At 45.0% G+C, this 71,246-nt stretch overlaps 4 protein-coding genes, 1 long non-coding RNA gene and 1 pseudogene across 6 annotated transcripts; 3 read left to right on the forward strand and 3 right to left on the reverse strand.

The window, feature by feature from the left end:
* The first annotated feature begins 9,539 nt into the window (after positions 1–9,539).
* Positions 9,540–15,217, forward strand: LOC109768123 (uncharacterized). 2 transcript variants are annotated; one of them, XM_073502854.1, is made up of 6 exons: positions 9,540–9,922; positions 10,087–10,236; positions 13,485–13,585; positions 13,860–13,919; positions 14,260–14,328; positions 14,437–15,217. In XM_073502854.1, the coding sequence occupies exons 2-6, from the start codon at positions 10,102–10,104 to the stop codon at positions 14,465–14,467; spliced, it is 396 nt and encodes a 131-aa protein (XP_073358955.1). In that variant the 5' UTR covers positions 9,540–9,922; positions 10,087–10,101; the 3' UTR covers positions 14,468–15,217. The 2 variants fall into 2 exon arrangements, with proteins under 2 accessions (XP_073358955.1, XP_020182443.1); XM_020326854.4 differs by lacking the exon at positions 13,485–13,585.
* Positions 15,218–22,655: 7,438 nt separating this feature from the next.
* LOC141026805 (uncharacterized) lies at positions 22,656–37,761 on the forward strand. Its single transcript, XM_073503661.1, has 4 exons — positions 22,656–22,687; positions 34,937–35,166; positions 37,304–37,401; positions 37,487–37,761. The coding sequence occupies exons 2-4, from the start codon at positions 34,966–34,968 to the stop codon at positions 37,620–37,622; spliced, it is 435 nt and encodes a 144-aa protein (XP_073359762.1). The 5' UTR covers positions 22,656–22,687; positions 34,937–34,965; the 3' UTR covers positions 37,623–37,761.
* LOC120969944 (uncharacterized) lies at positions 22,659–24,817 on the forward strand. Its single transcript, XM_040397298.1, has 3 exons — positions 22,659–22,925; positions 24,312–24,403; positions 24,514–24,817. The coding sequence occupies exons 1-3, from the start codon at positions 22,740–22,742 to the stop codon at positions 24,614–24,616; spliced, it is 381 nt and encodes a 126-aa protein (XP_040253232.1). The 5' UTR covers positions 22,659–22,739; the 3' UTR covers positions 24,617–24,817.
* On the reverse strand, positions 35,203–37,281 carry LOC120961962 (structural maintenance of chromosomes protein 1-like; annotated as a pseudogene).
* A 1,526-nt stretch (positions 37,762–39,287) lies between the features above and the next one.
* On the reverse strand, positions 39,288–40,540 carry LOC109768126 (serpin-Z1-like). Its single transcript, XM_020326856.4, has 2 exons — positions 40,331–40,540; positions 39,288–40,229 (listed from the first exon to the last, which is right to left on the reverse strand). The coding sequence occupies exons 1-2, from the start codon at positions 40,409–40,411 to the stop codon at positions 39,444–39,446; spliced, it is 867 nt and encodes a 288-aa protein (XP_020182445.2). The 5' UTR covers positions 40,412–40,540; the 3' UTR covers positions 39,288–39,443.
* A 3,372-nt stretch (positions 40,541–43,912) lies between these two features.
* On the reverse strand, positions 43,913–45,842 carry LOC120969897 (uncharacterized). The gene is made up of 3 exons (XR_005764379.2): positions 45,728–45,842; positions 44,895–45,631; positions 43,913–44,275 (listed from the first exon to the last, which is right to left on the reverse strand). It is a non-coding gene; the product is annotated as an uncharacterized lncRNA (long non-coding RNA).
* Between the last annotated feature and the right edge of the window lie 25,404 nt (positions 45,843–71,246).

Below are 71,246 nucleotides of genomic sequence, written 5' to 3' on the forward strand. Positions count from 1 at the left end.
CCGATCCGCCCACTGTCAGGTCCGGCTCTCCTCGCCGCGGATCCGGACGCCCCGGTCCTCCTCGTTGCGGCTCCGGCCACCCCGGCCTGCTCCGCTGCCCGGCTCGGACCAGCTGCCGTCGCCTCCTACCGGCAGGCCGCCCTTGCCCCTCTCCTGCTGTGCTTGGCGGATTCGCCCGGGGCCGACCCTCTCTTGGCCACTAGCTCCCTCCGCTCGGCCACCGTCTCATCCGGCCTGCTCCGCTGCTGCTCCCGTTGTGGACGCGGCTGCTTCACTACGCGCAGTGCGTGAGCGAGCGCTCATTCGGCCGCTGGCTGCTCAAGCCGCTGGCCCTGCTCGCCTCGTGTGCACGTGCGCGGGCGTTAGCGAGCGCCTTGGCTCGGTCCGGTCTCAGTCCGGCCAAGCCCGCCTCCCTGAGTCCGCTCATTGCCTCCAGGAGACGAGAACGCCTCTTCCCCGCGCGCTTCTCTGCCCGCACATGAGCGGACCTCTGCTCGATCTGGTTTCAGTTCGGCCCTCTCGCTCCGGACTCAGTTCGGGCTTCTCGATCCGAATTCAGTTCGGGTCTAAAAAAAGGGATATCTCAGTATGTCATCTTCGGGCTATGTGGTTGTTCCTCGCTGCTCAGTGATCTTTGATGGCACCAACTATGTTGAGTTTGTGGGCTTCATGCGTATTCATATGCGCGGCCTTCTGCTGTGGGGCGTTCTCTCTGGCGAGTTACCCTGTCCGGCATGCCCTGTTGCTCTGGTGGCTCCTGTTCCGCCGGTGCTTGCTGCTGATGCTGCTCAGGCTGATCGGGATGCAGCCAAGGCTCTTGATGATGCTGCAGTTGATGCTTATGATCAGCAGGTATCCGCCTACTCTGATGCTCTTTCTGTCTACCGGGATGATCTGTCTGCTTACACGTAGTGGTGTAATGATGATGCTCATGCTGCTGCTGTTCTCACTGCGAGTGTTCTCCCTCAGTTTGCTTCGGAGTTCATGGGCCTCGGCACTGTTGCAGCAATGTGGTCCTACCTTTGTCAGCACTATCAGCCTTCTGGTGATGCTCTATACCTTCTGTGGTGCGTCAGGAGCATGCTCTTCAGCAGGGTGACTCGTCTGTTGATGAGTTCTTTTCCCAGTGCTCTGCCATCTGGCGTCAGCTTGACTCACTACGGACAGTTGTTTGTGGCACTTACCATTGTTGTCACACTACGCGGTCTGACTTGGAGTTTCAGAGGGTTCATGAGTTCTTATCTCGTCTCCACTCCGAGTTTGAGCCCCGACGTGCTCACTTGCTAGCCCATGGTCGTGTCCCTATCTCGGAAGTGCTTGTTGAGCTTCGTGCTGAGGAGACCCGTCTTCGCTCTGCTGGGTTACTTGTGGTTCCTTCAGTGTTGGCCGCTTGAGCTCCTGTGTCATCTGCTCGCCACACCGCTCCACCACTTCTGCCTACTCCTTCAGGGGGGTGAGTCGCACTCCGTATGCTGAGAAGAGTACGTCGCACCGTGACACCTTCTGTGGGTACTGCTCTCGGTCAGGTCACCCAGAGTCTGACTGTCGCCAGAAGAAGCGAGACCAGAGGCGCTCCTCTTCCAGCGGCACTCCAGCGTCTTCCTCGACTCCGTCACTCACTGACCAGGACATTGTACGCCTCAAGCGTCTACTTGCCTCCTCCGGCTCCTCGTCGACTGGTTCTGCTACTGCTGTGACTGCATCCACTTCTCCACCACCGCAGGCCTCTACACAGTCAGGTACATCTTCGTGGGTTCTAGATTCTGGAGCCTCCTTTCATATGTCTTCTGATTCTTCCGTGTTGTCTTCTCTCCGACCTCTTGATTCGCCTGTTAATGTTCTTACCGCCAATGGCACACCTCTTCCTGTTGCTAGTCGTGGTCTTCTTTCCACTCCATCTTTTTCTGTTCCTAGTGTTTCACATGTTCCTCGCCTTACCATGAATCTTTTTTCCGCTACCCAACTTACTGATTCTGGTTGTCGTGTCATTCTTGATACCAACTCTTGCTCCATTCAGGATCGTCGCACCAAGGCTTTGGTTGGTGCTGGCCCCCGGCGCCGTGAGTCAGAGGGCCTTTGGGAGGTTGACTGGTTTTGTATTCCTTCCGCTGCCACCACCTCTGCCAGCTCCCATGCTCTTGCTGCCTCTTCATCTGCGTCCTTCCAGCAGTGGCATCATCGTCTTGGTCACATCTGTGGCTCTCGCTTGTCTTCTTTAGTTCATCAGGGCCTCTTAGGGTCTGTATCTGGAGATGTTTCTTTACATTGTAATGGTTGCAGACTTGGCAAATAGACCCAGTTGCCTTATCCTACCAGTGAGTCGGTATCTCAGCGTCCGTTTGACTTAGTTCATTCTGATGTTTGGGGTCCTGCTCCCTTTGATTCGAAAGGTGGTCATCGCTACTATATCTTGTTTATTGATGATTTCTCTCGCTACACTTGGCTCTACTTCATGAAATCTCGTAGCGAGGTTCTCTCTATATACAAACATTTTGCTGCCATATGGTTCACACCCAGTTTTCCACGCCCATTCGTACTTTTCGTGCTGACTCCGCTGGTGAGTTTATCTCCCAGCTGTTGCGTGGTTTTCTTGTAGAACAGGGTACTCTTTCCCAGTTTCATGTCCTGGTGCTCATGCTCAGAATGGCGTTGCCGAACGTAAGCATCGTCATCTCCTTGAGACGGCTCGTGCGCTGATGATTTCCGCTTCCCTTCCACCCCACTTTTGGGCTGAGGTTGTTTCTGCATCCACCTATCTCATCAACATTCAGCCATCGACTGCTCTGCAGGGTGGTATTCCTATGGAGTGTCTCACTGGTCGTTCTCCTGACTACACTGCTCTTCGTATGTTTGGATGTGTGTGCTATGTCCTTCTTGCCCCGAGAGAACGCACCAAACTGACTGCTCAGTCGGTTGCGTGTGTTTTCCTTGGCTACAGTGATGAGCACAAGGGCTATCGCTGTTGGGATCCTGTCGGTCGTCGTTTGCGCATTTCGCGTGATGTGACCTTTGACGAGTCTCGCTCTTACTACCCCCGCCCTTCTTCCTCGAGCTTCTCTGTGGACGACATTTCTTTTCTTCTTCTCCCTGATACACCCTGCTATGTGCTTCATATTTCATCTCCTCCTCCTGCACCTCACATTCCTTCTCCTTCACCACCGACACCATCTTCCCCAGCATCCTCCTCCACCTCTCCTCCATCATCTCCAGTCTGTTGTCGTCTCTCCCCGTTTCCTCTCCACTATACTCGTCGCCCTCGTTTTAAGGATGTTTCTCCTGACGCGCCTTCCACCTCTGGTGCACCTCCCTTCACGCCTCCCCCGGTTCATAACCTCCGTGCTCGGCCTCGCCCCCCTCCTGATCGCTACTCTCCTGCTCGGTACAGTCTCTCTGTTATTGCTGAGCCCACTTCCTATCGGACTGCCATGACTCAGCCTGAATGGCAGCTTGCGATGGCCGAAGAGCTTGCTGCCCTTGAGCGCTCTGGCACATGGGATCTGGTTTCCCTCCCTTCCGGTGTTCGTCCAATCACCTGAAGTGGGTCTACAAGATTAAGACTCGCTCTGATGGTTCTCTTGAGCGCTACAAAGCGCGTCTTGTGGCCCGTGGTTTTCAGCAAGAGCAGGGACACGATTATGATGAGACATTCGCTCCTGTGGCCCACATGACCACTATTCGCACTCTTCTTGCTGTGGCTTCTGTTCGTCATTGGTCTATCTCTAAACTTGATGTTCAGAACGCTTTTCTCAATGGCGAGTTGCGTGAGGAGGTTTATATGCAGCCACCACCGGGGTACTATGCTCCTGATGGTATGGTCTGTAGACTTCGTCGCTCCCTCTATGGCCTTAAACAGGCCCCTCGCGCCTGGTTTGAGCGCTTCGCTTCTGTGGTGACTGCCGCTGGTTTCTTGCCCAGTGATCATGATCCTCCGTTGTTTGTTCACACGTCTCCTCGTGGTCGGACTCTTCTCCTTCTCTATGTTGATGACATGATCATCACTGGCGACGACTCTGACTACATTGCCTTTGTTAAGGCTCGCCTTCGCGATCAATTTCTTATGACTGATCTTGGTCCCCTTCGCTATTTTCTTGGGATTGAGATCTCCTCGACCTCTGATGGCTTCTACATCTCCCAAGAAAAATATATTCAGGATCTTCTTGCTCGTGCTGCTCTCGGTGATGAGCGCATAGTTATGACTCCTATGGAGCTCAACGTTCAGCTTCGTGCCACTGATGGTGACCCTCTTCCTAATCCCACTCGCTATCGTCACCTTGTTGGCAGTCTTGTCTATCTTGCTGTTACGCGTCCTGACATCTCCTATCCTGTCCACATCCTGAGTCAGTTTGTTTCCGCCCCCACCTCTGTCCACTATAGTCATCTCCTACGTGTTTGTGATACCTTCGTGGCACGATCTCTCAGTGCCTTTTCTTTCCCCGCTCCAGCTCTCTTGAGCTCCAGGCCTACTCTGATGCTACTTGGGCTAGTGATCCCTCTGATCGCCGCTCGCTGTCTGCTTATTGTGTCTTTCTGGGTGGCTCTCTCATTCCCTGGAAGACAAAGAAACAGACGGCAGTTTCTCGCTCGAGTATAGAGGCTGAGTTGCGAGCCATGGCTATGTTGACAGCTGAGGTGATCTGGTTACGCTGGTTACTTGAGGATTTTGGTGTGTTTGCTACCACCTCAACTCCCTTACTGTCAGACAGTACCGGTGCTATCAGTATTGCGCGTGACCCGGTGAAGCATGAGCTCACCAAGCACATCGGTGTGGATGCCCACTTCGTGCGTGCTGTTGTGCAGGATCAAACTCTCGCTCTTCACTATGTGCCCTCTGAATTACAGCTGGCTGACTTCTTCATGAAGGCACAGACTCGAGCGCAGCATGGTTTTTTCCTCTCCAAACTCAGTGTTGTTGATCCACCATGAGTTTGAGGGGGGGTAGATGTGTATAGTTTCTGTTTGGCATATCCCCATTATATAAGGGGTTTTCTGCACTTTGTCACACATGTATATGTAATGGCCCTTGGCCCTCAGTAAAGATCAGTTGCTGTTTATCCAACATGAAGCATGCATGTCGTCATGATCATTGGAGAATCTCCACAATCGTCGATGTTGTCGTGGTCGTCTAAGCCTCCCCGCGACCATTGGAGCATCCTCATTGCATCGTCGCGGTCGTCAACGCCGTCATGACATGCCTCGTCGCCCTAGTTGTTGAAGCATTGCATGGCTATCGAAGTCGTTATGGTCATGGAAGCATTGCTACGGCCATTGAAACACACCTGTTGCCGTGGTCATCGAAGCATTGTAGCGACCGTCGACGGCGTCGTGGTCGTCGAAGCATTGCCACGACAAACTGAAGCACGCCTCGCAGCATGATCGTGATTGTTGATGCCGTCGCGCCACGCCTTGTAGCCGTGGTCCTGGAACGATCGCTGCGGCCATTGAAGTATGTACGCCTCATAACACCCACGCTCCCATGGTGAGCAGCCTCGCAACATCCACCCAGTGCATGTCGGCGAGCAGCTTAGCAGCACCGGCGAGGGATGCGTCACCCCCGTCTTTACAGCACCTTGATGCAGCAGCAGCTCTACCACTCCCCTTCCGGCATCACTTCCAAGAACGCCGGCAGTCGTCGCTCCGATCGCAACATCGCCTCACAAATATCACCTCGCATCGTCCCGAGGGCCGTCGTATCATCGGCTCCATCATCGTGCAGCTGTCGGACCAATGGCGCCGCCCGCCCCTTCACCACGCCGGTCGCAGCACCGACGGCCGCCATCCATGCAGCCCGTGGCTTTGCAGAAACGACAGTGTCAGCTGTAGCACGGTGTGGCACATGTCGCACACCACGCGGTCACCGCCCTTGCCTCCCTGTAGCATGGCGTCGCAACGCTGCGCCTGCTCTCACGCCCTGGCGCCCCCTTTGTACCATCGGATCTCGCTGATTCCTAGCACCGGGGCTTTCCACTTGCTACACTGGTTCTCTCTGGTTCATAGCACCAAGAAGCGACCCTCGTAGCAGCACAGGTGTGGAGCAGAGTTCGCTGCTCACCGGCAGTGAGCGAGAGAGCATGCATCGGTGGTGCCGTGGTGGAGATTGAGAATGGGGAGGAGTGGTGGGTCGGCCTGCGGTTCGTGCGGGATGTTTCAGAGGGAGGCGTTGTTTGTTGACTGTATCACTACGCGCACCGCACGATTGGATTTGATCGAACGGTTACGCACCCGGCTGATTTGAGGGAGCCATCATCCGGCTGGAAGGAAGTGTTTTCCTGAACTCACAGACTGTTTGGTAAACACTTGGGCAGGGGAATGAGAGTTTGCACAAGAGTGTTTATGAAAGGAGTAGTCATGGGAAGTAGATTTTTACTCCCATTCCCTTGTTTGGTATATGATGGGAATTAGCGTGAGATAAAACTCTACTCACGAATTAACAGGGTACCCCTGGGAAGAAATAGATGGGAATTGGCTTTCTCAACTCCCATTCCCCTTCCCACTTAAACTCCCATTCCTTCTAATCAAACAGTGGACTTTTAATCTCCTCACCCCTCAACTCCCATTCCCCATCTCGAATTCCCCCGAACCAAACACGTTGTCAATGTAAGAGAAGAAAGAGATGTTGATTTACTTGATTATACTAACTCTTTGCACCCTAGCAAACTTCAAAAGACACCCTCATCGCTTCGTCCCCAAAGAGAGAAGAAACCGTGCACGAAGATGTACCTAAAAAACAAGGGACGTAAAAGGCATGGAAACAACGCTACCATGGCAGCAAAATGGTGACGTGTCTGCGGTTTTTTTTAGCTAGGCGGGCTTTTCAGTGGCGGGCATTCTAAATGACCCACCACTGGCACATACATTAGAAGTGGCGGGCATCCTATCCGCCACTGCAGACCTATTAGCAGTGGCGGGCACCTTATCTGCCACTGCAGACATATTAGTAGTGGCGGGCATCCTACCCACCAAGGTGCCCACCACTGTAGACCTATTAGCAGTGGTGGGTACCCTACCCACCACAGTGCCCGGCCGCGCCCTTTGACAGTGATGAGGGGAAGGGGGGAGGGGAGGGGACGGAAGCCGGCAGCACCTAGGGCTTCGCCCAACCACTTGCGGGATCGAGCGGGGCGAAGGGTTTTTCTCCGTCTTTGTTCCATTGTCTTCCTCTTGGAGTCTTGGTTGCTGGAGTAATATTATCGTACTGGTAGGAGGTTGCAGCGGCCAACTTTTCCGTACATACGAACCTTGCATTGCTCGCTCGAATGCAAACCACAAAGGCATGGACGTAGCCGCTAGCTGCATCGTGTCGTCGTCGTCCCCCGCTCCAGGCAGAGGCAGCTTGGCTCACCCGCCGCATTGCATGCATCGTCGCTCCGACACGGAGCCAGAGAAGGCACGTAACCCTCATGTGGTCGATCTGCAAATCCATAGTACCATGTGATGAACGAAATGACCACGTACCCACCCCGCCGTGGGATGCACAAGTGAGTAAAACGCAGCACGCTCCTAAGTCAGTGCTCCTACTGTCTTCTTTCTTTTTTTTGAGAGAGAGGGAAGTGCTCTGCTGTCCCGTGCACTCGGTTTGGATCTGCTGCACGTACGCGTACGCCGCGTGCATGCTGCTACGAGCCTCGCCACGATAGAAAAGACGTACGTACGTACAACTGCGTTTTTTTAATACGTGTCTCATTTATATCATAAGGATCATAGTATAACTCACGTACATACCGATCTGACAAAACTAAAAAGACAGCAGAACACTAGCCTTTACACAATTACACACAGGGAAATCAGCCAAGAAGTAAAATTACAAAAAAGACTGAAGAATCCTCTGAGCTTGACACCAACGCCCGTCACCTGCCTCTGACACCACCATAGCAGCCACCAAAGAAGAAAATGACGGATCACCTTCACACCTGAGCTCGACGCGGCTCCATCGCTGATATGTAGCTTTGCGGACCTCCAAGTTGGCTCGTCAATAAAAATGAAGCCATTGCCATTGAACGAATCAGACCGGGGCAACGCCCCGAACACGCCATCGAACTCCAGATTTGGCACCCCGCCCAACTAAGACGTTGGAGGAGGAAACCATACCTGCCTGCCACAAACCACGAACCCAGATCCATTATCTTCCAGATGCCGTCGATGCAGACCACAATCTGCATCCGCTCCTGGACTACCTCCCAAGCTCCACGCTGGCGCTGGAGCAAACGCCGTCGCAACGGCGGAGCTCGAGGACACAGGTCCACCACGAGGATGCTGCCACCGCCGCATCATCCTTACTTGAACAGTCTAGTTTCTAAATCCACCCCAAAAGCGGATCGCCTCGTTGGGGAAGGATCCGAGGATTTATTAGTCGGCGCCGCCATCGCCACCGCATCATCCTTGCTTGAACAGTCTGATTTCTAAATCCACCCCAAAAACGGATCGCCTCGTTTGGAAAGGATCTGAAGATTTATTAGTCGGCGCCGCCATCGTCATCGCCGAAGCCATGACGATGAACAACCCAAAATCCTAAGAAACTAATGCCCAAAGCAATTCACACGTGTGGATCCGGCGACCCCCTCACCATCGGGTCGTCAGCGGAGGAGGGGAGCCGCTGGAGAACTGTGGCGGAGGAAGGCGCCCTGGCCGCAGGAGGCGAGATCGCCTTTCTCCCAAGAAAGAAAGCGACCCGTGCTGAGATACGTACTACGTACGTACAACTGCGTTCCACAATAAGTACAGCTAGTAACCAAGTAGTACTGCACTCATGTGTATAGTACAAGTATTATATTGTACAGTAACCATGGCGCGCACGGTCGTCGAGATCCCTCTCTCTCTCTCTTTTCTTTTGCTTTGCCGACAGCCGCTGCGTGCATGCATGCGCGAGGGCCATTTTTCTATGGAGGCATGCATGCATGGGCCCTCTCTTTCCCGCCGGCCGAGCTCTGTGTTCTGGACTCATCTCGCCTCTCTCTTCCAAAGAGCATCTATCTACAGTCTCTCTCCTTCTTCCCCGAGCACATGCATGCCGCTTACTTTACTTACCACTAGTACGAGTACGAGTAAGAATGGTCAATGATCCATAATATATAGTACGAATAAAATCTTCTCCCAAGGCCAAGCAAGAGCTGCTTGTTGCATATGCATGCTGCTTGTTTCACTCACTTCTTCATTCTCTCCTCCTCCTCCTCTTCTTCTTCTTCTTCTTCTTCTTCTTCTTCTTCAAGTCTGGACAATCACCAGCAGGTGGACATGCATGCATGCATGCATGCTAGTACTAGCTCCCGACGATTTTCTTTTCATTTTTTTTTTTTGAAATACAGCTCCTGATGAATCGAGCAAGGACTAGTGTATTACTCTACTTAGTGGGCATGCAGCGCAGGCACAGCTCGCTAGGCTCCACAGGCCTGGTGGCACCAAGGAAGGAAAAGGACAAGGCATGAATGAGTGTGGCCCGGCGTGCCGGCCACCCACCGCACTTTAATTTGGTCACATCCTGGACGCGGACAGACGGGCGCCCCGACACGAATTCAATTCAATTCAACTGAATTCAATTCGCTACTGCGCTACGTTTCGGGTGCAATTACGACTGGGTCTGGCCCTCCCTCCTCACGCGGGTATTCTAGTAACAAGTCTCACCGGCCGTAACCCTATCTATCTCTTGGGTGGTTTGGTTGGATCCATATCTCTCTCTTCCCCCTGCGCCGTCGCCGGCCGCACACGCCGCATGGATCTCTCCCTTGGATCTCAGCCGCGCCGCCCATGGCTGCTCCGTCAAGTCTTCCTCTCCTCACCGGCCACCTGCCGTCGCCGCTCGCACCCACGCAGGGTGCCCTACGTTTGCGTCTCGCGGCCGGTCGGTCGGTCGATGTGATCCGTCCGGCCGGCCGGCCGGACACGGCGACAAGCTCTTGTCTCTGCTGAATCCTAGGCAAAAGCAAGCCAGGTTAGTTTCTAGGCGTTGGGTTTGGTCAAATTCGATCCTGTTCTCTAGCTAGTCTTCATCAGATCTTGATTGGTTTTGATTTCAAGTCATAAGCATATGACGGATTATTAATTTTCTGTGCATGTGTTACTCTAATTACTCGGTCTTTGTTCTACTGTATGTAGGTTGGATCTGCGGTCATGGCAGAGGCCGCTCTTCCATCCCAGCTCATGTTTCACTGGAATCCCGGCCGGCGGCAAGGCCACGCGCAACCGTGGAGTCTCCTCACGCTGAGGAGCTGCGTATCTCCCTGTCTCTTCATGGCTGGCCAGCACGTAAGCGCAAACTCTCTGGCTAGCATCTAGTAGCTTTTGCTTCATTTAGATTGTATTGCATCTTCGTATCAAATTTGTTTTCCTGAGGATACTTTTCTGATGTTTGGAGAGACTGGATTTGTTTTGCAAAGGAGAATCATCATTATCCTTGATTAGAGAACGGTTACTACTATCCGGAGAGTTTAGAAGTGATCTTTAGGGAGTATGGGACGGATTTCTTGGGAGCGGCTAATGGTTGATAAGGTGGGGAAAGAAAGGAAACTCATATAGTCTAAGAGTTCTTTTTTTTTGGATAAAAGAATTAATCCCCCAGGGCTAGCTCCTTGTTTCATTTTCTGAAACTGAATGTTGCACACAACACCTAGTCGATACCAGTGTCCTGCCCAAACAAGACCGGTCCACAAGCTACAGCAATAAGCCATGAGATTAACATTGCTAACCATAGGCTAATTAAGAGTTGCTAGTTGATTGTTAGCCAATACTACTTTTCTTTTCTCAAAAGAAAAAGAAAACACATATTTCTCTATGCAGGTGAGGCACGATGTGGAGCCTCCCAAAGGTGGGGGAGGAAAGGGGACTCACTCTTTCATCAAAATCTGCCTGACTACCCACCCAGTCTCTCTCGTGCCTACCCTTTCCAACCTACCTTAAGAGAAGAATTTTCGTAAAGCAACCACATTGTTTTTGTAACTACTAACCAAGTGCCCGTGTGTTGCCACGGAACCACAATAAACTAATACATGTTCACTAAGTTGAAAAATACCCATATATCACTAAAAATATGTTAATTAAGTTTGACCCAGAATTTTAATCCCCTCATTTGTTGTACTACACAACAATTCTTAAACAAAGAAAAACTCACCACTTATTTTTTGATCTTGTTTCTTTGCCTTGTCAATATCTACAAATATAAATCATTTAAGTTAAATTTAGTAGACTACATGAGGAAATCACTTTAACCAAAAATAATAATACAATCATCTTCGTTTACGATTTAGTATGCATACACTGAAGCAGCACCAAAGTGGGTAAAAGCAACAAATATTCATCACAATATATCAGGAAAATATACTATTTATAAGTAGGATTGTTTTGCAACAAGGCGTACTTTCAACAAGTATTGTAATTTTGGGAGCCATCATCATTGCTCATCAACACAAACAATGATTATTTGCACAACAGAACTAACATGGCATCCCATGTGTAGGTATATAAGTAGAAAGAACAAGCTAGCCCGTTTTTGAAGGTATGCGCACTGATAAAAATACGTTTAGCATCTCTTCCTGTACAACTAAGAAAAATGTGCTATGAGTATCGATTCCTGTAGTATCTCTCAATTTAAGAGCGTTTTTGACACTACACTGGTCTAAAAAATTATGGGATGGAGGGAGTAGATTATAAATTTAGAGTTCTTTTTTTTTAACTGATTGATAGCTGACATGAAGAAGTTGTATGAACCTGAACCACATTGAAGGCCAGGCCAGCAGAAAACACCAGTCTATTTTTTTTTTTGGAAGAAAACATCATGTCTACGGTAAAAAAAACTATGTAGACCACTTATCGGCGGATTAGCACTCTTTTGAGTGCGTTTATGATAGTTTGGCACTCGGCCGAGCCAAATCCGTCGATCAATGTTTTTTTGCAAATAGATTATGGTGGACATGGTGTTTTTTTGCAACAACAAAAAAATGTAGACGGGTGTGTTTTCTGCTGATCTAGCATTCAATGTGATAATTTACTCCTACATATTCAAACGTGGCCGGAACAAGATTGATGTACTCCAACTTAACATTTGTTGAGTCCGGTGACGATTTTTGCAGGAACTAAAAAAAATTCTGTGACCATAGCCGTAAAAATGCTCACAAACAAATGAGAGATGGGGCGGGTAGACCGGCCCAGTAGCAATAGCCCGTTAACTTGGTCGAGCGTGGCAGCCGCCGCGAGAGGCAAGGGGAGAATTCCAGAAGGTTCTCGAGAGGTCGGGAGAGAAGAGAGGGAGAGGAGGAGAAGGAAGCCCTAGTCGCCGTCGCCGTCGCCCCCGCCCCCATCCAGACCGCGGCCAGGAGCCCATGGCGCTTCGCACGGTCGCGTCGAGGACGAGGAGCGCCGCTCTCCATCTGGCGGCGCCGGCGCCGCGGTTCTCGCCGCCGGCGAAGGGCTTCTCTACTCCGGCCGCCCCACGCGCCGTCTTCAGCAAGACCGCCGTAAGGGCCCACCGTCCCCGCCACCACGCCCAGCATGCTCGTTCGTTCGATTTAGCTAGTAGTACTAGATGGACAGGTGCTTGGTCCTGGATATTTGTCCCTGCAGAGAAGGCACTAGCAGCACCAGATAGTGGCGAGTTCAAATCATTTCCTGCTAAATTATGTGTGCTTGAGGGATCCTTGCCGTGCAACAGTGAAAATTAGTTTTCCCTGCTGATTGATGAAATATTTTCCTTGTTGACTCTGAATCTGTCTGCCAATGGACTGGTAAATTTCTCTCAGTTTTACCATTTACCTGGGGACTTGCCTCAATTGTCCCATGGGTACATTTTCGGTTCAGGTGATGGACTAGCAGAGCCAGATGGTGGCTACTTAATTTTTTTTTCCTGCTGCTTTATGTGCCTGAGGGCTTCTGTGTGAAGCTTTGCTCAACTTAGCATTCTCCTTGCAGTGCAACAGTAGAATAATTTTCCTTTACTCTTTGATGAAATATTCTGAGAAGAGAGCTTTTCTGGATATGTCCCTCCCGTGGGCAGCAACTTCACCCTCCTTTAGTGTCGCGGGCTGCAACTTATGTGAAAACTCCATCTTCTGAGGCCCAACTTTAGTCATTCCATTCAGCCCTTTCTCCCTTGGCGGTTAAATGTTTAGGCTGGTCAGGTGTCTCATTGTCTTCAGGGTTTGTTGAAGCAACAGCCTGTTTAGTTTGTGATGTACCAAGGATCTCCCACAGCTTCATCCTGACAACTTTGCTGTTGAGTTTGGTTGTATCTGCAGATTCCACTAGGCGCTTTCGTTTTGAACTCATGAAGGGTGACTTTTGCAGTTGGTCAAGCTGTCTATCTTGTTCTTTTCTTGTTCCAAAGGAGAAGGTTCTGGTTTGCTCACGTCCATGGTCATCGGATTGTGATAGAGAAAGCTTAACAGGGGTGGCTTTAGGTGCCTCTGTAGCAGATTTGCCATGGTTTGCAGCCAGACCCTGAGTGAATGCAGGGGATCTAGATCTTCTATCAGTTCCCTGAGACAGGTTCCTCTTGAATGCAGGGGGTAGTAGCAGCATCTTTGCTTCATCTGCTTGGAAGAGGGATGCCAATTGATGTCCCAGGAAATTTACCAGTTGGATACTGGTTGCTGGCCAAACTCCAGTAATCACTTGCTATAGCCTAGAAACATCATAATGCATGAGTTGTTATATACTACTGTGAAAGAGTAACTAAACCTGAAACAGGAGGCACATCCTGTAATTTAGCACAGGAAGTTGTTCACCATTATATTTTTTAATTGCTAGCTGATTTGTGTTAGATATTAATAACATAATACTTTGCAGTTTTTGCATCTATCTTAGCACTTCAATATATATATATATATATATATATATATATTATATATATAGACATTAAAGCCTCTGTGTTGTTGCAGTCACTTGCCTACTCAAGCTGGAGTGCCGGAAGCAGCTTTGCCAACACTGCTGTTCAGCAGGTTAGTAATTTTGTTGGAAGAGGGATGTCAATATTGATACATTAGGAAATATACCATTTGGATATTGGTTGCTGGCCAAACTCCAGCATAATGCATGAGTTGTTAAATACTACTGTGAAAGAACAGCTAACCTGAAACAGGAGGAGTTGTATAATACTAGTGTGAAAGAACAGCTAAACCTGAAACAGGAGGCACATCCTAACAGTTTAGCACAGGAAGTTTTTCACCAGTATTTTATTGTATTGCTAGGGTTTGGATTAGATATATAGTTTGCTGTTTTTGCATCTATCCTAGCACTATAATTTATGTTTCTGACATTAAAGCCTCGGTGTTGTTGCAGGCGCTTGTGTACCCAAGCCCAGCCACCAGTGCGGGAAGCAGCCTCGTTAGCACTGCTCGTGTTCAGCAGGTTGGTAATTGTGATGTGGTTCACATGAGCAGCCTATTTTGGTTGTGTCGCATAAGTAGTAGGTTTATTGTACTAAACCTTCCAGCCTCTGCTACTGTTTTGTTTCAGGCACGTTACTACTCAGCTGGTGCCCTGGTGATCGACGAGGAGACTGTCCAGGCGCTAGTCACCGGGGTGGCCAAGTGTAATTCAGTGGCAAGCAAGTGCCTTGCGGAGATCCTGACGGTGCAAGATCTGCAAATCATCACGCTTGTTGTCATTTTGTCTGGGGTTGTGGGGGCCTGGTATGTCGGACAGCAAGTAATTGATCGGGGGTCAGAGATCCTGGGGCAGCTGCAAAAGCATGCCCCGGAAATCTTGGGCAGCGTCTGCGATGAGATGGTGTACCAGTTGAAGATACCGTTCTTTGGCAGCGGAAGGCGCCTCGTCTGGCAAGATCATTGGTTCAACGACCCCGAGAAGTCGCTGACGAGGCACGAGTAGAGGATGAGGCGTGAGGCTGCGAGGCAAGAGATGGACCGGCTTCGACTCGAGGAGTTCAACCGCGCCCAGGAGGAGAAGAAGCGCGAGGCTGCGCAAATGTACGAGCAGTCCTTGGCAAGGAAACAAATCAACGACCAGCTGCTCAAGGACAAGCTTCGTGAGGAGAGGATAAGGCAGTTGACGGGACAGTAGGAGGCAGAGACAGCAGCTGAGCGGTTGATGGACCTGGTTTTTGACACTGTTGGCAGTTACTGCCATCCATATTTTTGCTCTGGACTATTCAATTTTGCTTGCTCCTCCCTTTGTCTGTCGAATTGACTTGATTTGTCAGCTTTGAAATGGTATATGTGGCACGTGCACAGCACAATGCAGTTTTCCAAACTAAATATAATATCTATTTCTTTCCTGATTGTACGCTCTGTACTGGAATGTCAAGTCTGCTCTGTTGTATGAACCTAGGACTGTATCTTATTGGGATTTAAGAGTCACGGAGCCAAAATTGTACTCTGTTTCGACTTTCGAGCAACCAATGCATGCATTTTTTTTTCCGGGAACTTCTGGTTCATCACAGGGCAAGACAGTGTATTCACAGGGCACTGCAAGGTAGTAACCGGTGAGTTGAAGCTTTCTTTATGGAACATGAGTTACTCTCAAGGCCACGGCCAAAGCTTCACTGAAGAAAGGTTCTCTCAAGAGCTGATGAAGCTCGGCACGGTTCAGTTAAGTTCAGTTAGTGGATGGTGCAGATGGTCCGAGGAACGAACTGGGGATAAGTGAAGACCACCAGCTAAGATGCCGCTCCCGGAGTCGATGCCGACACAGTTGAGTTATAATAGAGGAACTGGGGATAAGTGAAGACCAAGGACGGTTGAGATGCCGCTCCCGGAGTCGATGCCGGCAAACTTTAGTTATAATAGCATGATGGCTAATGAAAATGCGAAATAAGGATTTCAGGCAGTACACATCATTGGCTGCCACAGATAGCAGCAACGGAATAATGACCCCCCTGCCTCTCAAGTGGAAGATGATCCACAGACATGCATCATTCAGTAGTACCAAAAGTATGTGCCTCTCAAGTGGAAGATGATCCACAGACATGCATCATTCAGTAGTACCAAAAGTATGTGCCTCTCAAGTGGAAGATGATCCACAGACATGCATCATTCAGTAGTACCAAAAGTATGTACTTTGAGGCCAGATTCCGGAAGGCCAAAAGAAATTCAGTATCACTAATTAGAACTCCGCCAAGTGTCTATTTCTTCTCAGTTCTCAGGTTGAATTGACAGATTTTTATGCAAAGCTTGTGCTGTTAGATCTGTGCAAAGTTGTAACTCGAGTTTGAAAGGTTTTCTTTTTCTTGCAATAATGTTGGGGTTCAGATTACTGGCTGGTAACATTTAGTGAACAAACTCAGTACCAAACACTTTAATTCTTGAATGCCACACTAGTATTCAGTTATGCGGATGCCCTTTTTAGCTGACAGTATTAAGATTGTGGCGACAAAGAAGAATCGCAGATTCTGAATGGACTGAAATTGTGCCAATGTATATCACTTAATCTTCTCTGAGAGGCTATGACCAGTGTCCAATGCACCGCCCATTGCTTCTCTGACCTTATAAATTATGTGCTAGTCCCTGAACCTCAAACAGAGTAGAAGCATTACAGCTGTTTACGATGAAGGTCTTACAGCATATACAGCACATCTGTTCAAGCTAAGAATTGACAAGAAACTGAAACTATTAAGATCCGGAGTCAGAAGGTAATTGTCCTTCTGAAATTCCTATGTACTGTAGTATGTTGTAGTAAATCTATTGACACTGAAGACCAATATCTCCTATGTACTAGAGTAGCATTTGCTTGAGATGAACTTTTTTGGATCATGACAGTGAACCGACATGCAAATTCGCTTCATCAGCCTTGGATCATGCGTTTCGAACAGACCATGCATTGATGCTATACTTACATCAGACCAAAGTCCAAAGATGCAACAAATGGAGCCTTGGATCCAAGGCCGCAGCTTGCGGAAAACCTCGTGTAGGAAATGTCCAGATAGACCGGCCTAACTTTCGAAATGACCATGCATTGCTGCTTCTGTGGCTCTTAAGTTCCCCAAACCTTGCCACGATGTATTTTGAACCCAAATACCTCCTCCTACACCAGTAGATTTCATGTTCAATTCATCATCAGGAGCTGAGCATCCAAACCCTAGTTCTGCCCCTTTTACGCCATTGAGTTGCAACTGCTCTCTAACATCTTCTGTTGGATCTGCAACCTTGCATAATTACTCACGTTAGCACCAGACAGACGCACACCAAGATCTAGCTCTTTCCATCGAGCCAAATCTCCAGAATGCAGCACAAACACCAAGAAGCTGCCCGGTCAGACGGCTGGCCCCGCCTATCATCGGGCTAGTCAGAAGCCCGGGTCACTGACGGGTGGGCCTCTCCCTTTAAGTGGAGACGGTTCCAGCAAGAAGTCGCATTTCCGAGGAGAAGGCATACTACCCGCTGGCAGCTGGGCCGAGCCCATCGGGCGCTAGCTAGCTGGATCGCGCCCAGTGCGCTGCTGAACCGAGGCCTGGTATAACCTCATTTCCCTTTTCCCTTTTTCCAGCATATTCGAACTTTTCTAGAGAATTCACATGAAATCAGATGAGTCTATTTAAGTTCCTCAATGCTCCATACATCCTGCTTTTTTTATAATAAGGCAGCATGAACATTTTTCATATACATATTAAATTCTAAATTATCCATTATATAGACCAATTCTTCATACATGTTAGCTTTGGAAAGTCCTATAATATTCATTTGAGATCCAAATCTAGTGAAATGAATTTATAATTTTTTCCTAAAATCATGCCTCGTTTAACGAGCGCCTCCTCTCACTTTTACAAAAAAGGATTTCATGCAAGCCCAATAATCCCTTGTTTCCACTGGATTGAAATGTTCAGAAATCTCAGTAGCTCTAAAAACAATATATGCACTTTCTTTTATAACTAGAGGAGTCCTACAAAAAAATCCTACGTTTTAGAGCACTTCTATTTTCTACCTTGTTGTGTTGCTTGTTGTGTTTCCTTGCGACGTTAGTTGACACTTGACAGAATAGATACTATCCTTGACATGGAGTGGTTGGAAGATATTGGTAATGGTGAAATGTGGGTCAATTGGCGCCGCGAGAAGCTCCAGTTTAATCATGAAGGCAAGCGGATCACTTTCCTACTCCCTTGGTGATGCCTCAAATGCAGTAGTTGTGCGTGATCTGTACAATAAGACTGACTTGTGCGAAAATTAACTCGGATACCAAACTCTTGGTGATAAAATCACACAACCAGGATGTTGTTCAAAAGAGCACAGACTAAAAGGATTGGGCAAGCACCCCCAGTGGAAATATGTGTGAAGCCTGGCTGCAGCTAGCCACAGGGAATGGAGGGGATTGGGGGGGGGGGGGGGGGGTTGAGGTGGATTTTGACTTGCAAGGGATTTAATCCCCTCCAATCCCTTTCAAACCTCTCCAAACCCTGTCTAACCGAACAAGGCCTCAAATGCTTGTATCCTCGATTCGAGCCACTGTTAATGAAATCGACCTATTCGGTGTGCTGCCACTAGGTTGCTCGTAACCCCCCTTGTCCCGGTCCCGATCCCCTTGGTTGTCTCGGCTCTCTGTCTGTTTGTCTCTGTCGCCCGATCCCCTTGGTTGGTCTGTCCCCTTTCTTTGCCAGAGCGAGCCTCGCGACTCAATGGGCCGGCACAAAAGGCCTAGTAAACCAAAATAGTCAGAGTTTTCTCGTGCAACAACTGCCCTTTAGGACAGTTGGGCCACGAATTTTAACGTGCGGTGGACCTCGTAATAACCAGTTGTGCACGACATCAAAAAGGGGCTGGGAGGCCCCATATCACTCACTATTGTGAAAGAGATAAATAAGAGAAGAGTAGGTTTTCCCAACTATGATTTTATGTTTGAAGGTCGAGCTTCGAATCAGGATGCACATAACATTGTAAAATTTGTTGTACCGTTTCCTCAGGGTCCCCATCTGTGGCTTCTATCCCCTCATGACCCTCTCTGTATCTTGTTGAATATTATTCAATTTTAATGTGGTACTAGGCCAGCCCGGTTCCCAAACGACAGTTGTGGGCAAGGCACTGATCAATCTCGCATAGGGTGTTTCATATCCATTCCCTGACTATATTTTTGTGTGTGTTTTTTAATTACAAATTTTCCCATTTTAACATCGGAAATATTTATGACATTCAAAACAATTTTTAACTCGTGAACATTTTGAAATTTTGTATATTGTTTGGAAACTAAAAATATATTTAAATTCATAATTTTTTTAGTTCACGTTTAAACTGTACCAAATTCGAGTTCGATGGGTATTTGTCCGTTGGCCTGCATTTGGGGACAAAAAATGGGACTACGGTATTGTCTCCAACATGTACCACCCGGCCCGCAAAGAGCCTATCGGTTAATATATCAGCTGACGGGGGTGGGGACGATTCCAAAGGGATCGCCGCTAACTTCTTCTTTGTGTTTTTTCTCTTTTTGTTTTCCCTTTTCCCATTTTTAACGTCAGAAACATTTTTTAAAAATTCTAAACTATTTTTATATTTTGCCAACATTTTTTCAAATATGGATCTCTACTACTTAAAAAAAACTTAAGGTTCTCATTTCACCTTTCTTCCCACCACCCCTTCGTCTAACTTTCATGTATATGATAATCAATCACCTTATTTTACTTACCTTCCGAACCAATTTCACTTTTTTTTGCGGGGGAACCAATTCCACTTTAATTTACTTACCAAACTTTTAATCGAAATATAAGGTAATTCAGGGGCAGAATTTGATGAACATTTATTTACACAATCACATTATTATAGACAGGTAAATCACAAACTAATGTACTAGAATATTTATATCCCGTTGCAACGCACGGGCATTGTTCTAGTACATTTATAAATCAGTAAAGCCATTTTTCATGATATTTTTCGTGTGTCCACACGGCAAAGCCATTTTTGTGTAAATTTGTCGTCTGATTGCATAGCTTGTCGATGAGTGCTACGCTAGAAAATTCTAAAATTTTCATGTGGGTGTGTACATTTTTCATGATAGGGAAGAAATTTTCTAAACTTTTCCATGTCGTTGTATAGATTCGCCATGAGTTGTGCGAATGATTTTCTTCGCCTTGAGTGTCGTGGTCCTTTTAATGTGTCCCCATGGCAAAAATTCATCTAATTTCCCCGCGTCCTGTTTTTTAAATCTTGCAACATGTTTTCTTACATTATCTTAAATTTGTCACGTTTTACATTCCACATGGCAAATCTAATCGCAACCTACACATAATACTTATTTTCACATCTCTACTATTAAAGGGCGGTTCGTACGTCGTTTTGTTTCCTCCACCCCTCAATCGATCTCCCTCCACCGATTTGTTTTCCAAAACTACAACCCACCTCCATCTTCCGGTTTTATGTACCAATTTTTTTTCATGTGTCCACACGGCAAAGCCATTTTTTCTTTTGTAAATTTGCCGTGTGATTACATAGATTTTCCATGATTCTACGCAAGAAAATTCTATAGTTGTCATGTGAGTGTGTACATTTGCCATGATTTAGGGAAGACTTTTTCTAAATTTTACCAGGTCAGGGTATAAATTTTCCATGAGTTGTACGAAAGATTTTTTTTCCTGCCATGAGTGTCATGGTCATTTTAATGTGTCCCCATGGCAAAACGTCATCTATTTTCCCGCGCCCTATTTTTCAAATATGCGAACATGTTTTCTTACATTATCTTAAATTTGTCACGTTTTACTTTCCACATGGCAAATTTAATCACAACCTACGTAGAATACATATTTTCACATCTCTACTATTAAGGGCAGTTCGTACGTCGTTTCCTTTCCTCCACCCCTCAATCGATCTCCCTCCACCGATTTTCTTCCAAAACTATAGCCCACCTCCGGCTTCTAGTTTCATGTACCTATTTTTTTCATGTGTCCCCACGGGAAAGCCATTTTTTTGTAAATTTGCCATGTGATTGCATAGATTTTTCCATGGTTCTACGCAAGAAAATTCTATAATTGTCATGTGGGTGTGTGCATTTTCCATGCTTTAGGGAAGACTTTTTATAAATTCCACCAGGTCATTGTATAGATTTTCCATGAGTTGTATGAAAGATTTTTTCTGCTGTGAGTGTTATGGTCTTTTTAATGTGCCCCCATGGCAAAACATCATTTATTTTCCCCGTGCCCAGTTTTTCAAATCTGCCAACATGTTTTATTACATTATCTTAAATTTGACACGTTTTACATTCCACATGGAAAATTTAATCACAACCTATGCAAAATACTTATTTTCACATCTCTACTAATAAAAGGGCGGTTTGTATGTTATTTCGTTTCCTCCAGCCCTGAATCGATCTCCCTCCGCCAATTTTTTTCCAAAACTATAGCCCACCACCGGCTTCCGATTTTATGTACGGATTTTTTTGCCAACGATTCCTCTCACCCATCACCTCTCCGCCTATGAACGCACAAAAAGTTGACAACCCACTCCTCCTTTCTTCCACGACCCTACACACGCATGACTTGTTAGCCCCCCCTCCCCCCCCCCCCCACACACACACGCATGCACGCGTGCTAGCGCCTAGTGGCGAATCTAGAAAAAAAATTTGGGGGGGGGGGGGGGCTGGGCTACCTGGGGTCATGCAAAGATGTGTTGGGCCGGGCTGGCAAGTGATTGGGTTGGGCCTTAAAACTAGTAGTAGAAACAAAATTTACAACGCTGCAGGGGGGAGGGGGGGGGGCTCGAGCCTGTTAAAGCCCCCCTAGTAGATTCGCCCCTGCTACCGCCGCCGCCGCCACCGACCTTCCTTCTCAACTTTCATCCTCCATTCTGATCCTCCTTGCCAGCCAAGTATCCTCCTATGCATGGTCCCTCCCAGACGAGCACCACTGGTTCTATCTAACTTTTGTATTACTTTCAGTAGTCTATCTTCAGTTGTGATTTCTGTCATGAGTTTAAAAAAATCAGAGTCTTACTAGTTTCCTTTCGGATAGATATTCCCCGACTCTACCATGTTTTCTTTCTATGACAGTTCTCTTTCATAGAACTGCATGTGTTAGTTTATTTTCCGTTGTGTTGTGCCGGGAGATTTCAAGTTTGGAAATAAATTTCAAATCTCTCATTCACCCCCTCTTTGGTCGATATACTCTCGATCGTATAACATTCTTTAGCAAGAGTCGAGGTTTGAGAATAATTTATTCATATTTTGGAAACTACTCACATGTGTTCCAAAAAAGGGTGGAAATATCTCGTAAAAATAGTAGTGTATTTTTATAATTTTGGTAAAATAAGAAACAAACGAAAAATAACAAAAGAAAAAATACAAGGCAACAAAAAAGGGAAAACGAAAAAAAAGGGAAACACAGAATGAAAATAAACAAAGCCACACAAATAAAAAATAAAACCAAACATAAAACTGAGCTAAAAAACAAGAAAAAGCGGCAAAGAATAGGCGAACGAACCAACCATCTCGCAATGTTGGTGTGTGTTTTTCTGTTGGTTTCTTCTGTTTTTCTATTCTCAATTTTGTTTTTCCCATTTTAAGTTTTTAACTCTGGACACATTTTTAAAATGTATTTTTAATTCATGGATACTTTTTAAAGAAAATTGGAAATCAAACGTTTTCAAATTCGCGTGAAAACTGTAGTGTACCAAATTCGAGTTCGAGGGGTATTTTGTTGTCGTACGTGTACCGGTCGGCCCATGAAGAGCCCACCGGCTAATGTATATATACTCCTAAATCCAGAGACATCGCCCGTCCGCTGCTTCCAGAGACATCGAGCCGACGCGCCGCGCCGGAGAGAGAGAGAGAGAGAGAGTTGGCCGCGCCGCGAACCCTAGCGACCGCCGTCCACCGCCGATCCGCCACCCATGGCGCTGCGGACCCTGGCGGCGAGGGTGCGGACTTCGGGCGCCGCGGTCCGCCTCCAGACGCCGGCCGTCGGCATCTCCCCTCCGCCCGGCGGCCGCCCCAACCTCCACTCCGCCGCCGCCGCCACCCGCCGCCTCTCCCCTCCGGCCGGAGGCCGTCCCTGCCTCGCCCACAGCAGGAAGCTGGTACGTGACATTACTCAGAGCCAGGATTACATTCAAAAAGCGTCCAACTTGGCAGATTAGTATGGACTTCCGCAATCACTTGCTGGTTCCCCTCTCTCCTAGCCAACGCAACCAGTTCATGCGCAAGGAATAGCCTTGTTCTCATGAGACTCTAATCTGGTAACAACAGTCTGAATATCTCTGACCCCCTAGACGGATCTGTGACAATGTTCCTCTTGTATGTTTAGGAATAGGTGCGGACTTAGAGGGTTTCCTTGCCTCAGCCCCCTAGACGGATTGAAAGGTTCAAGGAGCTATCCGTAACTCCGTTGCATCGGACCGCATACCTAACAGAACTGACACACTTCATGACCCAATCCACCCATCTCTGGTCAAAACCAATCTTTGTGAGAGCTTCCAGTAAAAATCTCCAATCCACCCTGTCATTGGCTGTAGCCAGATCCAGCTTATACCCACAATAAGTGTTGTGCTAGTTCCTGTTGTGTTGGATTTTATGAAAGCATTCAAACACAATAATTAGCTTCATGCGGAACCACAACTTCATCCTTAGCATACAATTTCTTAAAAGAGTCAATAGTTAGCTTCTGGATCCCCACCTCCTCCTCAATCCAAGTGCTCTTATCATCTTTCCGTCTACTAATGAAATTCTTCTTTTTCTGCCAAGTATCCTTTCTTTGGAAGTACCCTGTATTTCTGTCGCTCTGTTGCCCTCCTTCCTCCATTCAACCTTGACAGTTGCTTATTCATAATTTCCTCCCTAAGCAGCATCTCATCCCCAACTCCCTTGAGATTTCCTTCTCTTCTGATTTTCGGTTGAAGGTGATTGCTTCCAAATGTTCCCCAGCTCACTTGGAAGTACTTCACTTCAATCTGTTTTCTAACTGAACCAAAATCCGTATGGGCCCAATCTTGAAGCGCCTGCTGCATACCCATGAGTTTAGGCGACAGGCCAACCTGTGAATTGCTCCTTTTCCCAAACTGAATTTACCCCACATTAGTTAGCTCATATAAGGAAAAGAGTGTGTCTTCCTTTTGTGCTCCTTTTCCCCAAACACAAGCAGCAGCAGCAGCAGCAGCGGCAAGTGGTCAAACCTAGACGAGAATAAGTGATGGAACCTAGCATTTTGAAACATTCTGGCCTTGCTACCTCTCTGTCAAGCCTTGTGTTAATCTTGTCATATCCGAACTGCTTATTGTCGTGTGTCCAATCTCTAGGACTGTGATTTGCAATATGTTTGTTGTTATATTCTGAAGTCAGCTATCTCTGTTTTCTACCAGCTCAAAGATTTTGTAATAAGAACTCAAAAAGAAATCTGGGCTTTTAGCAGTTTTGGCTCCTATATTGGTTCTTATTTTTTCTCACTCATTGGTGGGTTGATCAATCAGGGAAGTTCTCCACGTGAAGATGCTGCTCGGAAGATGGTGCTTGAGACTGCTGCCACACTTGAACATCTGGAGAAGAGTTACGAAACGTTCAAGTGAGAATTGTTCTTTTCGTTCAAGTTTTTATTTTTATTTCTATTATAATATTGTCATACAGATCAACTAATGATGTTCCTTTTTTTTTCTTTCCCTTTTTCTTTTAAAGGGCACGCGTTGGATTACTAGAGAAGGCAGCCACGTTTCTAAAGTGGTCGTGGGCTTGCATTATCCCTGTGCCTTTGGTTTACGCCATTGCGCAGCATTATTAGGATAAAGAGGAACTGGCCCTTGTGATTTGAACCGGGTTATTTAATATCTGTGGTCTTTATCATCAGCTGTACTCATCACACTACTCAACTGTGTCATGGTTATGCTAAGTGCATCATCAAAAATGCCACTCTAAAACGTTACTGTACCATATTGACAGCCAGATTTGCCTGATATGTGCCCTTGCACCCACTTGTTATCAACTCTTCTCTTCTTCTATTCTACTCCCTGTAGCTAAATATAAGTCATTTTGGTAGGCTAGTTTATAGCCTACCAAAACGACTTGTATTTAGGTACAGGGGGAGTATCTGACAAAGGGACCCACAACGTTGGATTAGACGCAGCACAAACAAAATCTATTACTTGTTCGCACTAGTAAGTGTGCAAATGATTCCTAAAGCTCACAGTTTCAATCCGCATATATCTACAATTATGCATGTGCAATGATTTTGCAATACATTCGAGTTTAAACCTTGATGGGATCTAATCTAATGCTTCACAAACTTGCCTAAAGCATAAGATTTATCCTTTGGTCATGCAACAAAATACGTATTTAACTTGTGATGCTTATGTGCTCGTTTTTTCTGTTTTTGTAACTTGAGATGCTTATGTGCTGGTTTTTTCTGTTTTTGATTCTCGTGGTCTAGAATCAAGAAAATTTACGTTTGAAAAATTAAATAGCTTGTATCCACAGAACATCTGGCGTAATATAGATAAATGAAAAAAACACAAAAGAAACAAAAAAAGGCAACAAGAAAGGGAAAACAGAAAAATCTGGAAAACAAAGAATGAAATTAAATAATGTCAAAAAGAAATAGAAACCTAAAGAAAAATAAAATCAGACATAAAACTATGCTAAAAAAATGGACCCGAAAATACCCTAAAAAAATGGACACGAAAGAGGCCTGACGCACTAGCCAAACGAACCGCTTATGACCATTTTTTTAGTCTTTTTTTTAGAGAACCATTTTTTTAGTCTAATCACCATATATGAACTGCTTCGCCCGTCCTGTAAAACTGGTCCAGCCCACTTCCCAAGCAACGACGGGCGCCCCTCGCATCAAGACAGCCCAAATGGGCCAGCCCAGGTGCGCTGGAGGTTTACCATTTTCTTCCTGCTTTTTCAAGATTTTGTTTTTCTATTTCTTTTTACTTATTTTACGCTCCCAAAAACTATAAGCATATATGTTACAAAAATATACTTTACATAATGTTTAAAAAATGTTAATCATGCATTCGAAGAATGTTAAATGTGTATACAAAAAATGTTGACCATCTATACAAAAAATATAGAATGTGTGAAAAAAGTCGATCATGTATTTAAAATTTCTAATCAAGCTTTTTCAAAAAATATTAAACAAGTGTTTGAAAAATGTTAATCAAGTATTTGAAAATGTTAAATGTGTATAAAAAATGTTGACCATGTATTAAAAAATGTTAAACTTGCACTTAAAAAATGTTCAATGTATATAATGTTTTGACCATGTATTAAAAAAAGTTAAATTTGTATTTGAGAAATGATAAATGTGTATAGAAAATGTTGACCATGAATTAAAAAATGTCAAACTTGTATTTGAGAAATGTTAAATGTGTATAGAGAAAATGTTGACCATATATTAAAAATATATTAAAATTGTAACGAAATACATTAATAAAGCATTTTGGAAAAAAATGATGTGTCCAAAAAAATCTTGACCGTGTATTAAAAATATGTTAATATGGTATTTAAAAAGTCTTAATTAAGCATTCGAAAAATGTTTAACGTGCATTCAAAATGTATTGGATGTATACAAAAGATGTGTATACGAAACCCAAGAGAAAACAATGAAAATAGATGACAAAGGAGAAAGAAATCAAAGAAAAACAAAGAAAAGAGAAATCCCAGTGAAAATCAAGAAAACGAAAAAAAACAACTAAAAAGAAAGAAAAGAAAAAATACCCAGTGAAAGCAGAGAAAATAACGGAGTAAAACCGATGAAAAAAATAAAATAAAAGGCTGAGAACCTGTGGGAACCGGCTCGTTTCGCCTCAAGTAGGTCGGGCCCTACTACTTACCACAACAGAACGAGGGCGTAGTTGATAGCAGCGATGGTCGACATCCAGAAGACCTGGGATAGATCTCTGTGTGCTCTCCTTTTCTTCTCTTTTTCTTTTAGGTGTGTGCGAATGGTCCAACCCGTTATTGTAGAGGCTTAAGGCGAGAGCTTCTTCCTTCTCACTATAAGAGAGATATAGTCGTCGCGAGCACGGATCTAATATCTCGCAGTAGGGTGTTTCCCATTGTGCATGTGGGTCCGAGGGATAGTGCTAAGCATACACTCTTAGATGCTATGGGACATATATGGGTTGGCCCATTTTACTATGTTTTGGTGTGCTAAAAAATATTGTGTTCTGGTTCCACCAGTATGGTTTTAGGAGCTTCCCTTACTAGTTTTTTTTCCTTTTGGTTTTCTTCTATTATTTTTTTCATTTTATTTAATTTTCTCCATTTTAACATTGGAATCATTTATGAAATTCAAAAATATATATTTTGTGAACATTTGAAAAGAATTGGATATATTTTTAAAATATAAAAATATTTTAAAATTCATGTTTTTTTCTTTCAAATTCCTATGTACCAATTCATGTTCGAGTGGTATTTTTACCTCGGGTCGCATTTGGGGACAAAAATGGGACTTGTTTCGGTATTATCTCCTACATCTACCACCCGGCCCACAAAGAGCCCATCGGCTAATATATCAGGGGACAGAGATGGTGATGCGGAGCATCCTACGGTCATCCCCATGGGCATTCCATCACCACCACGGACCCATGCACGTACCATTGAAACCGAGGTTACCTCTTTCCTCTTCGAGCTCCCTTTGATTTCATATGAGAAATGGCTTCTACCTCAAGCGGCGCCTTTGTGCATGACTAGGTATCGAGGAGAAGACCATGAAGAAACAAGAAGGGATCTCCAAGTACACATGGAGCCCCAAGGAGAAGAAGGGACCCCAAGACGAGAGAAACCGAAGGCTCTCTAGACACCCCGGGTGCCAGCACCATACACCCACGGGTGCCCGCACCGGCCGGCCAAGTGGGGCGTGGTGCCCCTGACCTCCCCGGGTGCCCAGGCCTTCACCCCCCCGGGTGCCCGGACCCCCCTGGGCGCATCCCGGGTGCCGGGCCTCCTCCTCCCAGGCATCCCTGGGCGCCCGGACATCCCGAAATGTGCCTGCGTGCACTTAGGATCAAATGACCCTTGTACCCCCGTTTTCCCCCGATTTCGTCCCTAGGCCATAAGTACTCCTCATCTATCTCATTTTGAGGGTTAGCAAAGTATATGTGAGATATTGAGAGAGCTTTGCTCATCTTCCTCCTCTTGGAGATCATGACCTCCTAAGGGAGAAGATCCTCTTGTGGATATCAAGGCCTCCTCTTGGAGAAGGATCCCCATCATAGGATCATCAAGACCTCACCTCCCTTAGGAGTGGGTAGAACTTTTACCCTAGTGCTATTTTCCTTGGATTGATCTTGTATGCTTGTGGATCTCTTGTATGCTACTCTAGTGAATGTGTGATTGTGGTTTGTTTGAGTGTTTCCCCTCTTGTGTTCTTGTGTTCTTGCTCTTTTTTCCCCTCCAAGTGTGAAAACATCCTCCCCTAGGGTTTCACCCTACAACAGATGGCCATGGGGTAGTAGCTTTCAGAGACATCGCCACATTTTAGAAATAGTCTACTCTATAAGTTGTTAGGAAACTACATAAAGTGTTTTACTACACTAAGAACAAGAAGGTAAAAATAGGAATACAAATATACTACATTAGTGGTGAAGGTGCTTGAGTAGTAAAGTGTTCTCTAGGATTCCGAAGTCATTACCACAAATATGACCTGCGCATCAAGTGCGGAGCAAATGCTCTCTATCGTATCCTATATCCACTCTTCATATGCATAAGTGGGCGGTTTCGGTACAAAACTTATTCTACTCTAACGTATACTTCATGCCACATACGCCACCAACCGTAGCTTCCCCACGTCGGATATCACATATGGTCAATTAAGAGTTTCCCCGTGGACGCTGGCAGATATACCTGAACTCCCCTATTAACTTGCAAAGACTAGGAATTCATGTTTTACTATCACCTCGAATTCCCTCAACATCCTAACCCGTACAGTGACAGTAGGTCCTCCACGGCCAATCATGGCAATAGTGCAAGCGAGGCCTCCTCTCAACACTCATTAGAATACTAACTCGAACATGAACAAGAGCATATTGGATCACTTGGAAATCATAACAATTGTAATCACAAAGTAATTCATCCGTATCCTTGAGAACAAGTACAACTACTCAAACAAGTTAACAGTACACGTAGAGGACAGGGTAAAGTTACAACCGACATCGAGCCAATGAAGGGAGGAGGCATGGCAGTGATGATGGTGATGGCAGCACCGGTGATGGTGGTGACGGAGATGGCACCGCCGGTGTGGTGGAGAGGGCACCAGCCCGAATGCCGATGTTCGCATGGTGGAGCCTCCTCTCCTTCCCTTGATCTTGTCCCTCTTCTATGGTGGTGGATGGAGCAGCAATGGAGATGGACTTGGATGTGATGGTGATGAATTCCATGTTGTAGACGGCGACTAGTATAGGGCGCCTCCCTAGCTTCCTCCCTTGATGGGCTGCATCCGAGGGCACTAGATGAGCCAAATCCTCTCACAATCTCTTCTCTACGAGCCAAGGATGTCATGAGTTCAAACATGACAAAATCAATGAAGAATCATGTCTGGAAGGGAAACTTTCGGAGCTGTGTGGAAGTTACACGACGAGCCATACGACCATGGATGGTCATATGGCACATCGTCTTATGTCCTTCCTTCTCTGGTAAAAATGGTCGCCATTTCTTCATACAGACTCCGATTTTGACGTTTTTGGGCTCGTTGGATTTGTGAGAACAATGTCGATCCATTGCTGGTTTTAGATCTTGATTTTCGAGAACTTTGTACAATCGACTTTTTCTAACCTTTGAAATAACTAAGTCTCGCCCGTGGGTGTCTCCGTATTGAACCCATCTTTGATCCTTTCATCGTGCTTGGTCCTAGGTTGCTCCAAATCAGCTGTAGACACAAAGAAACAAAGAAAACTAATAAAAATTAAATAAAAATACTAAATGTGCAATGCCCACAAGAAAAATACTAATGCCGATAATGATGCATAATGGACAACTATTTGGTTCAATGGTACATGCTATATGAAGAGAACATGCAACAAATAAGATCTAAAAATGCGTAAAACATAGAGCCATCACATGCATAGCGTAGCTTTACTGTTGTCTTGCTTAGCTTTGCTTCTGTTTAGCTTCCGCATCTTTAAAGACATTGGCTATTTCGAAGACATTCATAAAAATCTCCCATTCACCCCCTCTGGTCGATAACTAGCACTTTCACTTAGTGCCTGACATATTCGTGATAAGATGGTCATCTTTACCATTCAATCCTTATAGACATATTACTAAAGTTTTAGACAATAGGGTCTGTTGGGTTTAGTCCCACATCAGTTGTGGGAGGAGGCAGAACACGACTTATAACAATGGGGGCGTCCCCTCCTATTAGACTAGTCTTTTGGGGGGAGAGGGCCCAAGGGCTCTCATAAGTCTGTGTTGGTCCCCAGTTGGGCCTGGTTGGGGGGCCAAGAAGATTGTGGAGCGGGCCCATGATGCATGTGGGTCGGAAATGATGGTTAGTGGACCATGACTTGTTTAGTCCCACATCGGTTGTGAGACGAGACAGAACATGACTTGTAACGTTGGGGGTGTTCTCTCCAATTAGACTAGTCTTTTGGGGGGAGAGGGCTCAAGACATATCATAAGTTTGTGTTGCTCTCCGGTTGGGCCAAGTTGGTGGGTCGGGACGCTCGTGGAGCGGGCCCATGACACATGTGGGTCGAAGACGCTGGTTAGCGGACCCGGGATTGCGCAAAAGGGTCTCTGTTTTTGTCGACAAGTTGATTAGTCGACATCAAAATGATTTTATCAAAAAGAGGAATATCATGGATGTGGTTCTTTTGTTGCATGAGATTCTTCACCATACCTAGGCTAAGAGAAAAACATGGATTGTGTTGAAACTATATTTTGAGAAAGCATGGATAAGGTCAACTAGGACTTCCTTTTAGAATGTCACGAGCTTCATGGTTTTGAACCTACATGGTGTAGTTGGATTGAAAATCCTCCATAATGGAACAGTTAGTGTAAAATTCAACAACAACACTGGGCATTACTTTCAAAGCCATAAGGGCGTATGACAAGATGACTCTCTATCTCCCTTTTTATTCAACTTAGTTGTTGAGTGCTTGACTAAGATGGTTATTAATGCCTAGAAAAACAATTTATTTACTGGGTTGGCCCCTGATATGATTAACAATGTGGTGGATATACTCCCATATGTGGATGATACTGTATGCATTGAGCATGCTATTGACAAAGCTTTCAATTTAAAACTCCTCCCTTATATGTTTGAACTCATGTCAGGACTAAAACTTAGTTTCCAAAAAGGTGAAATATTGTGTATGGGGGGGGAGATGACCTTATTTTAAACAAGTATGTAGAGGTCTTTGGTGGTCAAAATGGCCACTTCCTAATGAAATGTTTCAGGTTCCTGTTAGCTACACTACCCTTAAGAATGTTGACTTGGAGTTTATTGTTACTAAGTACCTGAAAAGATGCGAGTCTTGGATAGGTAACTCTGCCTCTTTAGGTGGCATACTTATTCTATTAAACTCCTCCTTATCTAGTATTGCATACCACTTCATGTATATGTTCCTCTTATCCAAAACCTTCATTGAAAAACTTGATAAACACATAAGGAAGTTATTTTGGAATGGGGGAAAAGGCAAGAAAACATGCCATGTAGTGAAATGCTCCAGAGTTTGCCAGTCTAAAAGCAAAGGTGGTCTTGATGCAAAATACCTTAGGAAACAGAATCTCACTCTCCTAACTAAGTGGCGGTGGAAGCTGGATAATGAAAAAGGATTGTGACATGATATTATTCATGCCAAATACCTTAGCTAATGTACATGAGAACTTTAATGACTCCCCAGTGTGGAAGTCCATTCTCAAAGTCAAAGATCTTTACATGGCTGGTAGATAAGTGGCTGTGAACTCGGGTAATATTGTTGTTGGTATAATCCCCCATTTTATGAGAAGTTCCCCTTGTTGTTTAGCATATGCAAATTCCCAGATGATACTGTTTCCCAATGCCGAAATATGGTTGTAAATGATATGTTTTTGACGTAGACGCCTTTGAAGATCCGGATCTTTCTATGTCAACTTTTCCGGTTAGTAATCCTAACTAGGAAGTCATCAAACATAAAACTGAGCCGACGATCCCAAACGCTCTTTCTGTGATGACAGAGGCTTCACCACATCTCTTTTTCTTATGCCCTACAGCCAGAGTGGTCTGTGTACAGATGGTTTTGATGCTTGGCACTTATGCCCTAACAACATATGGCAATTCTATTCATGGTGTTTTATCTTTTTGCGTGGTGGCAAAAAAGTTTTATATAAGTGATCTTGCTGTGTGTGTTGGGCCATCTGGAATTGTCGAAACTGTGCTACCTTTGAGTTTAAACATCCAAAAACTCCCTTATGTGATCTTTGCAACATGTGTGAACTTAATCTCGTGGGCAGGGCGGCTGAAGACAGATGACTGGGCTGCTTTGGAGTGTGGAGAGTCGATGCTGAAGGACAATGCAAAAATTATGAGGATATGCGCGTCATATGTTTTACCCATGCATGGGTCTTGAACTTTTTTAGGATAGGTTTGTTGTGGTGCCTCTATTGCGAGCATTTGCAGTTGGTTTTCCAGTGATGCTTTGAACTTGCGCCTATCCTTTCCCGTCACCTAAACCTCTCGGATTGGATGTGTATTTTTGTTATGATATAATGGAAATGAAATTAGCCCGGGTAAACAAAAAGCCTAGGCAGTGTCGCTCGCTAGCCAGCCGACCACTGAAGAGAATCGAGCAGACATGGAAAATCTATCTGTTGGGGTTTGGCATGGTGATGATCAAATCAACCTCCAGCACAACCAGCCAGCCGACATTATGCCATTTTTTTCTCTTCTATTATATACCGGTATATTATATTGTGGATATCAACTGTGATTCAGGTCACAACAATCACACCTGTTTGTGTCACGCGCGGAAAAGAGGTGAAGAACCAAGCGGGATTTGCTCCTTTTGTACGTGCGGCAAGAGAGAAAGGCCTGCCAATCAAAGGCTTTGGAATAGGCCCAGCTGCGCGCAGTCATGAAAGGGAAAATGGTTTTCAGACAGGGTTTTCCTATTTAGCGCTCGCTGCGGCAAACTGCCGGAGCGACGCACAGGGGAAATCAACGAGCGTTCGGGATGGGCCGACCCATTAAGGGCCTCTTTGATTCGTAGGATTTCCAAAACGCGGAAATAGGAAAAACATGGGATTAGAGTGGAATGTCGTCTTGAATCCTACAGGATTGTACGAGTGTTTGATTGTGCATAGAAAAAACGCAGGATTCTTTCAAAGAGATTTGAGTGGATGGGATGTTTCCTATGAAATCTAGTGCAAATGAATCCTATGGAAAAATTCTTATGGTTTACAATCCTACGAATCAAACAACCAAGATAGGAACAATTTCTAAGGATTAGAATCCTCCAAAATTCCTTTAAAAATCCTTTGAATCAAAGAAGCCCTAAATGTTTCAGCGATTCCGGTTTTGAGAACTTTCTAGCTGGTTCCTAGCCGGTTTTCTTTGGTTTTGGGAACCTTCTAGGAGGTTCCTGAACCGTTCGTTTTTTTTTTGCATTTTCCTGTTTCTTTTTGTTCTTTTTTCTATTTCTTTTCATTTTTCTATTTTGTTTTATTTTTTTCAAAAAAAAAATTGTGTTGCTCATAAATTGTTCAAAACTTCACAAAATGTTCTTGTTTTCAAATTTTGTTCCTGAATAAAAAAATGTTCACGCTTTCAAAGAATAGTTCAGAACTTCAAAAAATGTTCCTTTTAAAATTTTCTCACAAACAAAAAAAGGTTAACATATTTGAAAAAATGTTTTCTTTTTCCAAATTTAGTTCGGGTGTTTCAAACTTTTTTTCAAAAGTTCAATAAATGTTCTTGTCTCTACAATTTTCTTCATGAATTAAAAAAAGTTCGCAATTTTCAAAAAAATATCGCAAATTTGATAATGTACTCATATTTTCGAAATTTAGTTCGGGGTTTCAAAAAATGTGCAGAAGTTCAGAAATGTTCCTGGTTTTCAAGTTTTGTTTGCTTTTCAAATTTTTGTTCAGAGTTTCAATAAATGTTCCGTTTTTTCCAAAAATCTTAATTTGTTTTGAAAAAGTTAACATTTTCAAATTTGTTCAAGGATGTCCCCTTTGTCTAAACTTTGTTCAAGATTGAAAAATGTTTGACTTTTCCATAAAATGTCCATGTTTTCAAATAATTTTCCAATTTGTAGGATATGTTCACAAATTTGAATTTTTTTTGTTTCAATAACTATTTGCTTTCCTAAATAAAAACGGGTTCAAAATTCCAAATAGTATTTAGACCGGTCGCCGGTCACAGTTCTTATCATCCACGCTGCAATTATTAGACACCAAAATAATATATTCCACTGGTTATGTATCACTGCGTACTTCCAGGAGGTGCCGAGTTCGAATCCTCGGTCCATTCTTTTTAGGAATTTTATGCGAGTCCAACTTAAAACATTGCGGTGCTTATTATTCAGAACATGTGTTCAACTCAAGCAGCTTGGTTTAGGAAATGAGAGACACATGTCGCGAGTTTGTTGCGGGGTTCGCTACCTGAGCCGGCCTGTTAGTTCGGCGCCTGTGCGAAGCCCCGCCTGTCTGCGGGATGTAGTCGGTTCCAGGGAGATCACCGCGAACGTTTTTGTGTGTTTTCTTCTTTTCCCCATTTTTAACTTTAGAAACATTTTTAGAAATTCTAAAACATTTAAAAAAATTATGAACATTTTATGAAATATGAATTTTTTTAAATTCATGATGTCTTTTTCAAATTAATAAACATTATTTTAAATAACGAACATTTTTGATTTCCTAAATATCTTTTCAAATTAATGAATCCGCTTGGGGTGGGTTCATGATTGCTCGCCCAAGCGGATTAATTTGGAGGTCCCTTGGGGCCGCATTTGGGGACGGAAAATGAGATTGTTTGGTTCAGCCCACGAAGAGCCCACCGGCTAATATGCCAGGGGAACGGACGGGACGGAGTGGGCACGGGCACAGAAATCGCGGCGCCGCGCCGGAGAGAGAGAGAGAGAGAGTTGGCCGCGCCGCGAACCCTAGCGACAGCCGTACGCCGCCGTCCACCCCGATCCGCCACCCATGGCGCTCCGTACTCTGGCGGCGAGGGTGCGGACCTCCGCCGCTGCGGTCCGCGTCCAGACGACGGCCCCTCGCCTCTCCCCTCCGCCCGGCGGCCGCCCCGACTTCCACTCCGCCGCCGCCGCCCGCCGCCACCCGCCGGCCCCTCGCCTCTCCGCTCCGCCCGGCGGCCGTCCCTGCCTCATCTCCAACAGGTACCTGGTACGTACCTCCCGACCCCTCCTCTCTGATAGCTGCATCGACTTCATCCAGTATGTAGAATGGTGATTGCCTGAAATTGTGAATGGCAAACAGCAATGCCAGTGCAGCAACAGTCTTCTCCCCACCAGATAACTGTTTCATACCCCTAAAGCACTGATTTTTTGTGTGTGGGTGATATCCCTAAAGCGCTTTGTATGTGCCATAGCTCTGTACTTGATTGAGTCCATGTAGAAATGGATCATCTTCATTTTCTAGATTTAAACACGCTGTTCCTCTGAGTGGGTGTGTGTGACCTTTTTGTTGACTGCTTGTAGATTTTGTCTATGCCTTTAGATATTATGATCAAAGGCTTCCATGAACAGCTCATACCTTCTTGGCTTGACAGAGTTATACTTGTCAGCTACCTCATGAATTTATTATTAGACCAGATTGAAGTGCTCCATATTGGTCCAGTGCTTTTAAGTTTGGGGCTGTGCGTTCAATCTCAGCCATGCATTAGTGTACCTATTTTCTGTTTGAACTCTGCCTCAAGTTTGTCACGATCAGACAGCCGCATAACTTGCAGGTAGATTTCAGTAAGCTGGCTGTAATCATGGTCAAGTTCTTGTGAGGATGATCCAGTGTCCATTGGATCATTAACTGTAGGAAGCTTTAACTGCTCCAGTTCGCACTTTTCATGAATCTCCCGCTGGCGTGATCTAAGTTGAACTAGTTATCACTCCTTTTAACTTCACGTGGCGATCCAGTTTTGCCAATGCAGCAGCAGCACTATCATTCTGTTTCTTTAGTTCACAAATTGTTGCCACGCATTCATCTGACTTCAACTTCCAGTCTTCAGCCTCAGCTTTCAGCTCTTCCGTCTGATTTGAAATACATCAGCATCAGCCTTACCATGACATTCTCTTTCTTGCATGCCCTTCAGCTTCTTCTCTAAGCTCTCATGTGTATTGTTTAACTTCGCAGTCGGATCATGCATATCTCTCTTCTGTTCATATTCCTGCTGGTATTTCAGTTTCGATAATTGATTGCTCAGGCTTAACTTCGTCCCTTGCAGTGCTTGAGCATCTTTCAGTTGCTTTTCTTCATATTCATGAATGTTCGTCACACCAACTGATGTGCTAAAATCCTTGTAAATCCTGTCCACTATCTCATTTGTTTTTTTTCCTCCCGCTTTCTTACTTCTGTTCGTTTTTTGTAAGACGGCTTTCCAACTCCTCCTTACCTGGCTCCAGATGGTCAATTTCTTTCTCAATATTATGTTTCTCAGTTGCCAATTTACGTAGCTTGTCCATGAGATTATTCAGTTCGACTTCGAGTAATGTAACTTTTTCTCAAGTCCAGTTATTTTCTCAGATACAGCAAGCTCCTCTCTTTGCAACTCCCTGGGGGAACCAAGTTCGGACATTTCAGACTCTAGCTTATGTTTCTTCTTCAAAGATTCTATTCTGCTGTCATCCCATTTATTTGATCTAGCTTCCATTGCACCGCTTAGTCCACCAGTCATTGTGCCAGATTTAGTCAAAAGAATCCCATCAACAGCAACAAAATTATACCTTTCACCACTTCAACATTTCAAGCTTCATCAAGTTTGTCACACACAAGTGTATCCCCAACAGCATACAGAACTGCTTTCTCCAAAGCTCGATCAAATTGTATCACATCCAAGATCAACTGTGCAGATCCTCTAAGGGTATGCAACCTCTCGGTTATTGGCTTCACACGCACCGATTTTAAGGGAATAAATGTCTGGAGGAAGACGTTGTTCCTTCAAATACATAATGCATTCCTTTCCTGTGCTTTCATCTTCCACCACTACTGCATACATGAATTTGCCCATGGCAACAGTGACAGCAAGGTTGTATTTCTTTTGTTAGGGCCGCCAAAGTTCAGTCATGTGACGATGGACTCCACGGAATAGCTGCTCAAGACTTTTAATAGTTTATGAAAATCGAGCATACCACTCACTTTCATGCGTTGCAGCTTTGAGTTCACGTAATTGCGTATCTATCTATATTATGAATTTGCTTACTTTGAATCTACGATGCCCTGTTTATTTGTTATGTCTATGCGCTTTATTTATCTGTTATGCCTGTATAGATATAATAAATCACTTACAAAATCTTTATTTCTATTGTAGCGTATGGAAATTAACTTGAAATCAGCTAGTCTAGAAGAATTAGAGCGAGAGGCGGCGTCCTTAAGGGGACGAATTGATGAGGTTGTGGAGTCTATTAGGTATGTATACGTTGTCTCCTTTTTCAACGCTTGGTATTGGATTATCTTATTGATATGTTACCACATTTTGCATGGATTTTTGAAGCAAGGAGAAGGAGAGGTCCGATCTCATCATGAAGGACATCTGGGGTACCATGAAGCTGATGGCATGTTCAGCTATTGTGGTGAAAGTCATTGCATTTACCATTTCTCCAGTTGAGGAACCCAAGGAGATTGCATGATCATCAGTTCCCTCCCAGTCATATGAACTTTTTGTTTAAGTCATCGTGTCATCTGGTTGCCCGGATACCAGATGCTCCACTTCTGGATTTTGCATGTTTCTCGGTGATAATTTGATCTCATGGTCTTCTCGACGACAAACCACAGTTTCTTGTTCCAGTGCAGAGGCTGAATATCGCGCCTTGGCTGCTGTTGTGGCCGAGTCTTGTTGGGTTCGTCACTTACTTCAGGAGCTCCATCGACCTATCAGCACTGCTACAGTTGTTTTTTGTGACAATGTGAGCGCGGTATATCTTGCTCATAACCCGGTACAACATCGACGAACCAAACACATTGAGCTTGACATTCATTTTGTCCACGAGAAAGTTGCTCTTGGTGCTGTTCGAGTTCTGCATGTTCCTTCTTCGTCACAGTAAGCGGATATATTCACAAAAGGTCTTCCAGCTGTATTGTTTCATGAGTTCCGGTCCAGTCTTCACCTCGCTCCACTACGAGGCTCAGACTACGGGGGCGTGTTGGAGAGTCCTGCATCCCGACAATTAGCTGTGCCGTATCCTGCTGATAATGCCCATCATCCAAGTATGTTTAGACTACCAAATATGGCTTGAGTCGGTTGTAGTTTCCCTGGTTTAATTGACTTGCAAGGCAAGCTCACCCATGTATACGTGTATATATATATGATGCAATGAGATGAGGAGGCGTGCACTCTTGCAGCCCCGATTCCTATCTGTCTTACAACTGGAACTCTAGCTAGGGTTTGAAAACCGAAAGGGCAAGAGCGGCAGCCGCGGCTCTGTTCCTCGATGGCCTTGACGATTCTTCCAGAATTCTGCCGAGATAACCGTATGTGTATATCTGGAAAAGTAATTTTCCAATAAATAAACTATTTTTTTTGCAAAAATATCAGATTTGTTATAAAAATTCACCGGAAGTACAAAACACCTTAAACATAATAAAAATTATATCGAGGTCCATGAACCATCGAACGATCATTGTCGCCGCCAGAATGAGCCACCGACGCGCCGTTGTCGCCGCTCCCATACCGGAGCCGGCCTGACCATGTCGATGACCACCGGGGTATTCGTGCACATGCCCCTAAGGGACAGCGTCCCGGAGCCGTGGTCGTCGTCGTTGAATCCTTCAATCGATATGAAGTACACTAAATATCGTTGTTGCATACGCACGGCGAGAAATCCTAGCCTCGCTGCCCCGAGGAGCTGGCAGAAATCTACGCAGGAGTTCCGTCTAATTCGTCCTCATGGACGAACTTGAGGAGGATCGTAACCCGGAAGACTGGCTCGAAGAAGAAGCGTCGACATCCGTCCAAACGTCGCTCTTGCGGGGACTAAAACCCTACCTATGTACTAGCAGGAGCAGAGGCACCAGAAATCTCATCCCCGCCACCGACCTCCAGAGTGGCAGGCGGAGAGGGAGGCGAATTCACGGGCTCGTCGGTGGAGATCGAGGGGAGGAAGGTTTTCCCTAGTGAAAGAGCATGGTGCCCTCATGTTTGGTTTTGGTAATTGATAACAATTCCTATGGATTAGTGGTTGCCTTGAGCTATATTTGAAAGATTTTTCCATAGACATTTCTTGAAGTCCATTTGTTGGTTTCAAGGAGTTGGTGTGATGACCAAGATGCTACTCAAGGTATTATCCAAAGATTGATCATAGGGAAGACATGTTACAAGGTTGATCAAGACTAAGTCAAAGAGTGAATCAAGTTGATCAACACACAAAGCGTACAAGATGTACCGAGAGGGATCAAGTGATCCCATGGTATGGTAAGCATTGTCATGGTTTATGTGAGATTTCTATGTGGGGTTAGTATGGAACCAACGGATTGACCACTTGGCCGGAGAAAACCACGACGCCGCTGAGCTCCTCCTTGATCAAGAACATGAACGGGTGGTCGGCCACGAAGTCCACGACCTGAACCGGCGTCCTCACCGCCGCGGCGCCAAAGGACGCAACAACGGCGGTCGCCGCGGCCGCCTCCGTCCCTTCCTCGTTCACCTCGACGAAGGACTGGTGGAAGACGGCCGACACGACGAGCGGCGCCGCCGAATCCAGCATCTCCAAGAAGTCCGCGGCGAGGGGCGCGAACGGCAGGCGCAGGCCGAGGTCCTGCAGCAGCTCGGTCGCGTTCGTCTTGCACGAGATGGTGAACTTGGGCACCTTGAAGGCCACGGGGACCTGGGCCGTCAGCGTCGTGGAGCTCTCCAGCAGCGCCGGGTCGGACCCCAGCCTGTGCAGCAGGCTCTGCAGGCCGTCGCGCTCGTCCGGGAGGTAGATGTACATGGAAAAGTACCGGCCGCGCGCGTACGGCAGCTGCAGGACCTTGTAGCCGGAGCGGCAGGCGACGTGCTGCTGGCGGTCTCTGCTCGACATGAAGGGCGCGCGGACGCTGCCGCCGGCGGGGAGGTGGAAGGTGTCGTCGAGGGTGAGCCGGGGGTCGAACTTGCGGCACCAGGCGCCCTTGAAGTAGAGCGCGTTCCCGAGGACGGCCAGCGTCGCGCCGTTGATGGAGCCCTCGGGCAGGAGGCCCTTGATCCGGCCCGCCGTTGCGCTCTCGAACCACCGGTTGATCTGGGTTCTCGCCTCCTCTGGCTGTAACAATCATACACGGACGCAAATCGTGAGGTCGCTCGTCGCGATTCCGGCGCGAATTTCGTGGAAAAATGTTGCAGAGGGAGGGCGAGCAGCCTCACCATGTCCTTGAAGGACGCCGGGAGCGCCTGGGCGCGGTAGTGCTCGGAGACGAGGGCAGCGTAGTCGACCTTGAGGCGCATGGCGGCGTCGACCCACACGCCGTTGGCGAACCGCACGCTGGGCCCGCCGTCGTCGCCGGGGCTGTCGGAGAGGAGGCGCAGCGCGACGTGGGACGCGAGCGCGGCGTGCTTGTATTCCGTCTATATACTTTATGCGTATTGGGTGAAATTTGATCGGGGCCAACGCATTTAATACATATGGGTAACGTTGCAGCCGTCCCAGTCCAGAACAACGCGAGACGGCCCCTCTTTGTTTCGGGGCCTTGCTGGACCGCCTCTCCAGTCTTCCCCATCTAAGGTTCCCTTCTTGGTTCGCCCCAGGTTCCTTCAAATCGACCCAAGTGTTGGCATTAGAAGCATCAGCTCATCTTCTCCGCCAGTCATTTAATATGTTAATCGTTTCCTTCGTTGGCATGTCACCCAGATCTTCTTGCCTCCTTCTCCCTTTCTCTAGGCCGGCCTGTGCAATTTCTTTGAGTTCCAGGACAAGTATCTTCTAACCTGCAGCGGCCACAAGCCTTTTTGCCTTCGATCTCAACGTATCACTCTCCACTAGAAACGAGCCCTATAATTCTGTATTCTGTATAGTAAAATAATCTTGTTTGGACTCTAATGTTGATGATGATTTGACGCATATCAACAGGCCAAGCTTGCAGAATATTTGGAAAGAGACGGTTTCAGATCTGTCCAGATCTCCAGGAAGCACTGCAGGCCGGCCCTTGAAGGCCTGAATCCCACTCCCACGGAGATCATCTCATCTCCTCGCGACGCTAGCAGATTTTCCCATGCAACGACAATGCTTTTGCCTTACTCGGATGCAAGTCGAAACTATTTCCAAGGCAAGGGATTAATCATACAACGCTCATGTGTATGCATGGAACCAAGAAATTTTTGTTAACCTATGTGTAAATTTCCAGGCTACCCTGTGAAACAAGGTGGAGAACGTCTCAAGCTGCATTCTTTCTGCCTCTTCTTTCTGTCTGTCTCCCTAGCAGTATGCACTTCCCAATTAAGTATTAGTATTAATCACCTACAATCTTTGTTTAAACTGGCATGTCCAATCTGCTGCCAGCACGTACGGGAGCATGCTCCGACCTCCAGGAACTCAAACCCGTTGTCCGCCATCGCATGCACGCCGGTGATTCTCCGTCGCTGCCGCGGACTACAACCACTTTCTCTGACGTTTTTTAAAGACCCCAGCGCAGGTCGTTTTTCTTTCTGTGCCACAGCTCGCTTTAATCCTAACAACCTGTACATATATTCTGTGCTATGCCTCTTCTCCACACAAACCGGCTTTAATCCTAAGAACCTGTACATATATTCTGTGCTATGACTCTTCTCCACACAAACCGGCTGAGCCACGGAGCAGATAGAGGTCTTGACGGAGTCATCCAGCAAATTTTAAACGTCCAGCGCGCATCGCTCTGGGGACCGCACCGTAGACCACTGTGCCATACCGTATTTCTCTCTCGCTCACGAGCAATTTTCCAGCGCCCACACGACAAGAATCAAATCATCTTTCACGGATCCACATAGCGGAGCCAACGCCGAGGATAACGGGAGCAGCTGGGCTCGGGCGCTGAAACCACATTTGTGCCCTATTTACATCGAGGTCTTAATTTTCCCCGGGATGCTTTTTAAGAAATGAACTCAAGAATGAAGATAAGCTGTTTGGGTTCATAAGATCCACATCTTTTCTCTGGTCAACAAAGTATACTAGTTACATATATACCACAAAAATCATATCAGTGTATATTCACATAAAAAGAAATATATTTTTGGCACACAACTCATTACTTTCATCTAATTCAAGGCCAAACTTCTTCTTACAATACCCAGGTCTCAGAGATGCGTCATATGTGGCCGATTGCCATAATTACGACGATCATCATATAAAAATACACATAGTACGACGATCATCATATAAAAATGCACTCTAACAGAGTCGCCATATGCATCGCAGTCGTCATAATTTAACGAAAAAGGATTCCCCACTTTATATTATAAAGTAACTGCACTAACAATAGACAACTTTCAAAGTTCAAGATCCAAACTCACAATCCAAGTGCGACAAGAAAAATAAATAGGTCTTGCCAGGGGGACAACATAACAAACCCCTACATAAAACTAATAATTAATCAGGATCCGGGGAGGCGGAGGAGGAAGCCCATTTTATGGAGCTCGCTCCAAAAACGACCTCGTAGCCTTCAAAATGGATGCCGTGGAGGTCCGGTTTGCAGCGTACTCCATCACAAACTGCTTGTGCGAGAGGGAAGTTTCATCTTCTTCCTCCATGCAGCACAGTTGGGTTTGAAGCTTCGTGCCGCCTGGCCACAAACCATTGCGCACAAAGTATCATCAGTGAGGCGGCGACGAACCACCCGTCCCACTAATGGCGCGCCCGATCCTCGGATACCCGAGCCGGCCGTCGGATAGCCACCACGCAACATCATTTGTCGCCGATCCCTGGCCATAAAAGCCCGATGGCGAGGTGTCCCCATGACCTAAACCTAGCCGCCTCATTGTCTCCTAGTAGCCGCCACCTTCTGCTCTAGCCAACCTCACCATCTTCTTCCCCATTCTGCTCCGCCACGACATAGCCGCCTCACCGGGATGCCGAGTGCTGGTTGAACATCCTGGTGGACGCCAATCTGTCATTGCAGACCCGCACACGACGTTGCGGCCTTTCCCCGTGTCAGCCACCGCGTCCTCCTCCCGCCGCAGTTTGCGCCTCACTGGCGACGGGTGCGAGAGATATGACGGCCCCCGTCGCGGTAGATCTCCGTCGAGGGCGTCATCATGGGATTTACGGTAGTAGTAGGTAGCAATGTCGAATGGCAACATTTCAAATCACAAAATCTGTATAGTGCCACGAATTTTGGCCATTAATATAGTTGTTAATTGAAGTTATGGTGTTAATACATAGGAGTACGTGTGTTTGGTCAGACTAGCAAACATTTCCGTGCATTGCAACGGGAGAAAAGATTCGCATGCCCGTGCGTTGTACTCCTATTTTTTTTTCACTTTCTAGAAAGCCTGTGGGGCTGTGTGGCCTGGTACAGGCTGGTTATGTGCCCAACAAAACAACAAAAAAATTTAGTACCACCTCGGATAGTAAAAATTATAATATGGGTGAACTGATGAAAAAACTGAAGAAACGCACCTTACTTTGTTATTAGTATATAGGTATAGGTATAGGTTAAATGTCACTTAAATTGCCCCTACAAGTTTTAACTCAATTTTTTTTACACAAACTAAAGAGAAAACAACATAAAAGAAGTTATAGAGACTACCGTTTGACGATTATAATGTTTAGGCACAGGTCCGGCAGCCTCCAAAAAAAATAGGGAGAACAGCACAGGCACAGCTCCTTATAAAAAACGAACGGATGGAGTGGCTAACAGGTACAGAAGAGCACAGCGGCCATTGCGCATGTTCAGAGCATAAGGGAAATCACACCATTAGTATAATTCAAAGACTAATCAGGAGAAACATGGCTCTCTTGGACAAAGGGGGCAAGACTAAACGTGCTCAATACAAACCAGCAATCTCTGCTTCACCTTCAGGGGCAGGTAAAGAGTAAACAGTACAATAATGTCAAATGCAGATTATACAGGTTTTCTGGGAAACCAAACACACTGCAAGCCTTCTTCTACACTAGTTAACCTGTTACAGCTACAGCACCAAATCTTAGCATCGTTGGGTTACAACTAGGCGATGTCTCCCACAGCTCCCAGCACCACATGACGAATCAGCGTCCGACATCAACTTAAAATGCACCGTGTCTGTCTTGGCTCAAGGAGAAGCCAGTTTACGGAGACGATTTGAACGCCTCGGTGGAGTCGGTGTAGCACCCACCTTCTCTTCTTCTGCTCTTGCAGTCTCCTGTTGAACAGAATAACAACACATAAGAGTTAATAACAAGCTTGAAGCACCACCAGGCGTATAATCCTGCAGTGGGAAATAAAAGCATGAAAACAGACTAATGTCTAGGGTATAATCATAAGATAAATCTGAAGCACTAAGCACTGTGTGTAGATGTAATTAATTAATTTCAAATGTGTAATGTAAGGTGTTGTGGATCAGAGTATAAGAACAGCATCACATATCATAATAGTGGCCACTAATCTGAATGCACTAAGCTAACTACTTCTGCGTACCTGTCTAATTTGCAGAAAATAACACACACCCTAGGGCCAGAAAAAACTATTTTCTAAGGAACTTACTTTCTAAGGAACTTAAATGCAATGCCAACAGATTTCTCAAAAGACACGATATCTCACATGATAACACAACCACAGGGGCGTGATTCTACACAGGACAATCTCATATGATGCACTCACACTTTTTTTTTGATCAAAAGGGGTTTCCCCCCGCCCCATTTCATTAGAAACGGAGCAAAGCGCAAGTCAACAGAGACTGTTACAATCTCATATGATGCACTCACACTTGGCACATGAAAATGCAATGCCAAAAGATGTCTTGAAAAGAAACTAGAATTTACCTTCTTTCTTGCTGCTTGAAGACCAGGGGTTTGCATTTTGTCAGAATCCTTTTGCGTCTTGACCACACGCTTCCTCGAAGACATGGATTCCTGAACCGTGACGTCTCCACCATGCTGAATTGAGTCTTTGACAGACCTCGTCTTGAGCTATCTGCATCGACAAATGAGAACTCTCCGAGCAACTGAACCACCGGTGGCTTTGATCTGTCAGTGTCTTTATGATCCACAGTACTGCCATCTGAAGCCCTTTCAACGCCACCATCCTCTTGCTGAACTTTCTGATCACGATCCCTATGACCAATTGATGGAACATTGAGGCACACACATCCTCTTGCTCAACTTTCTGATCACGATCCCTATGACCAATTGATGGAACATTGAGGCACACAGATTGATCTGACTCTGACAACAAGGATTGCACAGGAAGCTCCAAGCAGGCAGATGACTCTTGTTTGGGCACAATCCGTTGCACAGGTTGCACTGAATGGAACACCGGCAGTGGCACAGTATTATGTGGAGCTAATACTGGCACTCGCCTGGGTGGAACTGAAGGCATACGTTGTGACACGGGCACCTTGACCTTACGAGACCTTTGGGAATACCTCGCTGAAGGTATTGAACCGTTCCGCTCCCCCAGAACCTTCTTCCTCTGCGGGGACGCGGGCCCCGCCGCGGCGGAGTGCCTCGGGCCGCGTTCTCGTCGCCCTCCATGGCCCTGGGGCTTCGTCGCGGGGAACCTGGCCGCGTGAACAAATAGGAGTAAGAACGGACGGATCAATTAAGGAAGCAGCAGACAAAGATTGGGGGAAATCAAGGAGAGTATCGCTATTTACCTTGGGGGACAGCTCGCTTGGTCGAATCCATGGCTGCGGCGGCGTGGAAATACTCTCCATCTCTCACCTCCGTCGGAATTCGAAGGAAGGAAGGAAGGGGATATTTATTTCGAAATTCGAACCGACTGCATCGGCCGAACCGACCGTTGGGGCAAGGCAAGGCAAGGCTACGCTACGCTCTCCACACGTGCACGCCAGCGTTTCCTTGGCTGGATCCTGCGTTTTTTCTTTTTATTTTCTTTTTACGGAGACGTATTCATCACATTCGTCTTTATGAAACTCTGTTTTTCAATCAAAGTATTGCCATGAGTACATTATATTTCAACATACGTCCCTTCGATTATGTCTCAGCGGCGGTACCTCCTTTAGGAAGGCTACATGACTTATTTGCTTACCAGCTAATTTTGTTTGAAATATCATACTAGTTGGATAAAAAGAGTTTTAGACAAAAATATTGTTATATTTTCGACATAAGTTTCTTCAAGGTGAGGGTCCTTGACCAACTCGTGTTCTTCATATGTTCCAAGAGTAGGGCCAAGAGGGAATAAGACAGACAGGTCATGTATGCCAAGAAATATTCATGTGTCGTCTATGAGTGTGGATATGACTATTCAAATAGTTTTACACTCTGTAAAGATTGTACGCTTTACCCACACAACACAATCTCAACCTATTACCACCAGTGATCGCTGGTATAGTACCCAACATTCGGAGTATCGGTAGGGATATTATGACGAGTTCTTTCATTATAACACACTTACTGCTACATGCCCACTAAGTGTCAATATGAAAGTAACCGCAACTCACAGTCTGAGGACCCAAGAAAGTATAGGGGATCAATCGTAGTCCTTTCGATAAGTAAAAATGTCGAACCCAATAAGGAGCAGAAGAAAATGACAAGCGGTTTTCAGCAAGGTATTCTCTGCAAGCACCGAAATTATCAGTAACAAATAGTTTGATAGTAAGGTAATTCATAACAAGCAACAAGTAGTAATAGTAACAAGAGTGCAGTAAGATAGCCCAATCCTTTTTATAGCAAAGGACAGACCGAAATGTTTTCTTATAGTAAGCAAAGTGTTCTTGAGGACACATGAGAATTATCATCTAGTCAATTTCATCATGTTTATTTGATTCACGTTCACTACTTTGATAATTTGATATGTGGGTTGACCGGTGTTTGGGTGCTGTTCTTAATTGAATAAACCTCCCACTTATGATTACCCCATCTCGCAAGCATCCACAACTAAGAAAGAAGAATTAAGATAAATCTAACCATAGAATGAAACATATGGATCCAAATTAGCCCCGTTACGGAACAACGCATAAACTAGGGTTTAAGTTTCTGTTGCTCTAGCAACCCATCATCTAATTACTACTTCACAATGCCTTCCCTTAGGCCTAAGTATGGTGAAGTGTCATGTTGTCGACGTTCACATGACACCACTAAAAGAAGCAACAACATACATATCATCAAAATATCGAACAAATACCAAATTCACATGATTACTTATAACAAGACTTTGCCCAGTCCTCAAGAACAAAAGTAACTACTCACAAATCATATTCATGTGCAAAATCAGAGGGCTATTGAATATCATTAAGGATCTGAACATATAATCTTCCATCAAATAAACCAACTAGCATCAACTACAAGATGTAATCAACACTACTAGCAACCCACATGTTGGGGAACGTAGCATGCAATTTCAAAAAAATTCCTACGATCACGCAAGATCTATCTAGGAGATGCATAGCAGCGAGAGGGGGAGAGTGTGTCCACGTACTCTCATAGACCAAAAGCGGAAGCGTTAGGTAAACGCGGATGATGTATTCGAACGTCTTCACGATCCAACCGATCTTAGTACCGAACGTACGACACCTCCGTGTTCAGCACACGTTCAGCTTGATGACGTCCCTCGAACTCTTGATCCATTAGAGGGACGAGGGAGAGTTCCGTCAGCACGACGGCGTGATGACGGTGATGGTGATTTGATCCGCGCAGGGCTTCGCCTAAGCACTACGACGCTATAACCGAAGGAGTAAACTGTGGAGGGGGCACCGCACACGGCTAAGAGAACAATTGATGTGCCTTTGGGGTGCCCCCGCCCACGTATATAAAGGAGGGGAGGAGGAGGAGGCCGGCCAGGGGGCGCGCGGCATGGGGGGGGGGGAGTCCTACTAGGAGTAGGATTCGACCCCCCTTTTTCCTTTCTTCCACCGGAGGGAAAAGGAAGGAGAGGGAGAGGGAAAGGGAAAGGGGGGCCACGCCCCCTCCTCCTTGTCCTATTCGGACTCCCTAGGAGGTAGGCGCACACCACCCCCCCGCGGGCTTCCCTCTCTCCCCCTTAGGCCCATGTAGGCCCAACACTTCCCCGGGGGGTTTCGGTAACCCCTCTGTACTCCGGTGAAATACCCGAACCACTCGAAACCATTCCGATGTGCGAATACTACCTTCCAATATATGAATCTTCACCTCTCGACTATTTCGAGACTCCTCATCATGTCCGTGGTCTCATCCGGGACTCGAACAAACTTCGGCCACCAAAACACATAACTCATAATACAAATCGTCATCGAACGTTAAGCGTGCGGACCCTACAAGTTCGAGAACTATGTAGACATGACCGAGACACATCTCCGGTCAATAACCAATAGCGGAATCTGGATGCTCATATTGGTTCCTACATATTCTACGAATAAAAACATACGTCATTCCCTTTGTCATCGGTATGTTACTTGCCCGAGATTTGATCGTCGGTATCATCGTACCTAGTTCAATCTCGTTACCAGCAAGTCTCTTTACTTGTTCCGTAATGCATCATCCCGCAACTTACTCATTAGTCACATTGCTTTCAAGGCTTATAGTGATGTGAATTACCGAGAGGGCCCAGAGATACCTCTCCGATACTCGAAGTGACAAATCCTAATCTTGATCTATGCCAACCCAACAAACACCTTTGGAGACACTGTAGAGCATCTTTATAATCACCCAGTTACGTTGTGACGTTTGATAGCACACAAGGTGTTCCTCCGGTATTCGTGAGTTGCATAATCTCATAGTCAAAGGAATATGTATAAGTCATGAAGAAAGCAATAGCAATAAAACTTAAAGATCAATATGCTAAGTTAACGGATGGGTCTTGTTCATCACATCATTCTCTAATGATGTGATCCCCTTCATCAAATGATAACACATGTGTATGGTTAGGAAACTTAACCATCTTTGATTAACGAGCTAGTCAAGTAGAGGCATACTAGGGATACTCTATTTTGTCTATGTATTCACACATGTACTAAGTTTCCGGTTAATACAATTCTAGCATGAATAATAAACATTTATCATGATATAATGAAATATAAATAACAACTTTATTATTGCCTCTAGGGCATATTTCCTTCAGTCACCCACTTGCACTAGAGTCAATAATCTAGTTCACATCGCCATGTGATTTAACACCAATAGTTCACATCACCATGTGATTAATAACCATAGTTCACATCGCCATGTGACCAACACCCAAAGGGTTTACTAGAGTCAGTAATCTAGTTCACATCGCCATGTGATTAACACCCAAAGAGTACTAAGGTGTGATCATGTTTTGCTTGTGAGAGAGGTTTAGTCAACGGGTCTGCCATATTCAGATCCGTATGTATTTTGCAAATTTCTATGTCTACAATGCTTTGCATGGAGCTACTCTAGCTGAATGCTCCTATTTTCAATATGTATCCAGATCGAGACTCAGAGTCATCCAGATTGGTGTCAAAGCTTGCATCGACGTAACTCTTTACGACAAACTCTTTTATCACCTCCATAACCGAGAAATATTTCCTTAGTCCTCTAAGGATAATTTTGACCGTTGCCCAGTGATCTACTCCTAGATAACTATTGTACTCCTTTGCCAAACTCATGCTAAGGTATACAATAGGTCTGGTACACAGTATGACATTATAGAACCTATGGCTGAGGCATAGGGAATGACTTTCATTCTCTCTCTATCTTTTGCCGGGGTCGGGCTTTTGAGTCTTACTCAACTTCACACCTTGCAACAGAGGCAAGAACTCCTTCTTTGACTGTTCCATTTTGAACTACTTCAAAATCTTGTCAAGGTATATACTCATTAAAAATCTTATCAAGCGTCTTGATCTAGATCTCGACGCTCAATATGTAAGTAGCTTCACCGAGGTCTTTCTTTGAAAAACTCCTTTCAAACACTCCTTTATGCTTTCCAGAAAATTCTACATCATTTCCTGTCAACAATATGTCATTCACATATACTTATCAGAAAGGTTGTAGTGCTCCCATTCACTTTCTTGTAAATACAGGCTTCACCGCAAGTCTGTATAAAACTATATGCTTTGTTCAATTCATCAAAGCATATATTCCAACTCTGAGATGCTTGTACCAGTCCATAGATGGATCGCTGGAGGTTGCACACTTTTTAGCACCTTTAGGATTGAGAAAACCTTCTAGTTGCATCATATACAACAAATCCATTAAGGAATGCAGTTTTGACATCCATTTGCCAGATTTCAGAAAATGTGGCAATTGCTAACATGATTTGGACAGACTTTAAGCATCGCTACGAGTGTGAAAATCTCATCGTAGTCAACACCTTGAACTTGTTGAAAACCTTTTGCCACAAGTCGAGCTTTGTAGATAGTAACACTACCATCAGCGTCAGTCTTCCTCTTGAAGGTCCATTTATTATCAATGGCTTGCCGATCATCGGGCAAGTCCACCAAAGTCCACACTTTGTTCTCATACATGGATCCTATCTCAGATTTCATGGCCTCAAGCCATTTTGTGGAATTTGGGCTCATCATCGCTTCCTCATAGTTTGTAGCTTCGTCATGGTCTAGTAACTTGATTTCCAGAATAGGATTACCGTACCACTCTGGTGCGGAACGTGCTCTCTGGTTGACCTACGAGGTTTGGTAGTAACTTGATCTGAAGTTTCATGATCATTATCATTAGCTTCCTCACTAATTGGTGTAGGCATCACTTGAACTGATTTCTGTGATGAACCACTTTCCAATTCGGGAGAAGGTACAATTACCTCATCAAGTTCTACTTTCCTCCCACTCACTTCTTTCAAGAGAAACTCCTTCTCTAGAAAGGATCCATTCTTAGCAACGAATATCTTGCCTTCGGATCTGTGATAGAAGGTGTACCCAACAGTTTCCTTTGGGCATCCTATGAAGACGCATTTCTCTGATTTGGGTTCGAGCTTATCAGGTTGAAGCTTTTTCACATAAGCATCGCAGTCCCAAACTTTAAGAAACGATAGCTTAGGTTTCTTGCCAAACTACAGTTCATACGGTGTCGTCTCAACGGATTTAGATGGTGCCCTATTTAACGTGAATGCAGCTGTCTCTAATGCATAACCCCAAAATGACAGTGGTAAATCGGTAAGAAACATCATAGATCGCACCATATCTAATAAAGTACGGTTACGATGTTCGGACACACCATTACGCTATGGTGTTCAAGGTGGCGTGAGTTGTGAAACTATTCCACATTGTTTTAAATGAAGGCCAAACTCGTAACTCAAATATTCGCCTCCGCGATCATATCGTGGAAACTTTATTTTCTTGTTACGATGATTCTCAACTTCACTCTGAAATTCTTTGAACTTTTGAAATGTTTCAGACTTGTGTTTCATTAAGTAGATATACCCATATCTTCTCAAATCATCTGTGAAGGTTAGAAAATAACGATACCCGCCGCGAGCCTCAACACTCATCGGACCGCATACATCAGTATGTATTATTTCCAATAAGTCAGTGGTTCGCTCTACTGTTCCGGAGAACGGAGTCTTAGTCATCTTGCCCATGAGGCATGGTTCGTAAGCATCAAATGATTCATAATCAAGTGATTCCAAAAGTCCATCCGCATGGAGTTTCTTCATGCGCTTTACCAATATGACCTAAACGGCAGTGCCACTAGTATGTTGGACTATCATTATGAACTTTGCATCTTTTGGCATCAATATTATGAATATGTGTATCACTACGATCACTTTGGGTGTATGACCACAGAAGGTTTTATTCATGTAAACATAACAACAATTATTCTTTGACTTAAATGAATAACTGTATTGCAATAAGCATGATCCAATCATATTATGCTCAACGCAAACATCAAATAACATTTATTTTAGGTTCAACACTAATCCTGAAGGTAAAGGGAGTGTGCAATGGTGATCTTATCAACCTTGGAATCACTTCCAACATACATCGTCACCTCGCCCTCAACTAGTATCTGTTCTTTTTGCAACTCCTCTTTCGAGTTACAAATCTTTGCAACTTGAACCGGTATCAAATACCGAGGGGCTACTATGAACACTAGTAAAGTACACATCAATAACATGTATATCAAATATACCTTTGTTCACTTTGCCATCCTTCTTATCCGCCAAGTATTTGGGCAGTTCCGCTTCCAGTGACCATTTCCTTTGCAGTAGAATCACTCAGTTTTAGTCTTGGGTCTAGCTTTATGTGAGTGACAACTTTCTTGCCATTTTTGAAGTTCCCTTTCTTTCCCTTGCCCTTTTTCTTGAAACTAGTGGTCTTGTTAACCATCAATACTTGATGCTATTTCTTGATTTCTACCTTCGCTGATTTCAGCATTGCGAAGAGCTTGGGAATCATTTTCATCATCCCTTGCATATTATAGTTCATCACGAAGTTCTAGTAACTTGGTGATAGTGACTAGAGAACTCTTTCAATCACTATCTTATCTGGAAGATTAACTCCCACTTGATTCAAGCGATTGTAGTACCCAGACATGTTGAGCACATGCTCACTAGCTGAGCTATTCTCCTCCATCTTGTAGGCAAAGTACTTGTCAGAGGTCTCATACCTCTTAACACGGGCATGAGTCTGAAATATCATTTTCAGCTCTAGGAACATCTCATATGCTCCATGACGTTCAAAACATTTTTGAAGTCCCGGTTCTAAGCCGTAAAGCATGGTGCACTAAAGTATCAAGTAGTCATCATACCGAGCTTGTCAAACGTTCATAACGTCTGCATCTGCTCCTCCAATAGGTCTGTCACCTAGGGGTGCATGAAGGACATAATTCTTTTGTGCAGCAATGAGGATAATCCTCAGATCACGGACCCAGTCCGCATCATTGCTACTATCATCTTTCAACTTAGTTTTCTCTAGGAACATCTCAAAAATAAAACAGGGGAGCTATATGCAAGCTATTGATCTACAACATAGATATGCAAATACTATCAGGACTAAGATGATGATAAATTTAAGTTCAATTAATCATATTACTTAAGAACTCCCACTTAGATAGACATCCCTCTAGTCATCTAAATGATCACGTGATCCATATCAACTAAACCATGTCCGATCATCACGTGAGATGGAGTAGTTTTCAATGGTGAACATCTCTATGTCGATCATATCTACTATATGATTCACGTTCGACCTTTCGGTCTCAGTGTTCCGAGGCCATATCTGCATATGCTAGGCTCGTCAAGTTTAACCCGAGTATTCTGCACGTGCAAAACTGTCTTACACCCGTTGTATGTGAACGTAGAGTTTATAACACCCGATCATCACGTGGTGTCTCGGCATGACGAACTGTAGCAACGGTGCATACTCAGGGAGAACACTTATACCTTGAAATTTAGTGAGGGATCATCTTATAATGCTACCACCGTACTAAGCAAAATAAGATGCATAAAAGATAAACATCACATGCAATCAAAATATTTGACATGATGTGGCCATCATCATCTTATGCCTTTGATCTCCATCTCCAAAGCACCGTCATGATCTCCATCATCACCGGCTTGACACCTTGATCTCCATCATAGCGTCGTTGTCATCTCGCCAACTATTGCTTCTACGACTATCGCTACCGCTAGTGATAAAGTAAAGCAATTACATGGCGATTGCATTTCATACAATAAAGCGACAACCAAAAGGCTCCTGCCAGTTGCCGATAACTTTTACAAAACATGGTCATCTCAAACAACAATTTATATCTCATCACGTCTTAACCATATCACATCACAACATGCCCTGCAAAAACAAGTTAGACGTCCTCTACTTTGTTGTTGCAAGTTTTACGTGGCTGCTACGGGCTTCTTGTTGGGAAACGTAGCAATTCAAAAAATTTCCTACGATCACGCAAGATCTATCTAGGAGATGCATAGCAACGAGATGGGGAGAGTGTGTCCACGTACCCTCGTAGACTGAAAGCGGAAGCGTTATGTTAACGCGGTTGATGTAGTCGAACGTCTTCACGATCCAACCGATCCAAGTACCGAACGCATGGCACCTCTGTGTTCAGTACACGTTCAGCTCGATGATGTCCCTCAAACTCTTGATCCAGTAGAGGGTTCAGGGAGAGTTCCGTCAGCACGACAGCATGATGACGGTGATGGTGATGTGATCCGCGCAGGGCTTTGTCTAAGTACTACGACGCTATGACTGGAGGAGTAAACTGTGGAAGGGGCACCGCACATGGCTAAGAAACAACTGTTGTTCCTTTGGGGTGCCCCCTGCCCACGTATATAAAGGAGCGGAGGAGTAGGTGGCCGGCCCAAGGGGGGCGTGCCAAGGGGGGAGTCGGCCCCCTTCCTTCCAACGGAGAGGGAAAGGGGAAAGGGGGGAGAGGGAGAAGGAAAGGGGGCCCGCGCCCCCCACCCCTTGTCCAATTCGGATTGGGCTTGGGGGGGGGGGCGCCACCTCCTGTGGCAGCCTCCCTCTCTCCACTATGGCCCTATACGCCCATTAACTTTCCCGGGGGGTTCCGGTAGCCTCCCGGTACTCCGAAAAATCCCCGAACCTTATCGGAACCATTACGGTGTCCGTTTATAACCTTCCAATATATCAATCTTTACCTCTCGACCATTTCGAGAGTCCTCTTCATGTCCGTGATCTCATCCGGAACTCCGAACAAACTTCAGTCACTAAAACACATAACTCATAATACAAATCGTCATTGAACGTTAAGCATGCTGACCCTACGGGTTTGAGAACTATGTAGACATGACCGAGACACATCTCTGGTCAATAACCAATAGCGGAACCTGGATGCTCATATTGGCTCCTACATATTCTACGAAGATCTTTATCGGTCAAACCGCATAACAACATACGTTATTCCCTTTGTCATCGGTATGTTACTTGCCTGAGTTTCGATCGTCTGTATCATCATACCTAGTTCAATCTCGTTACCGGCAAGTCTCTTTATTCGTTCCGTAATACATCATCCCGTAACTAACTCATTAGTCACATTGCTTGCAAGGCTTATAGTGATGTGCATTACCGAGAGGGCCCAGAGATATCTCTCCGACAATCGGAGTGACAAATCCTAATATCGATCTATGCCAACTCAACAAACACCTTCGAAGACACCTGTAGAGCATCTTTATAATCACCCAGTTATGTTGTGACATTTGATAGCACACAAAGTGTTCCTCCAGTATTCGGGAGTTGCATAATATCATAGTCAGAGGAATATGTATAAGTCATAAAGAAAGCAATAGCAATAAAACTAAACGATCATAATGCTAAGCTAACGGATGGGTCTTGTCCATCACAACATTCTCTAATGATGTGATCCAGTTCATCAAATGACAACACATGTCTATGGTCAGGAAACTTAACCATCTTTGATTAATGAGCTAGTCAAGTAGAGGCATACTAGGGACACTCTGTTTGTCTATGTATTCACACATGTACTAAGTTTCCGGTTAATACAATTCTAGCATGAATAATAAACATTTATCATGATATAAGGAAATATAAATAACAAATTTATTATTGCCTCTAGGGCATATTTCCTTCAGTCTCCCACTTGCACTAGAGTCAATAATCTAGATCACATAGTAATGATTCTAACACCCATGGAGTCTTGGTGCTGATCATGTTTTGCTCGTGGAAGAGGCTTACTCAACGGGTCCGCAACATTTAGATCCGTATGTATTTTCCAAATCTCTATGTCTCCCTCCTTGACTTGATCGCGGATGGAATTGAAGCGTCTCTTGATGTGTTTGGTTCTCTTGGAGGAAATGTTTTGCTCGTTTGACTTGACCTCCGAACTAGTGCACCTATAGAATTTACCATTGTATTGGGTGTGTCGGGGACACAAGAGACTCTTTGTTATTTGGTTGCAGGGTTGCTTGAGAGAGACCATCTTCATCCTACGCCTCCCATGGATTGATAAACCTTAGGTCATACACTTGAAGGAAATTTGCTACTGTCCTACAAACCTCTGCACTTGGAGGCCCAACAACTTCTACAAGAAGAAGGTTGTGTAGTAGACATCAAGCTCTTTTCTGGCGCCGTTGCCGGGGAGGCTAGGTAAGCGGCACTAACACCCCGTCAAGTAAGCTCTTTTCTGGCGGCGTTGCCGGGGAGGTTAGTGCTTGAAGGTATATCTTTAGATCTTGCAATCGAATCTTTTAGTTTCGTATTTTATCACTAGTTTAGTTTATAAAAGAAAACTACAAAAAAATGGAATTGAGGGTGCCTCATATGCTTCATCTTTTTAATGTCTTTCGTGAAAATGATGGAAAGGAAAATTGTGCTCAAGTGTTAGAAGAAGAATGCATTAAAATGTTTGGCACTAAATATTTGAATGATGAGCATGATTGCAATGTTGTTAGTATGAATTCTATGAATATCCATGATGCTAATAATATGCAAAGCCACAAGCTTGGGGATGCTATGTTTGATGAAGATGAGCAAATTTACTATGATGAAAGCATGCCTCCTATCTATGATGATTATTGTGATGACATGTATGCTATAAAGAATAATTATAACCATGAAACTTGTCATCTTGATTTTAATTTTCAATCACATGATGGCTATTTTGTTGAGTTTGCTCCCACCACTATTCATGAGAATAAATTTGCTTATGTGGAGAGTAATAAAATTTGTATGCTTGTGCATCATGAGAATAATTCTTTATGTGATGGTTATATTGTTGAATTCATTCATGATGCTACTGAAAATTATTATGAGGGAGGAATATATGCTTGTATGAATTGCAATAATATCAAGTTTCCTCTCTATGTGTTAAAAGTTTTGAAGTTATGCTTGTTTTGTCTTCCTATGCTAGTTGATTCTTGTTCCCATAAATTGTTTGCTCACAAAATCCCTATGCATAGGAAGTGGGTTAGACTTAAATGTGCTAGTCATATTCTTCATGATGCTCTCTTTATGTTTCAGTTCTTATATTTTATGTGAGCATCATTGAAATCATCATGCCTAACTAGGGGCGTTAAACAATAGCCCTTGTTGGGAGGCAACCCAATGAATAAAATTTATTTTTGCTTTTTGCTTTCTGTTCTTGTGTGTTTACAAAATTATGCTACTGGTATGATTGTTCTTTTTGTGTTTTAATTAGTGTTTGTGCTAAGTAGAACCAATAGGATCTTCCTGGGTGATAGTTGTTTGATCTTGCTGAAAAAGACAGAAACTTTGTGCTCACACAAATAACTGTTAAAATTGACCATAACGTGATAAAATGCTAATTATTTTTGCATAATATCAATATACAAATTATCCAGGTTGTCCTAGTTTTTCAGAATTTTTGGAGTTCCATAAGTATTCGAACAAATCAGATTGCTACAGACTGTTCTGTTTTTGACAGATTCTGTTTTTCGTGTGTTGTTTGCTTATTTTGATGAATCTATGAGTAGTATCGGAGGGTATGAACCATAGAGAAGTTGGAATAAAGTAGATATTACACCAATATGAATTTAGAATGAGTTCACAACAGTACCTAAGTGGTGATTTATTTTCTTATACTAACGGAGCTTACGAGTTTTCTGGTAAGTTTTGTGTTGTGAAGTTTTCAAGTTTTGGGTAAAGATTCGATGGACTATGGAATAAGGAGTGGCAAGAGCCTAAGCTTGGGGATGCCCAAGGCACCCCAAGGTAATATTCAAGGACAACCAAGATCCTAAGCTTGGGGATGCCCCGGATGGCATCCCCTCTTTCATCTTTGTTCATCGGTAACCTTACTTGGACCTATATTTTTATTCACCACATGATACGTGTTGTGCTTGGAGCGTCATTTTATGTTCTTTTGTTTAGCTTTCTGTTTGAATAAAATACCAAGATCTGAAATTCTTAAATGCTAGAGAGTCTTCACATAGTTGCATAATTATTCGACTACTCATTGATCTTCACTTATATCTTTCGTAGTAGTTTGTCATTTGCTCTAGTGCTTCACTTATATCTTTTAGAGCATGGCGGTGGTTTTATTTTGAAGAAATAGATGAACTCTCATGCTTCACTTATATTATTTTGAGAGTCTTTAGAATAGCATGGTAATTTGCTTTGGCTATAAAACTAGTCCTAATATGATGGGCATCCAAGATGGGTATAATAAAAACTTTCATATAAAGTGCATTGAATACTATGAGAAGTTTGATTCTTTATGGTTGTTTTGAGATATGAAGATGGTGATATTAGATTCATGCTAGTGGAGTAGTTGTGAATTTGAGAAATACCTGTGTTGAGGTTTGCAAGTCCCGTAGCATGCACGTATGGTAACTGTTGTGTACCAAATTTGAAGCATGAGGTGTTTCTTTGACTGTCTTCCTTATGAGTGGCGGTCGGGGACGAGCGATGGTCTTTTCCTACCAATCTATCCCCCTAGGAGCATGCACGTAGTGCTTGGTTTTGATGACTTTTAGATTTTTGCAATAAGTATGTGAGTTCTTTATAACTAATGTTGAGTCCATGGATTATACGCACTCTCACCCTTCCACCATTGCTAGCCTCTCTAGTACTGCGCAACTTTCGCCGGTACCATAAACCCACCATTTACCTTCCTCAAAACAGCCACCATACGTACCTATTATGGCATTTCCATAGCCATTCCGAGATATATTGCCAAGCAACTTTCCACCATTCCGTTTATTATGACACGCTCCATCATTGTCATATTGCTTTGCATGATCATGTAGTTGACATCGTATTTGTGGCAAAGCCACCGTTCATAATTTTCCATACATGTCACTCTTGATTCATTTCACATCCCGGTACACCTCCGGAGGCACTCATATAAAGTCATATTTTGTTCTAAGTATCGAGTTGTAATCCTTGAGTTGTAAATAAATAGAAGTGTGATGATCATCATTATTAGAGCATTGTCCCGTGTGAGGAAAAAAAGAGAGGCCAAAGAAGCCAATAAAAAAAGAGAGGCCAAAGAAGGCAAGCAAAAAAAAGAGATAAAAAGAGAGAAGGGACAATGCTACTATCCTTTTTTCACACTTGTGCTTTAACGTAGCACCATGATCTTCATTATAGAGAGTCTCTTATTTTGTCACTTTCATATACTAGTGGGGATTTTTGTTATAGAACTTGGCTTATATATTCCAATAATGGGCTTTCTCAAAATGCCCTAGGTCTTTGTGAGCAAGCAAGTTGGATGCACACTGTCAGGACCCCGATCCTAAGCCACATCGATTTAGCATGTAACACATCATATCACTTTGCGGCCTCACGCACGGTATTCCCACGGGTGCCACCTTACCTGGCCCGGGACCGTTTGCGCCTTTTGGCTCACGTATATGATAGTGTCGCTAGCATCCATATGACAAACAACCCGGGCCAACATGACTAGTCGTGAACCCAAAGTGGCACCAACTTATAGGGACAGGCATACATGACCCAGCAACGAACGTGTCGGTCATCAGCGAGTGAATTAGGGCTGTAGCAACTGGGCTAGCAGGACTCCGGGAATCCGGGCTGTAGCAGGCTAACATGACTCCGAAATACACCGCCTGACATTTCCCCGAAGGGACAGACACAGGATCGAAGAAGGACACATGCCGGCTAGTCTAAGTGTTCCGGAGCAGTAGCAACTGGGCTAACAGGACTCCGGTAAACCGGGCTGTAGCAGACTACCATGGCTCAGTGGAAGCACTAGACTACATTTCCCCATAAGAGAGGCTACCAAGGATAGACAACTAGGTTGTCGGATCCCACACATACCAAGCATTTCAATCATACACACAATATGCTCGATATGTGTAAATACAACATGGCATCACAACAAAACTCTATGACTCAAAGTATTTATTCATAAGGCTCCGAAGAGTCAGATATTACAAACATGGGTCTCATGACCCAGCATTCAAGTCATACAAGCAATAGCACATGCGGAAGCTTATCTTGTCTGAGTACAGACAACTACAAATGAAAAAGGCTGAGAAGCCTGACTATCTACAAGACCCTCCCAAAGTACAAGATCGTAGCTAAGGTAACAAGCTAAACATCGAAGTCCATGCGGAACTACTAGCAAGACTGAGGTCTCTCTGCAAAACATAAATTAAGCAAACGTGAGTACAAATGTACCCAGCAAGACTTACATCAGAACTATCTACATATGCATCAGTATCAACAAAGGGGGTGGTGGAGTTTAACTGCAGCAAGCCAGCTTTCACTCAGTGGCTATCCTGAACTACGTCTGCAAGTAACTCTTTTGAGGTGGCGCACACGAGTCCACATATTCACCATATCAATACAGCACTATGGATCCGCTCCCGTCTCCCTACGAGAAGACCATCCATAGCACTCACGCTTATCTTGCGAGTTTTAGAGTATCTACTTCAAGTTATCTATGAACTGTATAGGAAACCTAGAGGTCCTTTATCGCGGACGCGGCTATTCGAATAGATGATGTTAACCCTGCAGGGGTGTACTTCTTCACACACGCTCTCACCACTTATCGCCGTTTACACGACATGTACTCGGCAACCTTCAAGCGGAAGCCCAGCGAGGGTGTCGGCCACGACCTGACTAACCACACAAGTCCCTAGTCCAGGTTTATCGCCTATTCAGGTTCCACCCACAGGGAGTCCGGCCGAGGTTTCCACATACGGCCCCGAACGATGTGTGCAGGGTTCTCGAGACACGAAACGGGCCCGATACACCGTGCCACGTGCCTACCGCATCACAGCCCACCCCTCGGGTCAGCGCTGCGCACGGCCTCCGGCATACTACAAACACCAGAAACTACTTGAAACTCCCGGACAGAGGACAGGGGCGGTTAATAAGTCGAGAGGGTCCATTGGTTTCGGGCCCAACACGTGGTAGTAGCTGTTCATGGATCACAAACACAGAACTCAGTTCCTGAGGACGGCTTCAATGAGACAACCCACCATGTACTCCTACATGGCCTCTTACCGCTACCTTTACCAAATCGTGTTCACACACTTAGCTCACACACATTAGGACATGTTCATCACCATTCCAATTCATCCCCGTTGAATCAGACCTGACTCAACTCTAAGCAGTAGCAGGCATGACAAACAAGCATGAACGAGTAGGCACATCAGGGCTCAAACAACTCCTACTCATGCTAGTGCGTTTCATCTATTTACTGTGGCAATGACAGGTCATGCAGAGGAAAGGGGTTCAACTACCGCAACAAGTAACACATGAATCGTTGTTGTCCTAATGCAGTAAAACAGAGAAGAAGCGAGAGAGTGGGATTGTATCGGAATGAACAAGGGGGTTTTGCTTGCCTGGAACTTTTGAAGATAGTATAGCTCTTCATCTGTGTCATCGAACTCATCGTCGGTACGTCATCTACTGAGAGGGGACAAACACCGAAAAACAAGGAAGAACACAATCAATGCAATGCACAATATGATGCATGATCATGACATGGCAATATGAGTGTGTTGGCCTAATGCAACTACAACCAAATGGGTTTGGGTCATTTTGAACCAAAGGTTCAATCCCAAACTCAATTTATGAATTTAAATAGTGCTTTATCATGTTTTGCACTAAATAGCAAGGTTAAGTTCCTTTATCATGCATGAAACCAGTACAGATGGATAGATTGGATTTTTCTGATCATTTTTCATATATAACACTTTGCATTTGGAGTTACAGATTAATTTCTATGAATTTTTGAAGTTTAAACCATTTTCTGGAATTTCCTGGATTAATTAAACATCAGAAAAGCTTTATTACGTCAGCACTAGGTCATGATGATGTCAGCTGGTCAACAGAGTCGGCCAGGTCAAACCTGATGTGTGGTGGCCGCACGTCAGTGACACAAGGCTGTTTAGCTCGCTGACAAGTGGGCTAGGTCAACGGCCACGTCAGCAGGGTCAACTCTGACGCGTGGGTCCCGCTGGGTTAATCTAAACTAAACAGGAGATAAAACCCGGGGTTAATTAGGGCGTGGGGCCCATCCGTCAGTGGCACCAGCTTCAGTTAACTACAGTTAGCTCCTAAACTAATGACGCCACGTCGGCCACCGGCGTTTAACCGCCGGCGACCTCAGATTGCGGCGGCGTCTGCGTCGGGATTGCGCTACAAGGCACGGTTTGAGGCGTGGTTGGGTTCTATGGAGAGCTGGGGCTGAGCCGCGTCTGTGGGTGGTGGAGCTGGACCAGATGGTCGCCGGAATCAACGCCGGCGACGAGGTTTGCGGCGGCCGTGGTTCGGCCGTGCTCGAGTTCCTCGCTAGGGTGTTCGGGAGGAGGAGCTGGTGGTGGCTACGGGTGCGCGGAGAGGTTCTGAGCACACTGGTGTGCTCGGGCACGGGTTGCAGTGACCGTGGCCGTGGCGGCGACATGACCGGCGGGCGGAAGCTCATGACTCCGGCGGATTCGATAGCTACGCGATGCAAATGAGGCAGGGGAGAGAGGGGTTCGGGTGAGGGGCTCACGGCGGTTGCAGCGGTGGCCTCTTCGAGCTCGGGGAAGGGCTGAAGACGACGGAAGGACGCCGGCGATCTCGGCGGCCGTGGTTCAAGAAGATGATGGGGAGAGCGCTCGGGGGCGTCTAGCGATGCGTAGCTTGTCGAGGACGAAGAAGAGGTCGTAGAGGAGCTCTAGGGCACGGAGATAGGTCGGGGGAGGGGAGGCTCTGGGTGCGGTGGTGCTCATCGGCGCTCTCAGACACGCTCGAACCCGGGCAAGAGAGAGAGCAGAGGAGGGGGAAGAGGTCCAGGGAGAGAGGGGAAAGTGAGAGGGGATCGAGGCGGGGGGGGGGGGTCGCGTGGCGTCGGCAGAAGCAGGAGGTGGCTCGGGCGCGTGGACGCGCGTGTCGAGCACGCGACTCTCGTCCTTCTGGCGAGAGGAGGGAGATGACTGGCATCGGCCAGCTGGTCTGGGCCGTGCTGGGACAGGCTAGGTGAGCGCCAGGTAAAAACCCTCTCTCTCTCTCTCTCTCTCTCTCTCTCTTTCTTGCTATTTTAGTTTCTGGTTTTCTTTTCTATTTATCTTCCTTTGTTTTGATTTAGTAAAAAGACTAAACTTTTCTAAAAATCCTAAAATAAATTGTGGGCACTATTGAAATATTTTCCAACAGCCCTCAAAAGAGGTCGTAGAGGAGCTCTAGGGCACGGAGATAGGTCGGGGGAGGGGAGGCTCTGGGTGCGGTGGTGCTCGTCGGCGCTCTCAGACACGCTCGAACCCGGGCAAGAGAGAGAGCAGAGGAGGGGGAAGAGGTCCAGGGAGAGAGGGGAAAGTGAGAGGGGATCGAGGCGGGGGGGGGGGGTCGCGTGGCGTCGGCAGAAGCAGGAGGTGGCTCGGGCGCGTGGACGCGCGTGTCGAGCACGCGACTCTCGTCCTTCTGGCGAGAGGAGGGAGATGACTGGCATCGGCCAGCTGGGCTGGGCCGTGCTGGGACAGGCTAGGTGAGCGCCAGGTAAAAACCCTCTCTCTCTCTCTCTCTCTCTCTCTCTCTCTTTCTTGCTATTTTAGTTTCTGGTTTTCTTTTCTATTTATCTTCCTTTGTTTTGATTTAGTAAAAAGACTAAAATTTTCTAAAAATCCTAAAATAAATTGTGGGCACTATTGAAATATTTTCCAACAGCCCTCAACCATTTTCAGAATTATTTGGGCAATTAAAATATTTATAGGAATTAAATGCCCAAATGCAAATATTTTATGGATTAAATCAAAAATCCAGATTGACCTAGGAAAATGTGCACCATTTTCGGCAGAGGTTCTGGACCAATACAAAAATGATGAACTTTTCTGAAGGGCACTTTGGGTTCATTGAAATGATTTAAACTTGAACCTACTTGAAATTATTAACTGCTAGGGTTTGAACAATCCCCAATTCAAATTTCAAACAAATATAGACATGATACATGGATGCTTATGCAACTAGTTGCAATCAAGTTCTAGGGCTGTGACAACTCACCCCCACTAAACAAGAATCTCGTCCCGAGATTCAATCGTGGGGTAAGACAAAGGGGGAATGCAACTAACACAATCTTCATGATCCAGGTGGCACTTCATAAGAATGTTGATTCGATCACCATCTTTGTCTCGTCGTCTTGCTCTGAGAACTCAGCCTACATGACAACAAGAGGAAAAGGAAAGTCTAGAAAGATCGATCTTCTCGAAGATCGGACAACTCAGGATCAACTCACAGAACGAGACATAGCAACATCTCTCGAGATGAGACACGAAGCACAGATCTAGAGGGATGGAGTGGAACAGATGACGAGGGTTCACTAGGTAGACAACAATTCCACACTTAGGAGGGTGGTGAACGGTTGTCAACATAGCGAGGAGTTGAGTTGCCATGATACCATAACGAGACATCTTAAGGAAGGTGACTCACAGATCCCTTAAGTGGCAAAAAGAATTATTATTGATATAGAGATCATTGAGACTCTCTATACCAGCCTAAGGCAAATCTTGAGCGATCGTTTGGAGGAGTTCGGTAGAATGGCATACTCGGACTAATATGGATGATGTGGATTACCTTGTTGAAGACAAAGCAACAGATGATTTTGCTTATCATCAGAGATGGATGGGACCCTTGGTAGGACCACTTTTGAAGACAATCCTGATCAGTAATTACTGAGAAGGGTAGTCCATGGTAGGATGGCATAATGGTGGTGCAAACTGGGAACAAAATGCAAATGCTGGGAATGATTCTAGTAACTGGGGAGAAACCCAACAGTAGAGAGTGATTCCACTGTTGGAATGGTTATAGCATAACCAAAGGAAATTGGGAGCGATCCCAGTTAGTGCCGGTGATAACACCTAGTGCTTGTGCGTGCTCTCAAGAACTTGAGCATTTCCATATTCATCAAGGTTGTACCAATATCCGTGGCAAGGATCCTGGCAACACAACATACTACAATGATGAATAGTGATGGATGATGCGGATACAAAGGAAGATAACACCTTCTCAGATTTCACCTTAGCGAGGCCAAGGAAACAGAATCTGGATGATCGACCGAGAGACATTTAGCACTCCGCTTCTAATGTTCTCCTTGATGTGCTAGCGTAATCCATTCATAGATATGGTTGATATCTAGAACATCAAGTAAAAGGTCGGACTTCGGGAACACAAAAATCCATAAGGAACAACTACTGGAATAAATTCTACGAGATCCTTACGGGGAGGTGGCCAACTTCTTCATGCAAGATACTACAATAATAGGTCTTCTGGTTGGGTGTGTTGGCCACGACATCCACTTTACCGGTTACGGAGAGACCAATATTATAGTTCTTGGGAAATGTTCCAACCATCATATCTGCCTGAGATTCAGATCTGGTTGGTGTCAGAATAATCCAGACTCATCGGGTGTGGAAAGAAAAATGAAAGTTTGTAACACAAATCGACGAGATGACGTTGCGAGATTCTCGGGGGAATGAACTACGGTAGTAAGCTCCAAAACATGAGCTGGTTCTGCTACAAGCATGTGAACACGCTATCCCAGACAAGCATGGTCACCTGGTAGTCTTACAACGAAACACTATCGAGTTCAGGGGGGAACCATCAACGAGGATATCGAAGTCCTTGCGTAAGTCTAGCTCTTAAGAAGAAACTTCTTCTCCTTGAACAAATCAATCAGTGGCTTGGTGTGCTAGGGACACATATAGAATGAAGGTTGCAAGTCTCCAAACCACAGAATACTTCGCATGTATGCATGACCGATTTGGGATGATTCCAGAGGAAGCAACATCGACTTTCTCGAATCCACGGCGGCAACTTGCATCAAATGCACATGAATTAGAGGGAGTCACTTCTTTCATCCGGGCATATGCTTCATGAACGGAACATGAAGATAATGCTTATAGAAGTTTCCAACACTAGCTGGATGTTCAACACGAATCATGGTGGAGAAGATAAAAATGTTGTCAATGGGCTCAACAACAATTCATCCAGGTTTCCATATAAGTGGAATTCCACAATTATGTGAACAAGGTGATAGCATTGGTCAGACCCGAAAGATATAATGGTGTATGCTCGAGGAAACATCCACGAGTAAGACATTACGAATCATGGTGATAGTTGCATAAGCATTGCGAATATCGTTGGTTCTGATTTGATTTGATGATAGCCAACACTCAAATCAAAGTTTGACATGATAATAGACACAACAATTGATCATGAGGATCAATCAATGAATATATCATCTTTCTTCAACACACACACACACACACACACACACACACACACACAAAGATATCCCCTTGGAATGAACTGAGTCAGACAAGCTTTCATCTTCCAACTCTCCAAGTGGTTCTTTTAGCTTAACCAACTAGCTCTTGGGTATTTGCTACTTCTTGAACACTGCGTTGGTTTTCCCTTGAAGAGGAAAGGGTGATGCAGTAAAGTAGCGTAAGTATTTCCCTCAGTTTTTGAGAACCAAGGTATCAATCCAGTAGGAGACCACGCTCGAGTCCCACTCACCTACACAAACAAATAAGAACCTCGCAACCAACGCGATAAAGGGGTTGTCAATCCCTTCACGGTCACTTACGAGAGTGATATCTGATAGACATGATAAGATAATCTTTTTGGTATTTTTATGGTAAAGAGTAAAAGTAAAGATTGCAAGGTAAACGGTAATAGAAATAGTTTGTTGACGGGAGAGTAATATGATGGAAAATAGACCCGGGGGCCATAGGTTTCACTAGTGGCTTCTCTCAAGATAGCATAAGTATTACGGTGGGTGAACAAATTACTGTCGAGAAATTGATAGAATTGAGCATAGTTATGAGAATATCTAGGTATGATCATGTATATAGGCATCACGTCCGTGACAAGTAGACCGACTCCTGCCTGCATCTACTACTATTACTCCACACATCGACCGCTATCCAGCATGCATCTAGAGTATTAAGTTCATAAGAACAGAGTAACGCTTTAAGCAAGATGACATGATGTAGAGGGATACACTCATGCAATATGATATAAACCCCATCTTTTTATCCTCGATGGAAACAATACAATACGTGTCGTTTCCCCTACTGTCACTGGGATCGAGCACCGCAAGATTGAACCCAAAGCTAAGCACTTCTCCCATTGCAAGGAAGATCAATCTAGTAGGCCAAACCAAACTGATAATTCGAAGAGACTTGCAAAGATAACCAATCATACATAAAAAAATTCAGAGGAGATTCAAATATTGTTCATAGATAATCTTGATCATAAACCCACAATTCATTGGATCTAGACAAACCCACCGCAAAAGAAGAGTTACATCAAATAGATGTCCAAGAGAATCGAGGAGAACTTTGTATTGAGATCCAAAGAGAGAGAAGAAGCTATCTAGCTAATAACTATGGACCCGAAGGTCTGAGGTAAAGTATTCACACATCATCGGAGAGGCTATGGTGTTGATGTAGAAGCCCTCCGTGATCAATGCCCCCTCCGGCGGAGCGCCAGAAAAGGCCCCAAGATGGGATCTCACGGGTGCAGAAGGTTGCGGCGGTGGAAATAGGGTTTTGGCTCCTTATCTGATGTTTCTAGGGTATATGAGTATATATAGGCGAAGGAGGTCGGTCAGGAGATCTACGAGGGGCCCACGAGGGTGGAGGGCGCGCCCAGGGGGGTAGGCGCGCCCCCTGCCTCGTGGCCTCCTCGTTCATTTCTTGACGTCCACTCCAAGTCCTCTGGATCACGTTTGTTCCGAAAATCACGTTCCCGAAGGTTTTATTCCGTTTGGACTCCGTTTGATATTCCTTTCCTTCAAAACATTGAAATAGGAAAAAAACAGCAATTCGGACTGGGCCTTCGGTTAATAGGATAGTCCCAAAAATAATATAAAAGTGTTTAATAAAGCCCATTAAACATCCAAAACAGAATATATAATAGCATGGAACAATCAAAAATTATAGATACGTTAGAGACGTATCAAGCATCCCCAAGCTTAATTCCTGCTCGTCCTCGAGTAGGTAAATGATAAAAACAGAATTTTTGATGTGGAATGCTACTTAGCATAATTTTTAATGTAATTCTCTTATTTGTGGTATGAATATTCAGATCCGAAAGATTCAAGATAAAAGTTTAATATTGACATAAAAGTAATAATACTTGAAGCATACTAATAAAGCAATCATGTCTTCTCAAAATAACATGGCCAAAGAAAGTTATCCCTACAAAATCATATAGTCTGACTATGCTCTATCTTCACCACACAAAATATTTAAATCATGCACAACCCCGATGACAAGCCAAGAAATTGTTTCATACTTTTGGTGTTCTCAAACTTTTCAATCTTCACGCAATACATGAGCGTGAGCCATGGATATAGCACTATAGGTGGAATAGAATGGTGGTTGTGGAGAAGACAAAAAAGGAGAAGATAGTCTCACATCAACTAGGCGTATCAACGGGCTATGGAGCATTAATAGATATTAATGTGAGTGAGTAGGGATTGCCATGCAACGGATGCACTAGAGCTATAAGTGTATGAAAGCTCAATAATGAAAACTAAGTGGGTGTGCATCCAACTTGCTTGCTCACGAAGACCTAGGGATATTTGAGGAAGGCCATCATTGGAATATACAAGCCAAGTTCTATAATGAAAAATTCCCACTAGTATATGAAAGTGACAAAACAAGAGACTCTCTATCATAAAGATCATGGTGCTACTTTGAAGCACAAGTGTGGAAAAAGGATAGTAGCATTGTCCCTTCTCTCTTTTCTCTCACTTTTTTGTTGGGCATTTTCTCTTTTTTACGACCTCTTTTTTTATTTAGTCCGGAGTCTCATCCCGACTTGTGGGGGAATCATAGTCTCCACCATCCTTTCCTCACTTGGGACAATGCTCTAATAATGACGATCATCACACTTTTATTTACTTAAAACTCAAGTATTACAACTCAATACTTAGAACAAAATATGACTCTATATGAATGCCTCCGGCGGTGTACCGGGATATGCAATGAATCAAGAGTGACATGTATGAAGATAATGAACGGTGGCTTTGCCACAAATACGATGTCAACTACATGATCATGCAAAGCAATATGACAATGATAGAGCGCGTCATAGTAAACGGAACGGTGGTAAGTTGCATAGCAATATATCTCGGAATGGCTATGGAAATGCCATGATAGGTAGGTATGGTGGCTGTCTTGAGGAAGGTATATGGTGGGTGTATGATACCGGCGAAAAGTGCGCGGTAGTAGAGAGGCTAGCAATGGTGGAAGGATTGTTGGGGAACGTAGTAATTTCAAAAATTTTCCTACGCACACGCAAGATCATGGTGATGCATAGCAACGAGAGGGGAGAGTGTTGTCCACGTACCCTCGTAGACCGACAACGGAAGCGTTATCACAACGCGGTTGATGTAGTCGTACGTCTTCACGATCCGACCGATCAAGTACCGAACGTACGGCACCTCCGAGTTCTACACACGTTCAGCTCGATGACGTCCCTCGAACTCCGATCCAGCCGAGTGCTGAGGGAGAGTTTCGTCAGCACGACGACGTGGTGATGATGACGATGTTCCACCGACGCAGGGCTTCGCCTAAGCTCCGCAACGGTATTATCGAGGTGTAATATGGTGGAGGGGGGCACCGCACACGGCTAAGAGATCTCAAGGATCAATTGTTGTGTCTCTGGGGTGCCCTCCTGCCCCCGTATATAAAGGAGCTAGGGGGAGGCAGCCGGCCAAGGGGAGAGGCGCGCCATAGGGGGGAGTCCTACTCCCACCGGGAGTAGGACTCCTCCTTTCCTTGTGGGAGTAGGAGAAGGGAAGGGGGAAGGAGAAAGAAGGAAGGGTGCGCCCCCTTCCCTAGTCCAATTCGGACCAGACCATGGGGAGGGGTGCGGCCACCTTTTGAGGCCTTTCTCTCTTTTCCCGTATGGCCCATTAAGGCCCAATACGAATTCCCGTAACTCTCCGGTACTCCGAAAAATACCCGAATCACTCGGAACCTTTCCGAAGTCCGAATATAGTCGTCCAATATATCGATCTTTACGGCTCGACCATTTCGAGACTCCTCGTCATATCCCCGATCTCATCCGGGACTCCGAACTCCTTCGGTACATCAATACTCAATAAAACTGTCATCGTAACGTTAAGCATGCGGACCCTACGGGTTCAAGAACTATGTAGACATGACCGAGACACGTCTCCGGTCAATAACCAATAGCGGGACCTGGATGCCCATATTGGTTCCCACATATTCTACGAAGATCTTTATCGGTCAGACCGCATAAAAACATACGTTGTTCCCTTTGTCACCGGTATGTTACTTGCCCGAGATTTGATCGTCGGTATCTCAATACCTAGTTCAATCTCGTTACCGGCAAGTCTCTTTACTCGTTCCGTAACACATCATCCCGCAACTAACTCATTAGTCACAATGCTTGCAAGGCTTATAGTGATGTGCATTACCGAGTGGGCCCAGAGATACCTCTCCGACAATCGGAGTGACAAATCCTAATCTCGATCTATCCCAACTCAACAAACACCATCGGAGACACCTGTAGAGCACCTTTATAATCACCCATTTACGTTGTGACGTTTGGTAGCACACAAAGTGTTCCTCCGGTAAACGGGAGTTGCATAATCTCATAGTCATAGGAACATGTATAAGTCATGAAGAAAGCAATAGCAACATACTAAACGATCGAGTGCTAAGCTAACGGAATGGGTCAAGTCAATCACGTCATTTTCCTAATGAGGTGATCTCGTTAATCAAATGACAACTTATGTCTATGGCTAGGAAACATAACCATCTTTGATTAACGAGCTAGTCAAGTAGAGGCATACTAGTGACACTCTGTTTGTCTATATATTCACACATGTATTATGTTTTCGGTTAATACAATTCTAGCATGAATAATAAACATTTATCATGATACAAGGAAATAAATAATACTTTATTATTGCCTCTAGGGCATATTTCCTTCAGTCTCCCACTTGCACTAGAGTCAATAATCTAGATTACACAGTAATGATTCTTACACCCATGGAGCCTTGGTGCTGATCATGTTTTGCTCGTGGAAGAGGCTTAGTCAACGGGTCTGCAACATTCAGATCCGTATGTATCTTGCAAATTTCTATGTCTCCCACCTGGACTAAATCCCGGATGGAATTGAAGCGTCTTTTGATGTGCTTGGTTCTCTTGTGAAATCTGGATTCCTTTGCCAAGGCAATTGCACCAGTATTGTCACAAAAGATTTTCATAGGACCCGATGCACTAGGTATGACACCTAGATCGGATATGAACTCCTTCATCCAGACTCCTTCATTTGCTGCTTCCGAAGCAGCTATGTACTCCGCTTCACATGTAGATCA

Source organism: Aegilops tauschii, chromosome 7 (assembly GCF_002575655.3).
Source record: "Aegilops tauschii subsp. strangulata cultivar AL8/78 chromosome 7, Aet v6.0, whole genome shotgun sequence".
Classification (NCBI taxonomy): Eukaryota; Viridiplantae; Streptophyta; class Magnoliopsida; order Poales; family Poaceae; genus Aegilops; species Aegilops tauschii.

Excerpts from the sequence above, each read along its gene's own strand:
- LOC109768123 (XM_020326854.4), top strand. The coding sequence starts at position 10,102 with ATGGCAGAGGCCGCTCTTCCATCCCAGCTCATGTTTCACTGGAATCCC. Across the intron at positions 13,920-14,259 it reads CCAACACTGCTGTTCAGCAG|GCGCTTGTGTACCCAAGCCC; the intron begins GTTAGTAATTTT and ends GTGTTGTTGCAG. Across the intron at positions 14,329-14,436 it reads GCACTGCTCGTGTTCAGCAG|GCACGTTACTACTCAGCTGG; the intron begins GTTGGTAATTGT and ends GTTTTGTTTCAG.
- LOC120969944 (XM_040397298.1), top strand. The coding sequence starts at position 22,740 with ATGGCGCTGCGGACCCTGGCGGCGAGGGTGCGGACTTCGGGCGCCGCG. Across the intron at positions 22,926-24,311 it reads TCGCCCACAGCAGGAAGCTG|GGAAGTTCTCCACGTGAAGA; the intron begins GTACGTGACATT and ends TTGATCAATCAG. Across the intron at positions 24,404-24,513 it reads AAGAGTTACGAAACGTTCAA|GGCACGCGTTGGATTACTAG; the intron begins GTGAGAATTGTT and ends TTTCTTTTAAAG.
- LOC141026805 (XM_073503661.1), top strand. The coding sequence starts at position 34,966 with ATGGCGCTCCGTACTCTGGCGGCGAGGGTGCGGACCTCCGCCGCTGCG. Across the intron at positions 35,167-37,303 it reads TCATCTCCAACAGGTACCTG|CGTATGGAAATTAACTTGAA; the intron begins GTACGTACCTCC and ends TTTCTATTGTAG. Across the intron at positions 37,402-37,486 it reads GAGGTTGTGGAGTCTATTAG|CAAGGAGAAGGAGAGGTCCG; the intron begins GTATGTATACGT and ends GGATTTTTGAAG.
- LOC109768126 (XM_020326856.4), bottom strand. The coding sequence starts at position 40,411 with ATGCGCCTCAAGGTCGACTACGCTGCCCTCGTCTCCGAGCACTACCGC. Across the intron at positions 40,230-40,330 it reads CGGCGTCCTTCAAGGACATG|CCAGAGGAGGCGAGAACCCA; the intron begins GTGAGGCTGCTC and ends TGATTGTTACAG.